Raw genomic sequence first — 72,089 nt, forward strand, 5'->3', positions numbered from 1 at the left:
TTTAGGACTAGGTTAGGCCAGGAATTTTTCCTCAACAGACTCATACTTTCGCATTCTTCACATACTTCCAGAACAGATCCTGGGTTTTTTCTGGTTTGGATCACGTAGTCATATGGTACCACACTGAAACAGTCCATTAAACCTGATTTCGATCAATATTTTAGAGGATAACGCACGTTAGGTCTGGGTTAGGTCTGAGATCTGCCCTCATCAGACTCATACCTTCGCATTCTTCACATGCTTTTTGAAGAGATCCTGGGTTTTTTCTGGTTTGGATCAGGTAGTAATGCGGTACCACACTGAAACAGTCCATTAAACCCGGTTTCGATCAATATTTTAGAGAATAACGCATGTTAGGTCTTGGTTAGGTCTGGGATTTGCTCTCATCAGGGTCATACATTCGCGTTTTTCATATTCTTGTTGAACAGATACCTGGCTTATCCTGGTTTGGATCACGTACTAATGTGGTACCACACTGAAACAGTCCATTAAACCTGGTTTCGATCAACATTTTAGAGGATAACGCATGTTAGGTCTAGGCTAGGCCTGGGATTTGCTCTCATCAGGGTCATACATTCGCGTTTTTCACATTCTTGTTGAACAGATCCCTGGCTTATTCTGGTTTGGATCACGTACTAATGTGGTACCACACTGAAACAGTCCATTAAACCTGGTTTCGATCAATATTTTAGAGGATAACGCATGTTAGGTCTGGGATACGTCTGGGATTTGCCCTCATCAGGCTCATAGTTTCGCGTTTTTCACATACTTGTTGAACAGATCGTGGGTTTTTTCTGGTTTGGATCACGTAGTAATGTGGTACCACACTCAAACAGTCCATTAAACCTGGTTTTGATCAATATTTTAGATGATAACGCATGTTAGGTCTGGGATAGGTCTGGGATTTGCCCGCATCAGGCTCATAGTATCGCATATTTCTCAAACTTGTTGGCCCGATTCTGTGCTTTCACTGGTTTGGATCACGTAGTAATGTTGTACCGCCCTGAAACAGTCAATTCAACCTGGTCTCGATAAATATTTTAGATGATAACGCATGTTAGGTCTAGGTTAGGCCTGGGATTTGCCCTCATCAGACTCATACTTTCGCATATTTCTCATACCTGTTGGCCAGATACTTTGCTTTTTCTGGATTGGACCACATACTGATGTAGTACCACACTGAAGCAGTCAATTATACCTGGTCTCGATCAATATTTTAGAGGACAACGCATGTTAGGCCTGGGTTAGGTCCAGGATTTGCACTCATCAGGGTCATACATTCGCGTTTTTCACATTCTTGTTGAACAGATCCCTGGCTTATTCTGGTTTGGATCACGTACTAATGTGGTACCACACTGAAACAGTCCATTGAACCTGGTTTCGATCAATATTTTAGAGAATAACGCATGTTAGGTCTTGGTTAGGTCTGGGATTTGCTCTCATCAGGGTCATACATTCGCGTTTTTCACATTCTTGTTGAACAGATCCCTGGCTTATTCTGGTTTGGATCACGTACTAATGTGGTACCACACTGAAACAGTTCATTACAGCTGGTTTCGATCAATATTATATAGGATAACGCCGTTTAGGACACGGTTAGGTGAGGGATTTGCCCTCATCAGGCTCATACTGTCGCATATTTCTCATACTTGTTAGCCAGATCCGTTGCTTTTTCTGGTTTGGATCACGTAGTAATGTGGTACCACATTAAAACAGTCAATTGAACCTAGTCTTGATAAAGATTTTAGAGGATAACGCGTGTTAGGTCTGGGTTAGGTCTAGGATTTGCCCTCATCAGGCTCATACTTTCGCATATTTCTCATACTTGTTGGCCAGATCCTATGCTTCCACTGGTTTGGATCACGTAGTAATGTGGTACCACACTGAAACAGTCAATTAAACCTGGTCTTGATAGATATTTTAGAGGATAACGCGTGTTAGGTCTGGGTTAGGTCTAGGATCTGCCCTCGTCAGGCTCATACTTTCGCATATTTCTCATACTTGTTTGCTAGATCCTGGGCCTTTTCTGGATTGGATCACGTTGCAATGTTGTACCACACTGAAACTGTCATTTAAACGTGGTTTCCGTCAATATTTTTGAGGATAACACATGTTTGGTCTAGGTTAGGTCTAGGATTTGCCCTCATCAGGCTCATACTTTCGCATATTTCTCATACTTGTTGGCCAGATCCTAGGCTTCCACTGGTTTGGATCACGTAGTAATGTGGTACCACACTGAAACAGTCAATTAAACCTGGTCTTGATAAAGATTTTAGAGGATAACGCGTGTTAGGTCTGGGTTAGGTCTAGGATTTGCCCTCATCAGGCTCATACTTTCGCATATTTCTCATACTTGTTGGCCAGATCCTAGGCTTCCACTGGTTTGGATCACGTAGTAATGTGGTACCACACTGAAACAGTCAATTAAACCTGGTCTTGATAGATATTTTAGAGGATAACGCGTGTTAGGTCTGGGTTAGGTCTAGGATTTGCCCTCGTCAGGCTCATACTTTCGCATATTTCTCATTCTTGTTGGCTAGATCCTGGGCTTTTTCTTGATTGGATCACGTAGTAATGTGGTACCACACTGAAACGGTCAATTAATCCTGGTTACGATCAATATTTTAGAGGATAACGAACTTTAGGACTAGGTTAGGCCAGGAATTTTTCCTCAACAGACTCATACTTTCGCATTCTTCACATACTTCCAGAACAGATCCTGGGTTTTTTCTGGTTTGGATCACGTAGTCATATGGTACCACACTGAAACAGTCCATTAAACCTGATTTCGATCAATATTTTAGAGGATAACGCACGTTAGGTCTGGGTTAGGTCTGAGATCTGCCCTCATCAGACTCATACCTTCGCATTCTTCACATGCTTTTTGAAGAGACCCTGGGTTTTTTCTGGTTTGGATCAGGTAGTAATGCGGTACCACACTGAAACAGTCCATTAAACCCGGTTTCGATCAATATTTTAGAGAATAACGCATGTTAGGTCTTGGTTAGGTCTGGGATTTGCTCTCATCAGGGTCATACATTCGCGTTTTTCATATTCTTGTTGAACAGATACCTGGCTTATCCTGGTTTGGATCACGTACTAATGTGGTACCACACTGAAACAGTCCATTAAACCTGGTTTCGATAAACATTTTAGAGGATAACGCATGTTAGGTCTAGGCTAGGCCTGGGATTTGCTCTCATCAGGGTCATACATTCGCGTTTTTCACATTCTTGTTGAACAGATCCCTGGCTTATTCTGGTTTGGATCACGTACTAATGTGGTACCACACTGAAACAGTCCATTAAACCTGGTTTCGATCAATATTTTAGAGGATAACGCATGTTAGGTCTGGGATACGTCTGGGATTTGCCCTCATCAGGCTCATAGTTTCGCGTTTTTCACATACTTGTTGAACAGATCGTGGGTTTTTTCTGGTTTGGATCACGTAGTAATGTGGTACCACACTCAAACAGTCCATTAAACCTGGTTTTGATCAATATTTTAGATGATAACGCATGTTAGGTCTGGGATAGGTCTGGGATTTGCCCGCATCAGGCTCATAGTTTCGCATATTTCTCAAACTTGTTGGCCCGATTCTGTGCTTTCACTGGTTTGGATCACGTAGTAATGTTGTACCGCCCTGAAACAGTCAATTCAACCTGGTCTCGATAAATATTTTAGATGATAACGCATGTTAGGTCTAGGTTAGGCCTGGGATTTGCCCTCATCAGACTCATACTTTCGCATATTTCTCATACCTGTTGGCCAGATACTTTGCTTTTTCTGGATTGGATCACATACTGATGTAGTACCACACTGAAGCAGTCAATTATACCTGGTCTCGATCAATATTTTAGAGGACAACGCATGTTAGGCCTGGGTTAGGTCCAGGATTTGCACTCATCAGGGTCATACATTCGCGTTTTTCACATTCTTGTTGAACAGATCCCTGGCTTATTCTGGTTTGGATCACGTACTAATGTGGTACCACACTGAAGCAGTCCATTGAACCTGGTTTCGATCAATATTTTAGAGAATAACGCATGTTAGGTCTTGGTTAGGTCTGGGATTTGCTCTCATCAGGGTCATACATTCGCGTTTTTCACATTCTTGTTGAACAGATCCCTGGCTTATTCTGGTTTGGATCACGTACTAATGTGGTACCACACTGAAGCAGTCCATTGAACCTGGTTTCGATCAATATTTTAGAGAATAACGCATGTTAGGTCTTGGTTAGGTCTGGGATTTGCTCTCATCAGGGTCATACATTCGCGTTTTTCACATTCTTGTTGAACAGATCCCTGGCTTATTCTGGTTTGGATCACGTACTAATGTGGTACCACACTGAAACAGTTCATTACAGCTGGTTTCGATCAATATTATATAGGATAACGCCGTTTAGGACACGGTTAGGTGAGGGATTTGCCCTCATCAGGCTCATACTGTCGCATATTTCTCATACTTGTTGGCCAGATCCGTTGCTTTTTCTGGTTTGGATCACGTGGTAATGTGGTATCACACTGAAACAGTCCATGAAACCTTGTTTCGATAAATATTATAGGTGATAAGTCATGTTTGGTCTAGGTTAGGCCTGGAATTTGCCCTCGTCAGGCTCATACGTTCGCATTTTTCACATACTTGTTGTACAGATCCCTGGCTTTTTCTGGTTTGGATCACGTCGTAAAGTGGTACCACACCGAAACAGTCGATTAATCCTGGTCTCGAACAATATTTTATAGGATAACGCCGTTTAGGACACGGTTAGGTGAGGGATTTGCCCTCATCAGGCTCATACTGTCGCATATTTCTCATACTTGTTAGCCAGATCCGTTGCTTTTTCTGGTTTGGATCACGTGGTAATGTGGTACCACACTGAAACAGACCATGAAACCTGGTTTCGATCAATATTTTAGAGGATAACGCATGTTAGGTCTAGGTTAGGCCTGGGATTTGCCCTCATCAGACTCATAGTTTTGCGTATTTCACATACTTGTTAATCAGATCCCTGGCTTTTTCATGTTTGAATCATGTGGTAATGTGGTATCACACTGAAACAGTCCATGAAACCTGGTTTCGATCAATATTTTAGAGGATAATGCTTGTTAGGTCAAGGTTACGCCTGGGATTTGCCCTCATCAGACTCATACTTTCGCATTCTTCACATACTTGTTGAACAGATCCTGGGTTATTTCTGGTTTGGATCTCGTACTAATGTGGTACCACACTGAAACAGTCCATTAAACCTGGTTTCGATCAATATTTTAGAGGATAACGCATGTTAGGTCTGTGATAGGTATGGGATTTGCCCTCATCAGGCTCATAGTTTCGCGTTTTTCACATACTTGTTGAACAGATCCTGGGTTTTTTCTGGTTTGGATCTCGTAGTAATGTGGTACCACACTGAAACAATCCATTAAACATGGTTTCGATCAATATTTTAGAGAATAACTCATGTTAGGTCTAGGTTAGGTCTGGGATTTGCTCTCATCAGGCTTGTACATTCGCATATTTCTCATACTTGATGGCCAGATTCGGGGCTTTTTCTGGTTTGGATCACGTAGTAATGTAGTACAACACAGTAACAGTCCATTAAACCTGGTTTCGATCAATATTTTAGATGATAACGCATGTTAGGTCTAGGTTAGGCCTGGGATTTGCCCTCATCAGGCTCATAGCTTCGCATATTTCTCGAACTTGTTGGACAGATTCTGTTCTTTCACTGGTTTGGATCACGTAGTAATGTTGTACCGCCTTGAAACAGTCAATTCAACCTGGTCTCGATAAATGTTATAGATGATAAGTCATGTTAGGTCTAGGTTAGGCCTGGAATTTGACCTCGTCAGGCTCATACCTTCGCATTCTTCTCATACTTGTTGTACAGATCCAGGGTCTTTTCTGGTTTTGATCACGTAGTAATGTGGTACCACACTGAAACAGTCCATTAAACCTGGTTTCGATCAATATTTTAGAGGATAACGCATGTTGGGTCTGGGATAGGTCTGGGATTTGCCCTCATCTGGCTCATACTTTCGCATTCTTCACATACTTGTTGAACAGATCCTGGGTTTTTTCTGGTTTGGATCTCGTAGTAATGTGGTACCACACTGAAACAATCCATTAAACATGGTTTCGATCAATATTTTAGAGAATAACTCATGTTAGGTCTAGGTTAGGTCTGGGATTTGCTCCCATCAGGCTTGTATATTCGCATATTTCTCATACTTGATGGCCAGATTCGGGGCTTTTTCTGATTTGGATCACGTAGTAATGTAGTACAACACTGTAACAGTCCATTAAACCTGTTTTCAACCAATATCTTAGAGGATAACGCATGTTAGGCCTAGGCTAGGCCTGGGATTTGCCCTAATCAGGGTCATACTTTCGCAGTTTTATCATACATGTTGACCTGATCGAGGGTTTTTCCTACTTTGGATAACGTAGTAAAGTGGTACCACACAGAAACTGCCAACTAAACCTGGATCCGATCAATAATTTAGATGATAACGCATGTTAGGTCTCGGTTAGGTCTAGGATTTGCCCTCATCTGGGTCATACTTTCGCATATTTCTCAAACTTGTTTGCCAGATTCAGGGCTTTCACTGGTCTGGATCACGTAGTAACGTGGTACCACACTGAAACAGTCCATTAAACCTGGTTTCGATCAATATTTTAGATGATAACGACGGTTACGACTCGGTTAGGTGTGGGATTTGCCCTCATCAGGGTCATACCTTCGCATTTCTCGCATATTTGTTGGCCAGATCCTGTGCTTTCACAGGACTGGATCTCGTAGTAATGTGGTACCACACTGAAACAGTCAATTATACCTGGTCTCGATCAATATTTTAGAGGATAACGCATGTTAGGCCTGGGTTAGGTCCAGGATTTGCCCGCATCAGGCTCATACTTTCGCATATTTCTCAAACTTGTTGGCCAGGTTCTGTGCTTTCACTGGTTTGGATCACGTAGTAATGTTGTACCGCCCTGAAACTGCCAATTCAACCTGGTCTCGATAAATATTTTAGATGATAACGCATGTTAGGTCTAGGTTAGGCCTGGGATTTGCCCTCATCAGACTCATACTTTCGCATATTTCTCATACTTGTTGGCCAGATCCTGGGTTTTTTTCTAGTCTGGATCACGTAGTAATGTGGTACAACACAGAAACAGTCCATTAAACCTGGTTTCGATCAATATTTTAGACGATAACGCATGTTCGGTCTAGGTTAGGCCTGGGATTTGCCCTCATCAGACTCATACTTTCGCATTCTTCACATACTTGTTGAACAGATCCTGGGTTATTTCAGGTTTGGATCAGGTAGTAATGTGGTACCACACTGAAACAGTCGATTAAACCTGGTCACGATCAACATTTTAGAGGATAACGCCGGTTAGGACTCGGTTAGGTGTGGGATTTGCTCTCAACAGTGTCATACCTTCGCATTGCTCGCATATTTGTTGGCCAGATCCTGTGCTTTCACAGGTCTGGATCTCGTAGTAATGTGGTACCACACTGAAACAGTCCATTAAATCTGGTTTCGATCAATATTTTAGAGGATAACGCATGTTGGGTCTGGGATAGGTCTGGGATTTGCCCTCATCAGACTCATACTTTCGCATTCTTCACATACTTGTTGGCCAGATCCTGGGCTTTTTCTGGTTTGGATCACGTAGTTATGTGGTACCACTCTGATACAGTCGACTAAACCTGGTCTCGACCAATATTTATGAGGATAACGTAAGTTGGGTCTGGGATAGGTCTGGGATTTGCTCTCATCAGGGTCATACATTCGCGTTTTTCACATTCTTGTTGAACAGATCCCTGGCTTATTCTGGTTTGGATCACGTACTAATGTGGTACCACACTGAAACAGTCCATTAAACCTGGTTTCGAACAATATTTTAGAGGATAACGCATGTTGGGTCTGGGATAGGTCTGGGATTTGCCCTCATCAGACTCATACTTTCGCATATTTCTCATACTTGTGGGCAAGATTCTGGCTTTTTTTCTGGTCTGGATCACGTAGTAATGTGGTACCACACTGAAACGGTCCATTAAACCTGGTTTTGATCAATATTTTAGATGATAACGCATGTTAGGTCTGGGATACGTCTGGGATTTGCCCGCATCAGGCTCATAGTTTCGCATATTTCTCAAACTTGTTGGCCCGATTCTGTGCTTTCACTGGTTTGGATCACGTAGTAATGTGGTACCACTCTGAAACAGTCGACTAAACCTGGTCTCGACCAATATTTATGAGGATAACGTAAGTTGGGTCTGGGATAGGTCTGGGATTTGCCCTCATCTGGCTCATACTTTCGCATTCTTCACATACTTGTTGAACAGATCCTGGGTTTTTTCTGGTTTGGACCACGTAGTAATGTGGTACCACACTGAAACAGTCCATTAAACCTGGTTTCGATCAATATTTTAGAGAATAACGCATGTTAGGTCTTGGTTAGGTCTGGGATTTGCTCTCATCAGGGCCATACATTCGCGTTTTTCACATTCTTGTTGAACAGATCCCTGGCTTATTCTGGTTTGGATCACGTACTAATGTGGTACCACACTGAAACAGTCCATTAAACCTGGTTTCGATCAATATTTTAGAGGATAACGCATGTTGGGTCTGGGATAGGTCTGGGATTTGCCCTCATCAGACTCATACTTTCGCATTCTTCACATACTTGTTGGCCAGATCCTGGGCTTTTTCTGGTTTGGATCACGTAGTTATGTGGTACCACTCTGATACAGTCGACTAAACCTGGTCTCGACCAATATTTATGAGGATAACGTAAGTTGGGTCTGGGATACGTCTGGGATTTGCCCGCATCAGGCTCATAGTTTCGCATATTTCTCAAACTTGTTGGTCCGATTCTGTGCTTTCACTGGTTTGGATCACGTAGTAATGTGGTACCACTCTGAAACAGTCGATTAAACCTGGTTTCGATCAATATTTTAAATGATAACCCATGTTAGGTCTGGGATAGGTCTGGGATCTGCCCTCATCAGACTCTTATCTTCGCATTCTTCCCATGCTTGTTGAACAGATCCTGGTTTTTTTCAGGTTTGGATCACGTAGTAATGTGGTACCACACTGAAACAGTCCATTAAACCGGGATTCGATCAATATTTTAGAGAATAACGCATGTTAGGCCTGGGTTAGGTCCAGGATTTGCCTGCATCGGGCTCATACTTTCGCATATTTCTCATACTTGTTGAACAGATCCCTGGCTTTTTCTGGTTTGGATCACGCGGTACTGTGGTATCACACTGAATCAGTCCATGAAACCTAGTTTCGACCAATATTATAGAGGATAACGCATGTTATGTCTGGGATAGGTCTGGGATTTGCCCTCGTCTGGCTCATACGTTCGCATTTTTCACATACTTGTTGTACAGATCCCTGGCTTTTTCTGGTTTGGATCACGTCGTAAAGTGGTACCACACCGAAACAGTCGATTAATCCTGGTCTCGAACAATATTTTATAGGATAACGCCGTTTAGGACACGGTTAGGTGAGGGATTTGCCCTCATCAGGCTCATACTGTCGCATATTTCTCATACTTGTTAGCCAGGTTCTGTGCTTTCACTGGTTTAGATCACGTAGTAATGTTGTACCGCCCTGAAACTGCCAATTCAACCTGGTCTCGATAAATATTTTAGATGATAACGCATGTTAGGTCTAGGTTAGGCCTGGGATTTGCCCTCATCAGACTCATACTTTCGCATATTTCTCATACTTGTTGGCCAGATCCTGGGTTTTTTTCTAGTCTGGATCACGTAGTAATGTGGTACAACACAGAAACAGTCCATTAAACCTGGTTTCGATCAATATTTTAGACGATAACGCATGTTCGGTCTAGGTTAGGCCTGGGATTTGCCCTCATCAGACTCATACTTTCGCATTCTTCACATACTTGTTGAACAGATCCTGGGTTATTTCAGGTTTGGATCAGGTAGTAATGTGGTACCACACTGAAACAGTCGATTAAACCTGGTCACGATCAACATTTTAGAGGATAACGCCGGTTAGGACTCGGTTAGGTGTGGGATTTGCCCTCAACAGTGTCATACCTTCGCATTGCTCGCATATTTGTTGGCCAGATCCTGTGCTTTCACAGGTCTGGATCTCGTAGTAATGTGGTACCACACTGAAACAGTCCATTAAATCTGGTTTCGATCAATATTTTAGAGGATAACGCATGTTGGGTCTGGGATAGGTCTGGGATTTGCCCTCATCAGACTCATACTTTCGCATTCTTCACATACTTGTTGGCCAGATCCTGGGCTTTTTCTGGTTTGGATCACGTAGTTATGTGGTACCACTCTGATACAGTCGACTAAACCTGGTCTCGACCAATATTTATGAGGATAACGTAAGTTGGGTCTGGGATAGGTCTGGGATTTGCTCTCATCAGGGTCATACATTCGCGTTTTTCACATTCTTGTTGAACAGATCCCTGGCTTATTCTGGTTTGGATCACGTACTAATGTGGTACCACACTGAAACAGTCCATTAAACCTGGTTTCGAACAATATTTTAGAGGATAACGCATGTTGGGTCTGGGATAGGTCTGGGATTTGCCCTCATCAGACTCATACTTTCGCATATTTCTCATACTTGTGGGCAAGATTCTGGCTTTTTTTCTGGTCTGGATCACGTAGTAATGTGGTACCACACTGAAACGGTCCATTAAACCTGGTTTTGATCAATATTTTAGATGATAACGCATGTTAGGTCTGGGATACGTCTGGGATTTGCCCGCATCAGGCTCATAGTTTCGCATATTTCTCAAACTTGTTGGCCCGATTCTGTGCTTTCACTGGTTTGGATCACGTAGTAATGTGGTACCACTCTGAAACAGTCGACTAAACCTGGTCTCGACCAATATTTATGAGGATAACGTAAGTTGGGTCTGGGATAGGTCTGGGATTTGCCCTCATCTGGCTCATACTTTCGCATTCTTCACATACTTGTTGAACAGATCCTGGGTTTTTTCTGGTTTGGACCACGTAGTAATGTGGTACCACACTGAAACAGTCCATTAAACCTGGTTTCGATCAATATTTTAGAGAATAACGCATGTTAGGTCTTGGTTAGGTCTGGGATTTGCTCTCATCAGGGCCATACATTCGCGTTTTTCACATTCTTGTTGAACAGATCCCTGGCTTATTCTGGTTTGGATCACGTACTAATGTGGTACCACACTGAAACAGTCCATTAAACCTGGTTTCGATCAATATTTTAGAGGATAACGCATGTTGGGTCTGGGATAGGTCAGGGATTTGCCCTCATCAGACTCATACTTTCGCATTCTTCACATACTTGTTGGCCAGATCCTGGGCTTTTTCTGGTTTGGATCACGTATTTATGTGGTACCACTCTGATACAGTCGACTAAACCTGGTCTCGACCAATATTTATGAGGATAACGTAAGTTGGGTCTGGGATACGTCTGGGATTTGCCCGCATCAGGCTCATAGTTTCGCATATTTCTCAAACTTGTTGGTCCGATTCTGTGCTTTCACTGGTTTGGATCACGTAGTAATGTGGTACCACTCTGAAACAGTCGATTAAACCTGGTTTCGATCAATATTTTAAATGATAACCCATGTTAGGTCTGGGATAGGTCTGGGATCTGCCCTCATCAGACTCTTATCTTCGCATTCTTCCCATGCTTGTTGAACAGATCCTGGGTTTTTTCAGGTTTGGATCACGTAGTAATGTGGTACCACACTGAAACAGTCCATTAAACCGGGATTCGATCAATATTTTAGAGAATAACGCATGTTAGGCCTGGGTTAGGTCCAGGATTTGCCTGCATCGGGCTCATACTTTCGCATATTTCTCATACTTGTTGAACAGATCCCTGGCTTTTTCTGGTTTGGATCACGCGGTACTGTGGTATCACACTGAATCAGTCCATGAAACCTAGTTTCGACCAATATTATAGAGGATAACGCATGTTATGTCTGGGATAGGTCTGGGATTTGCCCTCGTCTGGCTCATACGTTCGCATTTTTCACATACTTGTTGTACAGATCCCTGGCTTTTTCTGGTTTGGATCACGTCGTAAAGTGGTACCACACCGAAACAGTCGATTAATCCTGGTCTCGAACAATATTTTATAGGATAACGCCGTTTAGGACACGGTTAGGTGAGGGATTTGCCCTCATCAGGCTCATACTGTCGCATATTTCTCATACTTGTTAGCCAGATCCGTTGCTTTTTCTGGTTTGGATCACGTGGTAATGTGGTATCACACTGAAACAGTCCATGAAACCTGGTTTCGATCAATATTTTAGAGGATAACGCATGTTAGGTCTAGGTTAGGCCTGGGATTTGCCCTCATCAGACTCATAGTTTTGCGCATTTCACATACTTGTTGATCAGATCCCTGGCTTTTTCATGTTTGAATCATGTGGTAATGTGGTATCACACTGAAACTGTCCATGAAACCTGGTTTCGATCAATATTTTAGAGGATAATGCATGTTAGGTCAAGGTTACGCCTGGGATTTGCCCTCATCAGACACATACTTTCGCATATTTCACATACTTGTTGAACAGATCCCTGGCTTTTTCTGGTTTGGATCACGTAGAAAAGTGGTACCACACTGAAACAGACGATTAATCCTGGTCTCGATCAATATTTTGTAGGATAACGCATGTTCGGTCTAGGTTAGGCCTGGGATTTGCCCTCATCAGACTCATACTTTCGCATTCTTCACATACTTGTTGAACAGATCCAGGGTTATTTTTGGTTTGGATCACGTAGTAATGAAGTACAACACTGTAACAGTCCATTAAACCTGGTTTCGATCAATATTTTAGATGATAACGCATGTTAGGTCTAGGTTAGGCCTGGGATTTGACCTCATCAGGCTCATAGCTTCGCATATTTCTCAAACTTGTTGGACAGATTCTGTTCTTTCACTGGTTTGGATCACGTAGTAATGTTGTACCGCCTTGAAACAGTCAATTCAACATGGTCTCGATAAATGTTATAGATGATAAGTCATGTTAGGTCTAGGTTAGGCCTGGAATTTGACCTCGTCAGGCTCATACCTTCGCATTCTTCTCATACTTGTTGTACAGATCCAGGGTCTCTTCTGGTTTTGATCACGTAGTAATGTGGTACCACACTGAAACAGTCGATTAAACCTGGTTTCGATCAATATTTTAGAGAATAACGCATGTTAGGTCTTGGTTAGGTCTGGGATTTGCTCTCATCAAGGTCGTACATTCGCGTTTTTCACATTCTTGTTGAACAGATCCCTGGCTTATTCTGGTTTGGATCACGTACTAATGTGGTACCACACTGAAACAGTCCATTAAACCTGGTTTCGATCAATATTTTAGAGGATAACGCATGTTAGGTCTGTGATAGGTATGGGATTTGCCCTCATCAGGCTCATAGTTTCGCGTTTTTCACATACTTGTTGAACAGATCCTGGGTTTTTTCTGGTTTGGATCTCGTAATAATGTGGTACCACACTGAAACAGTCCATTAAACATGGTTTCGATCAATATTTTGGAGAATAACTCATGTTAGGTCTAGGTTAGGTCTGGGATTTGCTCTCATCAGGCTTGTACATTCGCATATTTCTCATACTTGATGGCCAGATTCGGGGCTTTTTCTGGTTTGGATCACGTAGTAATGTAGTACAACACTGTAACAGTCCATTAAACCTGTTTTCAACCGATATCTTAGAGGATAACACATGTTAGACCTAGGCTAGGCCTGGGATTTGCCCTAATCAGGGTCATACTTTCGCAGTTTTATCATACATGTTGACCTGATCGAGGGTTTTTCCTACTTTGGATAACGTAGTAAAGTGGTACCACACAGAAACAGCCAACTAAACCTGGATCCGATCAATATTTTAGAGGATAACGCATGTTAGGTCTCGGTTAGGTCTAGGATTTGCCCTCATCTGGGTCATACTTTCGCATATTTCTCAAACTTGTTTGCCAGATTCTGGGCTTTCACTGGTCTGGATCACGTAGTAACGTGGTACCACCCCGAAACAGTCCATTAAACCTGGTTTCGATCAATACTTTTGAAGATAGCGCATGTTAGGTCTGGATAAGGTCTGGAATTTGCTCTCATCAGGCTCATACTTTCGCATATTTCTCATTCTTGTTGGCCAGATACTGGGCTCCCACTGGTCTGGATCACGTAGTAATGTGGTACCATACTGAAACAGTCCATTAAACCTGGTCTCGATCAATATTTTAGATGATAACGCCGGTTAGGACTCGGTTAGGTGTGGGATTTGCCCTCATCAGGGTCATACCTTCGCATGTCTCGCATATTTGTTGGCCAGATCCTGTGCTTTCACAGGTCTGGATCTCGTAGTAATGTGGTACCACACTGAAACAGGCAATTATACCTGGTCTCGATCAATATTTTAGAGGATAACGCATGTTAGGCCTGGGTTAGGTCCAGGATTTGCCCGCATCAGGCTCATACTTTCGCATATTTCTCAAACTTGTTGGCCAGATTCTGTGCTTTCACTGGTTTGGATCACGTAGTAATGTTGTACCGCCCAGAAACTGCCAATTCAACCTGGTCTCGATAAATATTTTAGATGATAACGCATGTTAGGTCTAGGTTAGGCCTGGGATTTGCCCTCATTAGACTCATACTTTCGCATATTTCTCATACTTGTTGGCCAGATCCTGGGTTTTTTTCTAGTCTGGATCACGTAGTAATGTGGTACAACACAGAAACAGTCCATTAAACCTGGTTTCGATCAATATTTTAGACGATAACGCATGTTCGGTCTAGGTTAGGCCTGGGATTTGCCCTCATCAGACTCATACTTTCGCATTCTTCACATACTTGTTGAACAGATCCTGGGTTATTTCTGGTTTGGATCAGGTAGTAATGTGGTACCACACTGAAACAGTCGATTATACCTGGTCACGATCAACATTTTAGAGGATAACGCCGGTTAGGACACGGTTAGGTGTGGGATTTGCCCTCATCAGGGTCATACCTTCGCATTTCTCGCATATTTGTTGGCCAGATCCTGTGCTTTCACAGGTCTGGATCTCGTAGTAATGTGGTACCACACTGAAACAGTCCATTAAACCTGGTTTCGATCAATATTTTTGAGGATAGCTCATGCTAGGTCTAGGTTAGGCCTGGGATTTGCCCCCATCGGACCCATACTTTCGCATTCTTCACATACTTGTTGTACAGATCCTGGGTTTTTTCAGGTTTGAATCAGGCGGTAATGTGGTACCACACTGAAACAGTACATAAAACCAAGTCTCGGTCAATATTTTAGAGGATAACGCATGTTACGTCTGGGATAGGTCCAGGATTTGCCCGCATCAGGCTCATACTTTCGCATATTTCTCATACTTGTTGGCCAGATCCTGGGCTTTTTCTGGTTTGGATCACGTAGTTATGTGGTACCACTCTGAAACAGTCGACTAAACCTGGTCTCGACCAATATTTATGAGGATAACGCAAGTTGGGTCTGGGATAGGTCTGGGATTTGCCCTCATCTGGCTCATACTTTCGCATTCTTCACATACTTGTTGAACAGATCCTGGGTTTTTTCTGGTTTGGATCACGTAGTAATGTGGTACCACACTGAAACAGTCCATTAAACCTGGTTTCGGTCAATATTTTAGAGAATAACGCATGTTAGGTCTTGGTTAGGTCCAGGATTTGCCCGCATCAGGCTCATACTTTCGCATATTTCTCAAACTTGTTGGCCAGATTCTGTGCTTTCACTGGTTTGGATCACGTAGTAATGTTGTACCGCCCTGAAACTGCCAATTCAACCTGGTCTCGATAAATATTTTAGATGATAACGCATGTTAGGTCTAGGTTAGGCCTGGGATTTGCCCTCATCAGACTCATACTTTCGCATATTTCTCATACTTGTTGGCCAGATCCTGGGTTATTTCTGGTTTGGATCAGGTAGTAATGTGGTACCACATTGAAACAGTCGATTAAACCTGGTCACGATCAACATTTTAGAGGATAACGCCGGTTAGGACTCGGTTAGGTGTGGGATTTGCCCTCATTTGGGCCATACATTCGCGTTTTTCACATTCTTGTTGAACAGATCCCTGGCCTATTCTGGTTTGGATCGCGTACTAATGTGGTACCACACTGAAACAGTTCATTACAGCTGGTTTCGATCAATATTTTAGAGGATAACGCATCTTAGGTATAGGTTAGGCCTGGGATTTGCCCTCATCAGACTCATACTTTCGCATACTTTACATACTTGTTGAACAGATCCCTGGCTTTTTCTGGTTTGGATCACGTAGTAAAGTGGTACCACACTGAAACAGTCGATTACTCCTGGTCTCGTTCAACATTTTATATGATAACGCCGGTTAGGACACGGTTAGTTGTCGGATTTGCCCTCATCAGGCTCATACTGTCGCATATTTCTCATACTTGTTAGCCAGATCCATTGCTTTTTCTGGTTTGGATCACGTGGTACTGTGGTATCACACTGAATCAGTCCATGAAACCTGGTTTCGATCAATATTTTAGAGGATAACGCATGTTAGGTCTAGGTTAGGCCTGGGATTTGCCCTCATCAGACTCATAGTTTTGCGTATTTCGCATACTTGTTGATCAGATCCCTGGCTTTTTCTGGTTTGGATCACGTAGAAAAGTGGTACCACACTGAAACAGTCGATTAATCCTGGTCTCGATCAATATTTTGTAGGATAACGCAAGTTAGGTCTGGGATAGGTCTGGGATTTGCCCCCATCAGGGTCATACTTTCGCATATTTCTCATACTTGTTGGCCAGATCCTGGGTTTTTTTCTAGTCTGGATCACATAGTAATGTGGTACAACACAGAAAGAGTCCATTAAACCTGGTTTCGATCAATATTTTAGATGATAACGCATGTTCGGTCTAGGTTAGGCCTGGGATTTGCCCTCATCAGACTCATACTTTAGCATTCTTCACATACTTGTTGAACAGATCCTGGGTTATTTTTGGTTTGGATCTCGTAGTAATGTGGTAACACACTGAAACAGTCCATTAAACATGGTTTCGATCAATATTTTAGAGAATAACTCATGTTAGGTCTAGGTTAGGTCTGGGATTTGCTCTCATCAGGCTTGTACATTCGCATATTTCTCATACTTGATGGCCAGATTCGGGGCTTTTTCTGGCTTGGATCACGTAGTAATGTAGTACAACACTGTAACACTCCATTAAACCTGGTTTCGATCAATATTTTAGATGATAACGCATGTTAGGTCTAGGTTAGGCCTGTGATTTGACCTCATCAGGCTCATAGCTTCGCATATTTCTCAAACTTGTTGGACAGATTGTGTTCTTTCACTGGTTTGGATCACGTAGTAACGTTGTACCGCCTTGAAACAGTCAATTCAACATGGTCTCGATAAATGTTATAGATGATAAGTCATGTTAGGTCTGGGTTAGGCCTGGAATTTGACCTCGTCAGGCTCATACCTTCGCATTCTTCTCATACTTGTTGTACAGATCCAGGGTCTTTTCTGGTTTTGATCACGTAGTAATGTGGTACCACACTGAAACAGTACATAAAACCTAGTCTCGGTCAATATTTTAGAGGATAACGCATGTTACGTCTGGGATAGGTCCAGGATTTGCCAGCATCAGGCTCATACTTTCGCATATTTCTCATACTTGTTGGCCAGATCCTGGGCTTTTTCTGGTTTGGATCACGTAGTAATGTGGTACCACACTGAAACAGTCCATTAAACCTGGTTTCGATCAATATTTTAGAGAATAACGCATGTTAGGTCTTGGTTAGGTCTGGGATTTGCTCTCATCAGGGTCATACATACGCGTTTTTCACATTCCTGTTGAACAGATCCCTGGCTTATTCTGGTTTGGATCACGTACTAATGTGGTACCACAGTGAAACAGTCCATTACAGCTGGTTTCGATCAATATTTTAGAGGATAACGCATCTTAGGTATAGGTTAGGCCTGGGATTTGCCCTCATCAGACTCATACTTTCGCATACTTCACATACTTGTTGCACAGATCCCTGGCTTTTTCTGGTTTGGATCACGTCGTAAAGTGGTACCACACCGAAACAGTCGATTAATCCTGGTCTCGAACAATATTTTATAGGATAACGCCGTTTAGGACACGGTTAGGTGAGGGATTTGCCCTCATCAGGCTCATACTGTCGCATATTTCTCATACTTGTTGGCCAGATACTTTGCTTTTTCTGGATTGGATCACATACTGATGAAGTACCACACTGAAGCAGTCAATTATACCTGGTCTCGATCAATATTTTAGAGGATAACGCATATGAGGCCTGGGTTAGGTCCAGGATTTGCCTGCATCAGGCTCATACTTTCGCATATTTCTCATACTTGTTGAACAGATCCCTGGCTTTTTCTGGTTTGGATCACGTAGTAATGTGGTACCACTCTGAAACAGTCGATTAAACCTGGTTTCGATCAATATTTTAAATGATAACGCATGTTAGGTCTGGGATAGGTCTGGGATCTGCCCTCATCAGACTCTTACCTTCGCATTCTTCCCATGCTTGTTGAACAGATCCTGGGTTTTTTCTGGTTTGGATCACGTAGTAATGTGGTACCACACTGAAACTGTCCATCAAACCTGGTTTCGATCAATATTTTAGAGAATAACGCCGTTTAGGACACGGTTAGGTGAGGGATTTGCCCCCATCAGGCTCATACTGTCGCATATTTCTCATACTTGTTAGCCAGATCCGTTGCTTTTTCTGGTTTGGATCACGTGGTAATGTGGTATCACACTGAAACAGTCCATGAAACCAGGTTTCGATCAATATTTTAGAGGATAACGCATGTTAGGTCTAGGTTAGGCCTGGGGTTTGCCCTCATCAGACTCATAGTTTTGCGTATTTCACATACTTGTTGATCAGATCCCTGGCTTTTTCTGGTTTGGATCACGTAGTAATGTGGTACCACACTGAAACATTCAATTAAACCTGGTCTGGATAAATATTTTAGAGGATATCGCATGTTAGGTCTAGGTTAGGCCTGGGATTTGCCCTATTCAGGGTCATACTTTCGCAGCTTTAACAAACATGTTGACATGATCGAGGGTTTTTTCTACTTTGGATCACGTAGTTAGCTGGTAACACACTGAAACAGTCAATTAAACCTGGTTTCGATCAATATTTTAGAGGATAACGCATGTTAGGTCTGGGTTAGGTCTAGGATTTGCCCTCATCAGGCTCATACTTTCCCTTTTTTCACATACTTGTTGAACAGATCCTGGGTTTTTTCTGCTTTGGATCACGTAGTAAAGTGGTAACACACTGAAACAGTCAATTAAACCTGGTTTCGATCAATATTTTAGAGGATAACGCATGTTAGGTCTGGGTTAGGTCTAGGATTTGCCCTCATCAGGCTCATACTTTCGCATTCTTCACATACTTGTTGAACGGATCCTGGGTTTTTTCCGGTTTGGTTCACGTAGTAATGTGGTACCACACTGAAACATTCAATTAAACCTGGTCTGGATAAATATTTTAGAGGATATCGCATGTTAGGTCTAGGTTAGGCCTGGGATTTGCCCTATTCAGGGTCATACTTTCGCAGCTTTAACATACATGTTGACCTGATCGAGGGTTTTTTCTACTTTGGATCACGTAGTAAAGTGGTAACACACTGAAACAGTCAATTAAACCTGGTTTCGATCAATATTTTAGGGGATAACGCATGTTAGGTCTGGGTTAGGTCTAGGATTTGCCCTCATCAGGCTCATTCGTTCGCATATTTCTCATACGTGATGGCTAGATCCCGGGCTATTTCTGGATTGTATCACGTAGTAATGTGGTACCACGCTGAAACAGTCAATTAAACCTGGTTTCGATCAATATTTTAGAGGATAACGCAAGTTACGTCTGAGATAGGTCTGGGATTTGCCCTCATCAGGCTCATACTTTCGCGTTTTTCACATACTTGTTGAACTGATCCTGGGTTTTTTCTGGTTTGTATCACGTAGTAATGAGGTACCACACTGAAACAGTCCATTAAACCTGGTTTCGATCAATATTTTAGAGGACAACGCAAGTTAGGTCTGGGATAGGTCTGGGATTTGCCCTTATCAGGATCATACTTTCGCATTTTTCACATACTTGTTGAACAGATCCTGGGTTTTTTCTGGTATGGATCACGTAGTAATGTGGTACCACACTGAAACATTCAATTAAACCTGGTCTTGATAAATATTTTTGAGGCTAACGCATGTTAGGTCTGGGTTAGGTCTAGGATTTGCCCTCATCAGGCTCATTCTTTCGCATATTTCTCACACTTGATGGCTAGATCCAGGGCTTTTTCTGGATTGCATCACGTAGTAATGAAGTACGACACTGAAACAGTCAATTAAACTTGGTTTCCGTCAATACTTTAGAGGACAACGCATGTTAGGTATAGGTTAGGCCTGGGATTTGCCCTCATCAGGGTCATACTTTCGCAGTTTTAACATACATGTTGACCTGATCGTGGGTTTTTTCTGCTTTCGATCACGTAGTAAAGTGGTACCACACTGAAACAGTTAATAAAACCAGGTTTCGAGAAATATTTTAGGGGATAACACTATGTAGGTCTCGCTTAGGTCTGGTATTTGCAATCATCTGGCTCATACTTTCGCATTTTTCGCATACTTGTTGGCCAGATCCTGCGATTTCTTCTGGTTTGGAATACGTATAAATGTGGTGCCACACTGAAATAGTCAATTAATCCTGGTCTTGATAAGTATTTTAGAGGATAACGCAAGTTGTGTCTGGTTTAGTTCAGGGATTTGCCCTCATCAGGCTCAGACTTTCGCGTTTTTCACATACTTGTTGAACAGATCCTGGGTTTTTCTAGTATGGATCACGTAGTAATGTGGTACCACACTGAAACAGTCGATTAAACCAGGTTTCGATCAATATTTTTGAGGATAACGCATGTTAGGTCTAGGTTAGGCCTGGGATTTTCACTCATCAGACTCATACTTTCGCATTCTTCACATACTTGTTGAACGGATCCTGGGTCTTTTCTGGTTCGGATCACGTAGTAGTGTGGTACCACACCGAAACATTCAATTAAACCTGGTGTCGATCAATATTTTAGAGGACAACGCAAGTTAGGTCTGGGATAGGTCTGGGATATGCCCTAATCAGGGTCATACTTTCGCAGTTTTAACATACATGTTGACCTGATCGAGGGTTTTTTCTACTTTGGATCACGTAGTAAAGTGGTAACACACTGAAACAGTCTATTAAACCTGGTTTCGATCAATATTTTAGAGGATAACGCATGTTAGGTCTGGGTTAGGTCTAGGATTTGCCCTCATTAGGCTCATTCGTTCGCATATTTCTCATACTTCATGGCTAGATCCTGGGCTATTTCTGGATTGTATCACGTAGTAATGTGGTACCGCGCTGAAACATTCAATTAAACTTGGTCTGGATAAATATTTTAGAGGATATCGCATGTTAGGTCTAGGTTAGGCCTGGGATTTGCCCTCATCAGGGTCATACTTTCGCAGTTTTAGCATACATGTTGACCTGATCGAGGGTTTTTTCTACTTTGGATCACGTAGTAAAGTGGTAACACACTGAAACAGTCAATTAAACCTGGTTTCGATCAATATTATTGAGGATAACGCAAGTTAGGTCTAGGTTAGGCCTGGGATTTTCACTCATCAGACTCATACTTTCGCATTCTTCACATACATGTTGAACAGATCCCGGGTTTTTTCTGGATTGGATCACGCAGTAATGTTGTACCACACCGAAACATTCAATTAAACCTGGTCTGGATAAATATTTTAGAGGATATCGCATGTTAGGTCTAGGTTAGGCCTGGGATTTGCCCTAATCAGGGTCATACTTTCGCAGTTTTAACATACATGTTGACCTGATCGAGGGTTTTTTCTACTTTGGATCACGTAGTAAAGTGGTAACACACTGAAACAGTCAATTAAACCTGGTTTCGATCAATATTTTAGAGGATAACTCATGTTAGGTCTGGGTTAGGTCTAGGATTTGCCCTCATCAGGCTCATTCTTTCGCATATTTCTCTTACTTGATGGCTAGATCCTGGGCTATTTCTGGATTGTATCACGTAGTAATGTGGTACCACGCTGAAACAGTCAATTAAACCTAGTTTCGATCACTGTTTTAGAGGATAACGCAAGTTAGGTCTGAGATAGGTCTGGGATTCGCCCTCATCAGGCTCATACTTTCGCGTTTTTCACATACTTGTTGAACTGATCCTGGGTTTTTTCTGGTTTGGACCACGTAGTAAAGTGGTACCACACTGAAACAGTCCATTAAACCTGGTTTCGATCAATGTTTTAGAGGATAACGCATGTTAGGTCTGGGTTAGCCCTGGGATTTGCCCTAATCAGGGTCATACTTTCGCAGTTTTAACATACATGTTGACCTGATCGAGGGTTTTTTCTGGATTGGATCACGCAGTAATGTGGTACCACACCGAAACGTTCAATTAAACCTGGTCTGGATAAATATTTTAGAGGATATCGCATGTTAGGTCTAGGTTGGGCCTGGGATTTGCCCTAATCAGGGTCATACTTTCGCAGTTTTAACATACATGTTGACCTGATCGAGGGTTTTTTCTACTTTGGATCACGTAGTAAAGTGGTAGCACACTGAAACAGTCAATTAAACCTGGTTTCGATCAATATTTTAGAGGATAACGCATGTTAGGTCTGGGTTAGGTCTAGGATTTGCCCTCATCAGGCTCATTCGTTCGCATATTTCTCATACTTCATGGCTAGATCCTGGGCTATTTCTGGATTGTATCACGTAGTAATGTGGTACCACGCTGAAACAGTCAATTAAACCTGGTTTCGATCAATGTTTTAGAGGATAACGCATGTTAGGTCTGGGTTAGGCCTGTGATTTGCCCTAATCAGGGTCATACTTTCGCAGTTTTAACATACATGTTGACATGATCGAGGGTTTTTTCTGCTTTGGATCGCGTAGTAAAGTGGTAACACACTGAAACAGTCAATTAAACCTGGTTTCGATCAATATTTTAGAGGATAACGCATGTTAGGTCTGGGTTAGGTCTAGGATTTGCCCTCATCAGGCTCATTCTTTCGCATATTTCTCATACTTGATGGCTAGATCCTGGGCTATTTCTGGATTGTATCACGTAGTAATGTGGTACCACGCTGAAACAGTCAATTAAACCTGGTTTCGATCACTGTTTTAGAGGATAACGCAAGTTAGGTCTGAGATAGGTCTGGGATTCGCCCTCATCAGGCTCATACTTTCGCGTTTTTCACATACTTGTTGAACGGATCCTGGGTTTTTCCGGTTTCGTTCACGTAGTAATGTGGTACCACACTGAAACATTCAATTAAACCTGGTCTTGATAAATATTTTAGAGGATAACGTATGTTAGGTCTGGCTTACGTCTAGGATTTGCCCTCATCAGGCGCATACTTTCGCATATTTCTCATACTTCATGGCTAGATCCTGGGCTATTTCTGGATTGTATCACGTAGTAATGTGGTACCGCGCTGAAACATTCAATTAAGCCTGGTCTGGATAAATATTTTAGAGGATATCGCATGTTAGGTCTAGGTTAGGCCTGGGATTTGCCCTAATCAGGGTCATACTTTCGCAGCTTTAACATACATGTTGACCTGATCGAGGGTTTTTTCTACTTTGGATCACGTAGTAAAGTGGTAACACACTGAAACAGTCAATTAAACCTGGTTTCGATCAATATTATTGAGGATAACGCATGTTAGGTCTAGGTTAGGCCTGGGATTTTCACTCATCAGACTCATACTTTCGCATTCTTCACATACTTGTTGAACGGATCCTGCGTTTTCTCTGGTTCGGATCACGTAGTAGTGTGGTACGACACTGAAACAGTCCATTAAACCTGGTTTCGAACAATATTTTAGAGGACAACGCAAGTTAGGTCTGGAATAGGTCTGGGATTTGCCCTCATCAGGGTCATACTTTCGCATATTTCTCATACTTCATGGCTATGTCCTGGGCTATTTCTGGATTGGATCACGTAGTAATGTGGTACCACACTGAAGCGGTCCATTAAACCTGGTTTCGATCAATATTTTAGTGGATAACGCAAGTTAGGTCTGGGATAGGTCTGGGATTTGCCCTCATCAGGCTCATACTTTCGCGTTTGTCACATACATGCGAACATATCCTGGGATTTTTCTGGTTCGGATCACGCAGTAATGTGGTAACACAGCGAAACATTCAATTAAACCTGGTCTGGGTAAATATTTTAGAGGGTATCGCATGTTAGGTCTAGGTTAGGCCTGGGATTTGCCCTAATCAGGGTCATACTTTTGCAGTTTTAACATACATGTTGACCTGATCGAGGGTTTTTTCTACTTTGGATCACGTAGTAAAGTGGTAACACACTGAAACAGTCAATTAAACCTGGTTTCGATCAATATTTTAGGGGATAACGCATGTTAGGTCTGGGTTAGGTCTAGGATTTGCCCTCATCAGGCTCATTCGTTCGCATATTTCTCATACGTGATGGCTAGATCCTGGGCTATTTCTGGATTGTATCACGTAGTAATGTGGTACCACGCTGAAACAGTCAATTAAACCTGGTTTCCATCAGTATTTTAGAGGATAACGCAAGTTACGTCTGAGATAGGTCTGGGATTTGCCCTCATCAGGCTCATACTTTCGCGTTTTTCACATACTTGTTGGACTGATCCTGGGTTTTTTCTGGTTTGTATCACGTAGTAATGTGGTACCACACTGAAACAGTCCATTAAACCTGGTTTCGATCAATATTTTAGAGGATAACGCAAGTTATGTCTGGTATAGGTCTGGGATTTGCTCTCATCAGGCTCATTCTTTCGCATATTTCTCACACTTGATGGCTAGATCCAGGGCTTTTTCTGGATTGCATCACGTAGTAATGAAGTACGACACCGAAACAGTCAATTAAACTTGGCTTCTATCAATACTTTAGAGGACAACGCATGTTAGGTATAGGTTAGTCCTGGGATTTGCCCTCATCAGGGTCATACTTTCGCAGTTTTAACATACATATTGACCAGATCGAGGGTTTTTTCTGCTTTGGATCACGTAGTAAAGTGGTACCACACTGAAACAGTCAATAAAACCAGATTTCGAGAAATATTTTAGGGTATAACACTATGTAGGTCTCGGTTAGGTCTGGTATTTGCAATCATCTGGCTCATACTTTCGCATTTTTCGCATACTTGTTGGCCAGATCCTGGGATTTCTTCTGGTTTGGAATACGTATAAATGTGGTGCCACACTGAAATAGTCAATTAATCCTGGTCTTGATAAGTATTTTAGAGGATAACGCAAGTTATGTCTGGTTTAGTTCTGGGATTTGCACTCATCAGGCTCAGACTTTCGCGTTTTTCACATACTTGTTGAACAGATCCTGGGTTTTTCTAGTATGGATCACGTAGTAATGTGGTACCACACTGAAACAGTCGATTAAACCAGGTTTCGATCAATATTTTTGAGGATAACGCATGTTAGGTCTAGGTTAGGCCTGGGATATTCACTCATCAGACTCATACTTTCGCATTCTTCACATACTTGTTGAACGGATCCTGGGTCTTTTCTGGTTCGGATCACGTAGTAGTGTGGTACCACACCGAAACATTCAATTAAACCTGGTGTCGATCAATATTTTAGAGGACAACGCAATTTAGGTCTGGGATAGGTCTGGGATATGCCCTAATCAGGGTCATACTTTCGCAGTTTTAACATACATGTTGACCTGATCGAGGGTTTTTTCTACTTTGGATCACGTAGTAAAGTGGTAACACACTGAAACAGTCTATTAAACCTGGTTTCGATCAATATTTTAGAGGATAACGCATGTTAGGTCTGGGTTAGGTCTAGGATTTGCCCTCATTAGGCTCATTCGTTCGCATATTTCTCATACTTCATGGCTAGATCCTGGGCTATTTCTGGATTGTATCACGTAGTAATGTGGTACCGCGCTGAAACATTCAATTAAACTTGGTCTGGATAAATATTTTAGAGGATATCGCATGTTAGGTCTAGGTTAGGCCTGGGATTTGCCCTCATCAGGGTCATACTTTCGCAGTTTTAGCATACATGTTGACCTGATCGAGGGTTTTTTCTACTTTGGATCACGTAGTAAAGTGGTAACACACTGAAACAGTCAATTAAACCTGGTTTCGATCAATATTATTGAGGATAACACAAGTTAGGTCTAGGTTAGGCCTGGGATTTTCACTCATCAGACTCATACTTTCGCATTCTTCACATACATGTTGAACAGATCCCGGGTTTTTTCTGGATTGGATCACGCAGTAATGTTGTACCACACCGAAACATTCAATTAAACCTGGTCTGGATAAATATTTTAGAGGATATCGCATGTTAGGTCTAGGTTAGGCCTGGGATTTGCCCTAATCAGGGTCATACTTTCGCAGTTTTAACATACATGTTGACCTGATCGAGGGTTTTTTCTACTTTGGATCACGTAGTAAAGTGGTAACACACTGAAACAGTGAATTAAACCTGGTTTCGATCAATATTTTAGAGGATAACTCATGTTAGGTCTGGGTTAGGTCTAGGATTTGCCCTCATCAGGCTCATTCTTTCGCATATTTCTCATACTTGATGGCTAGATCCTGGGCTATTTCTGGATTGTATCACGTAGTAATGTGGTACCACGCTGAAACAGTCAATTAAACCTGGTTTCGATCACTGTTCTAGAGGATAACGCAAGTTAGGTCTGAGATAGGTCTGGGATTCGCCCTCATCAGGCTCATACTTTCGCGTTTTTCACATACTTGTTGAACTGATCCTGGGTTTTTTCTGGTTTGGACCACGTAGTAAAGTGGTACCACACTGAAACAGTCCATTAAACCTGGTTTCGATCAATGTTTTAGAGGATAACGCATGTTAGGTCTGGGTTAGGCCTGGGATTTGCCCTAATCAGGGTCATACTTTCGCAGTTTTAACATACATGTTGACCTGATCGAGGGTTTTTTCTGGATTGGATCACGCAGTAATGTGGTACCACACCGAAACATTCAATTAAACCTGGTCTGGATAAATATTTTAGAGGATATCGCATGTTAGGTCTAGGTTGGGCCTGGGATTTGCCCTAATCAGGGTCATACTTTCGCAGTTTTAACATACATGTTGACCTGATCGAGGGTTTTTTCTACTTTGGATCACGTAGTAAAGTGGTAACACACTGAAACAGTCAATTAAACCTGGTTTCGATCAATATTTTAGAGGATAACGCATGTTAGGTCTGGGTTAGGTCTAGGATTTGCCCTCATCAGGCTCATTCGTTCGCATATTTCTCATACTTCATGGCTAGATCCTGGGCTATTTCTGGATTGTATCACGTAGTAATGTGGTACCACGCTGAAACAGTCAATTAAACCTGGTTTCCATCAGTATTTTAGAGGATAACGCAAGTTACGTCTGAGATAGGTCTGGGATTTGCCCTCATCAGGCTCATACTTTCGCGTTTTTCACATACTTGTTGGACTGATCCTGGGTTTTTTCTGGTTTGTATCACGTAGTAATGTGGTACCACACTGAAACAGTCCATTAAACCTGGTTTCGATCAATATTTTAGAGGATAACGCAAGTTATGTCTGGTATAGGTCTGGGATTTGCTCTCATCAGGCTCATTCTTTCGCATATTTCTCACACTTGATGGCTAGATCCAGGGCTTTTTCTGGATTGCATCACGTAGTAATGAAGTACGACACCGAAACAGTCAATTAAACTTGGCTTCTATCAATACTTTAGAGGACAACGCATGTTAGGTATAGGTTAGTCCTGGGATTTGCCCTCATCAGGGTCATACTTTCGCAGTTTTAACATACATATTGACCAGATCGAGGGTTTTTTCTGCTTTGGATCACGTAGTAAAGTGGTACCACACTGAAACAGTCAATAAAACCAGATTTCGAGAAATATTTTAGGGTATAACACTATGTAGGTCTCGGTTAGGTCTGGTATTTGCAATCATCTGGCTCATACTTTCGCATTTTTCGCATACTTGTTGGCCAGATCCTGGGATTTCTTCTGGTTTGGAATACGTATAAATATGGTGCCACACTGAAATAGTCAATTAATCCTGGTCTTGATAAGTATTTTAGAGGATAACGCAAGTTATGTCTGGTTTAGTTCTGGGATTTGCACTCATCAGGCTCAGACTTTCGCGTTTTTCACATACTTGTTGAACAGATCCTGGGTTTTTCTGGTATGGATCACGTAGTAATGTGGTACCACACTGAAACAGTCGATTAAACCAGGTTTCGATCAATATTTTTGAGGATAACGCATGTTAGGTCTAGGTTAGGCCTGGGATTTTCACTCATCAGACTCATACTTTCGCATTCTTCACATACTTGTTGAACGGATTCTGGGTCTTTTCTGGTTCGGATCACGTAGTAGTGTGGTACCACACTGAAACAGTCCATTAAACCTGGTTTCGATCAATATTTTAGAGGACAACGCAAGTTAGGTCTGGGATAGGTCTGGGATATGCCCTAATCAGGGTCATACTTTCGCAGTTTTAACATACATGTTGACCTGATCGAGGGTTTTTTCTACTTTGGATCACGTAGTAAAGTGGTAACACACTGATACAGTCAATTAAACCTGGTTTCGATCAATATTTTAGAGGATAACGCATGTTAGGTCTAGGTTAGCCCTGAGATTTTCACTGATCAGACTCATAGCTTCGCATTCCTCACATACTTGTTGAACGGATCCTGGGTTTTTTCTGGTTTGGATCACGTAGTAATGTGGTACCACACTGAAACATTCAATTAAACCTGGTCTTGATAAATATTTTAGAGGATAACGTATGTTAGGTCTGGGTTACGTCTAGGATTTGTCCTCATCAGGCTCATACTTTCGCATATTTCCCATACTTCATGGCTAGATCCTGGGCTATTTCTGGATTGTATCACGTAGTAATGTGGTACTACGCTGAAACAGTCAATTAAACCTGGTTTCGATCAATATTTTAGAGGATAACGCAAGTTAGGTGTGAGATAGGTCTGGGATTCGCCCTCATCAGGCTCATACTTTCGCGTTTTTCACATACTTGTTGATCTGATCCTGGGTTTTTTCTGGTTTGGATCACGTAGTAATGTGGTACCACACTGAAACAGTCGATTAAACCTGGTTTCGATCAATATTTTAGAGGATAACGTAAGTTAGGTCTGGGATAGGTCTAGGATTTGCCCTCATCAGGCTCATACTTTCGCGTTTTTCACATACTTGTTGAACAGATCCTGGGCTTTTTCTGGATTGGATCACGTAGTAATGTGGTACCACACCGAGAGAGTCAATTTAACCTGGTTTCGATCAATATTTTAGAGGATAACGTAAGTTATGTCTGGTATAGGTCTGGGATTTGCTCTCATCAGGCTCATACTTTCGCACGCTTCACATACTCGTTGACAAGATCCTGGGTTTTTTTCTGGTTTGGATCACGTAGTAATGTGGTACCACACTGAAACAATCGGTTAAACCTGGTTTCGTATAATATTTTTGAGGATAACGCATGTTAGGTCTGAGATAGGTCTGGGCTTTGCCCTCACCAGGCTCATACCTTCGCAGTTTTAAAATGCATGTTGACCTGATCGATGGTTTTTTGTGCTTTGGATCACGTAGTAAAGTGGTACCACACTAAAACAGTCAATTAAACCTGGTTTCGATCAATATTTTAGAGGATAACGCAAGTTAGGTCCGGGATAGGTCAGAGATTTGCCCTCATCAGACTCATACTTTCGCACACTTCACATACTCGTTGAACAGATCCTGGATTTTTTTCTGGTTTGGATCACGTAGTAATGTGGTACCACACTGAAACTGTCGATTAAACCTGGTTTCGATCAATGTTTTAGAGGATAACGCATGTTAGGTCTGGGTTAGGCCTGGCATTTGCCCTAATCAGGGTCATACTTTCGCAGTTTTAACATACATGTTGACCTGATCGAGGGTTTTTTCTACTTTGGATCACGTAGTAAAGTGGTAACACACTGAAACAGTCAATTAAACCTGGTTTCGATCAATATTTTAGAGGATAACGCATGTTAGGTCTGGGTTAGGTCTAGGATTTGCCCTCATCAGGCTCATTCGTTCGCATATTTCTCATACTTGATGGCTAGATCCTGGGCTATTTCTGGCTTGTATCACGTAGCAATGTGGTACCACGCTGAAACAGTCAATTAAACCTGGTTTCGATCAATGTTTTAGAGGATAACGCATGTTAGGTCTGGGTTAGGCCTGGGATTTGCCCTAATCAGGGTCATACTTTCGCAGTTTTAACATACATGTTGACATGATCGAGGGTTTTTTCTACTTTGGATCACGTAGTAAAGTGATAACACACTGAAACAGACAATTGTACCTGGTTTCGATCAATATTTTAGAGGATAACGCAAGTTAGGTCTGGGTTAGGTCTGGGATTTGCCCTCATCAGGCTCGTACTTTCGCGTTTTTCACATACTTGTTGAACTGATCCTGGGTTTTTTCTGGTTCGGATCACGTAGTAGTGTGGTGCCACACTGAAACAGTCCATTAAACCTGGTTTCGATCAATATTTTAGAGGATAACGCAAGTTAGGTCTGGGTTAGGTCTGGGATTTGCCCTCATCAGGCACGTACTTTCGCGTTTTTCACATACCTGTAGAACAGATCCTGGGTTTTTTCTGGATTGGATCACGCAGTAATGTGGTACCACACCGAAACATTCAATTAAACCTGGTCTGGATAAATATTTTAGAGGATATCGCATGTTAGGTCTAGGTTAGGCCTGGGATTTGCCCTAATCAGGGTCATACTTTCGCAGTTTTAACATACATGTTGACCTGATCGAGGGTTTTTTCTACTTTGGATACGTAGTAAAGTGGTACCACAACTAAAACAGTCAATTAAACCTAGTTTCGATCATTATTTTAGAGGATAACGCAAGTTAGGTCTGGGATAGGTCTGGGATTAGCCCTCATCAGACTCATACTTTCGCACACTTCACATTCTCGTTGACAAGATCCTGGGTTTTTTTCTGGTTTGGAACACGTAGTAATGTGGCACCACACTGAAACAGTCGATTGAACCTGGTTTCGATTAATATTTTTGTGGATAACGCATGTTAGGTCTAGTTTAGGCCTGGGATTTGCCGTCATCAGACTCATACTTTCGCACACTTCACATAGTTGTTGAACAGATCCTGGGTTTTTTTCTGGTTTGGATCACGTTGTAATGTGGTACCACACTGAAACAGTCGATTAAACCTGGTTTGGATCAATATCTTTGAGGATAACGCATGTTAGGTTTGGGTTAGGTCTAGGATTTGCCCTCATCAGGCTCATACTTTCGCATATTTCTCATACTTCATGGCTAGATCCTTGGCTCTTTCTGGATTGGATCACGTAGTAATGTGGTACCACACTGAAACAGTCGATTGAACCTGGTTTCGATTAATATTTTTGTGGATAACGCATGTTAGGTCTGGTTTAGGCCTAGGATTTGCCGTCATCAGACTCATACTTTCGCACACTTCACATACTTGTTGAACAGATCCTGGGTTTTTTTCTGGTTTGGATCACGTTGTAATGTGGTACCACACTGAAACAGTCGATTGAACCTGGTTTCGATTAATATTTTTGTGGATAACGCATGTTAGGTCTAGTTTAGGCCTGGGATTTGCCGTCATCAGACTCATACTTTCGCACACTTCACATACTTGTTGAACAGATCCTGGGTTTTTTTCTGGTTTGGATCACGTAGTAATGTGGTACCACACTGAAACAGTCGATTAAACCTGGTTTCGATCAATATTTTAGAGGATAACGCAAGTTAGGTCTGGGATAGGTCTAGGATTTGCCCTCATCAGGCTCATACTTTCGCGTTTTTCACATACTTGTTGAACAGATCCTGGGCTTTTTCTGGATTGGATCACGTAGTAATGTGGTACCACACCGAGACAGTCAATTAAACCTGGTTTCGATCAATATTTTAGAGGATAACGTAAGTTATGTCTGGTATAGGTCTGGGATTTGCTCTCATCAGGCTCATACTTTCGCACGCTTCGCATACTCGTTGACAAGATCCTGGGTTTTTTTATGGTTTGGATCACGTAGTAATGTGGTACCACACTGAAACAGTCGGTTAAACCTGGTTTCGTATAATATTTTTGAGGATAACGCATGTTAGGTCTGAGATAGGTCTGGGCTTTGCCCTCATCAGGCTCATACTTTCGCAGTTTTAAAATGCATGTTGACCTGATCGATGGTTTTTTGTGCTTTGGATCACGTAGCAAAGTGGTACCACACTAAAACAGTCAATTAAACCTGGTTTCGATCAATATTTTAGAGGATAACGCAAGTTAGGTCCGGGATAGGTCAGAGATTTGCCCTCATCAGACTCATACTTTCGCACACTTCACATACTCGTTGAACAGATCCTGGATTTTTTTCTGGTTTGGATCACGTAGTAATGTGGTACCACACTGAAACTGTCGATTAAACCTGGTTTCGATCAATGTTTTAGAGGATAACGCATGTTAGGTCTGGGTTAGGCCTGGCATTTGCCCTAATCAGGGTCACACTTTCGCAGTTTTAACATACATGTTGACCTGATCGAGGGTTTTTTCTACTTTGGATCACGTAGTAAAGTGGTAACACACTGAAACAGTCAATTAAACCTGGTTTCGATCAATATTTTAGAGGATAACGCATGTTAGGTCTGGGTTAGGTCTAGGATTTGCCCTCATCAGGCTCATTCGTTCGCATATTTCTCATACTTGATGGCTAGATCCTGGGCTATTTCTGGATTGTATCACGTAGTAATGTGGTACCACGCTGAAACAGTCAATTAAACCTGGTTTCGATCAATGTTTTAGAGGATAACGCATGTTAGGTCTGGGTTAGGCCTGGGATTTGCCCTAATCAGGGTCATACTTTCGCAGTTTTAACATACATGTTGACATGATCGAGGGTTTTTTCTACTTTGGATCACGTAGTAAAGTGATAACACACTGAAACAGTCAATTACACCTGGTTTCGATCAATATTTTAGAGGATAACGCATGTTAGGTCTGGGTTAGGTCTAGGATTTGCCCTCATCAGGCTCATACTTTCACTTTTTTCACATACTTGTTGAACAGATCCAGGGTTTTTTCTGCTTTGGATCACGTAGTAAAGTGGTAACACACTGAAACGGTCAATTAAACCTGGTTTCGATCAATATTTTAGAGGATAACGCATGTTAGGTCTGGGTTAGGTCTAGGATTTGCCCTCATCAGGCTCATACTTTCGTATTCTTCACATACTTGTTGAACGGATCCTGGGTTTTTTCCGGTTTGGTTCACGTAGTAATGTGGTACCACACTGAAACATTCAATTAAACCTGGTCTTGATAAATGTTTTAGAGGGTAACGTATGTTAGGTCTGGGTTACGTCTAGGATTTGCCCTCATCAGGCTCATACTTTCGCATATTTCTCATACTTCATGGCTAGATCCTGGGCTATTTCTGGATTGTATCACGTAGTAATGTGGTACCGCGCAGAAACAGTCAATTAACCCTGGTTTCGATCAATATTTTAGAGGACAACGCAAGTTAGGTCTGGGATAGGTCTGGGATTTGCCCTCATCAGACTCATACCTTCGCACACTTCACATACTCGTTGAACAGATCCTGGATTTTTTTCTGGTTTGGATCACGTAGTAATGTGGTACCACACTGAAACTGTCCATTAAACCTGGTTTCGATCAATATTATTGAGGATAACGCATGTTAGGTCTAGGTTAGGCCTGGGATTTTCACTCATCAGACTCATACTTTCGCATTCTTCACATACTTGTTGAACGGATCCTGCGTTTTTTCTGGTTCGGATCACGTAGTAGTGTGGTACCACACTGAAACAGTCCATTAAACCTGGTTTCGAACAATATTTTAGAGGACAACGCAAGTTAGGTCTGGAATAGGTCTGGGATTTGCCCTCATCAGGGTCATACTTTCGCATATTTCTCATACTTCATGGCTATGTCCTGGGCTATTTCTGGATTGGATCACGTAGTAATGTGGTACCACACTGAAGCGGTCCATTAAACCTGGTTTCGATCAATATTTTAGTGGATAACGCAAGTTAGGTCTGGGATAGGTCTGGGATTTGCCCTCATCAGGCTCATACTTTCGCATATTTCTCACACTTGATGGCTAGATCCAGGGCTTTTTCTGGATTGCATCACGTAGTAATGAAGTACGACACTGAAACAGTCAATTAAACTTGGTTTCCATCAATACTTTAGAGGACAACGCATGTTAGGTATAGGTTAGGGCTGGGATTTGCCCTCATCAGGGTCATACTTTCGCAGTTTTAACATACATGTTGACCTGATCGAGGGTTTTTTCTGCTTTGGATCACGTAGTAAAGTGGTACCACACTGAAACAGTCAATAATACCAGGTTTCGAGAAATATTTTAGGGGATAACACTATGTAGGTCTCGGTTAGGTCTGGTATTTGCAATCATCTGGCTCATACTTTCGCATTTTTCGCATACTTGTTGGCCAGATCCTGGGATTTCTTCTGGTTTGGAATACGTATAAATGTGGTGCCACACTGAAATAGTCAATTCAACCTGGAATCGATCAATATTTTAGACGATAACGCCGGATTCGTCTGGTTTAGTTGTGGTATTTGCAATCATCTGGCTCATATGTTCGCATTTTGCGTATACTTGTTGGCCAGATCCTGGGTTTTTTCTGATTTGGATCACGTATTAATGTGGTACCACATTGAGATAGTCAATAAAACCTGGCTTCGATCAATATTTTAGGGTACAACACCGATTAGGACTGGGTTAGGTTAGGTATTTTCAAATATCTGCCTCATACTTTCGCATCTTTCGCATACTTGTTGGCCAGATCCTGGGACTTTTACTGGATAGGATCACGTATTAATGTGGTGGCTCACTGAAATAGTCAATTCAACCTGGTATCGATCAATATTTTAGAGGACAACGCAAGTTAGGTCTGGGATAGGTCTGGGATATGCCCTAATCAGGCTCATACTTTCGCATACCTCTCATTCTTGTTGGCCAGATCCTGGGCTTCCACTGGTTTGGATCACGTAGTAATGTCATGCCACACTGAAACAGTCAATTAATCCTGGTCTTGATAAATATTTTAGAGGATAACGCAAGTTATGTCTGGTTTAGTTCTGGGATTTGCCCTCATCAGGCTCAGACTTTCGCGTTTTTCACATACTTGTTGAACAAATCCTGGGTTTTTTCTGGTATGGATCACGTAGTAAAGTGGTACCACACTGAAACATTCAATTAAACCTGGTCTTGATAAATATTTTTGAGGCTAACGCATGTTAGGTCTGGGTTAGGTCTAGGATTTGCCCTCATCAGGCTCATACTTTCGCATATTTCTCATACTTCATGTATAGATCGTGGGCTATTTCTGGATTGGATCACGTAGTAATGTGGTACCACACCGAAACAGTCAATTAAATCTGGTTTCGATCAATATTTTAGAGGATAACGCAAGTTAGGTCTGGGATAGGTCTGGGATTTGCCATCATCAGACTCATACTTTCGCACACTTCACATACTCGTTGAACAGATCCTGGGTTATTTTCTGGTTTGGATCACATAGTAATGTGGTACCACACTGAAACAGTCGATTAAACCAGGTTTCGATCAATATTTTTGAGGTTAACGCATGTTAGGTCTAGGTTAGGCCTGGGATTTTCACTCATCAGGGTCATACTTTCGCAGTTTGAACATTCATGTTGACCTGATCGAGGGTTTTTTCTACATTGGATCACGTAGTAAAGTGGTAACACACAGAAACAGTCAATTAAACCTGGTTTCGATCAATATTTTAGAGGATAACGCATGTTAGGTCTAGGTTAGCCCTGAGATTTTCACTGATCAGACTCCTAGCTTCGCATTCTTCACATACTTGTTGAACGGATCCTGGGTTTTTTCTGGTTTGGTTCACGTAGTAATGTGGTACCACACTGAAACATTCAATTAAACCTGGTCTTGATAAACATTTTAGAGGATAACGTATGTTAGGTCTGGGTTACGTCTAGGATTTGCCCTCATCAGGTTCATACTTTCGCATATTTCTCATACTTCATGGCTAGATCCTGGGCTATTTCTGGATTGTATCACGTAGTAATGTGGTACCACGCTGAAGCAGTCAATTAAACCTGGTTTCGATCAATATTTTAGAGGATAACGCAAGTTAGGTCTGAGATAGGTCTGGGATTCGCCCTCATCAGGCTCATACTTTCGCGTTTTTCACATACTTGTTGAACTGATCTTGGGTTTTTTCTGGTTTGCATCACGTAGTAATGTGGTACCACACTGAAACAGTCCATTAAACCTGGTTTCGATCAATATTTTAGAGGATAACGCAAGTTAGGTCTGGGATAGGTCTGGAATTTGCCCTCATCAGGCTCATACTTTCGCGTTTTTCACATACATGTTGAACAGATCCTGGGTTTTTTCTAGTTCGGATCGCGTAGTAGTGTGGTACCACAGTGAAACAGTTAATTAAACCTGGTTTCGATCAATATTTTAGAGGATAACGCATGTTTGGTCTGGGTTAGGTCTAGGATTTGCCCTCATCAGGCTCATACTTTCGCATATTTCCCATACTTGATGGCTAGATCCGGGGCTATTTCTGGATTGTATCACGTAGTAATGTGGTACCACGCTGAAACAGTCCATTAAACCTGGTTTCGATCAATATTTTAGAGGATAACGCAAGTTAGGTCTGAGATAGGTCTGGGATTCGCCCTCATCATGCTCATACTTTCGCGTTTTTCACATACTTGTTGAAATGATCCTGGGTTTTTTCTGGTTTGGATCACGTAGTAATGTGGTACCACACTGAAACAGCCCATTCAACCTGGTTTCGATCAATATTTTAGAGGATAACGCAAGTTAGGTCTAGGTTAGCCATGAGATTTTCACTGATCAGACTCATAGCTTCGCATTCTTCACATACTTGTTAAACGGATCCTGGGTTTTTTCTGGTTTGGTTCACGTAGTAATGTGGTACCACACCGTAACATTCAATTTAACCTGGTCTGGATAAATATTTTAGAGGATATCGCATGTTAGGTCTAGGTTAGGCCTGGGATTTGCCCTAATCAGGGTCATACTTTTGCAGTTTTAACATACATGTTGACCTGATCGAGGGTTTTTTCTACTTTGGATACGTAGTAAAGTGGTACCACAACTAAAACAGTCAATTAAACCTGGTTTCGATCATTATTTTAGAGGATAACGCAAGTTAGGTCTGGGATAGGTCTGGGATTAGCCCTCATCAGACTCATACTTTCGCACACTTCACATACTCGTTGACAAGATCCTGGGTTTTTTTCTGGTTTGGATCACGTAGTAATGTGGCACCACACTGGAACAGTCGATTGAACCTGGTTTCGATTAATATTTTTGTGGATAACGCATGTTAGGTCTGGTTTAGGCCTGGGATTTGCCGTCATCAGACTCATACTTTCGCACACTTCACATACTTGTTGAACAGATCCTGGGTTTTTTTCTGGTTTGGATCACGTTGTAATGTGGTACCACACTGAAACAGTCAATTAAACCTGGTTTCGATCAATATCTTTGAGGATAACGCATGTTAGGTCTAGGTTAGGCCTGGGATTTGCCCTAATCAGGGTCATACTTTCGCAGTTTTAACATACATGTTGACCTGATCGAGGGTTTTTTCTACTTAGGATACGTAGTAAAGTGGTACCACAACTAAAACAGTCAATTAAACCTGGTTTCGATCATTATTTTAGAGGATAACGCAAGTTAGGTCTGGGATAGGCCTGGGATTAGCCCTCATCAGACTCATACTTTCGCACACTTCACATACTCGTTGACAAGATCCTGGGTTTTTTTCTGGTTTGGATCACGTAGTAATGTGGCACCACACTGAAACAGTCGATTGAACCTGGTTTCGATTAATATTTTTGTGGATAACGCATGTTAGGTCTGGTTTAGGCCTGGGATTTGCCGTCATCAGACTCATACTTTCGCACACTTCACATACTTGTTGAACAGATCCTGGGTTTTTTTCTGGTTTGGATCACGTTGTAATGTGGTACCACACTGAAACAGTCGATTAAACCTGGTTTCGATCAATATCTTTGAGGATAACGCATGTTAGGTTTGGGTTAGGTCTAGGATTTGCCCTCATCAGGCTCATACTTTCGCATGTTTCTCATACTTCATGGCTAGATCCTTGGCTCTTTCTGGATTGGATCACGTAGTAATGTGGTACCACACTGAAACAGTCCATTAAACCTGGTTTCGATCAATATTTTTGAGGATAACGCATGTTTCGTCTAGGTTAGGCCTCGGATTTGGCCTCATCAGGGTCATACTTTCGCAGTTTTAACATACATGTTGACCTAATCGAGGGTTTTTTCTACTTTGGATCACGTAGTAAAGTGGTACCACACTAAAACAGTCAATTCAGCCTGGTTTCGATTAATATTTTAGAGGATAACGCAATTTATGTCTGGGATAGGTCTGGGATTTGCCCTCATCAGGCTCATACTTTCGCGTTTTTCACGTACTTGTTGACAAGATCCTGGGTTTTTTCTGGTTTGGATCACGTATTAATATGGTACCACACTGAAACAGTCGATTAAACCTGGTTTCGATCAATATTTTTGAGGATAACGCATGTTAGGTCTAGGGTAGGCCGAGGATTTTCACTCATCAGACTCATACTTTCGAATTCTTCACATACTTGTTGAACGGATCCTGGGTTTTTTCTGGTTCGGATCACGTAGTAATGAAGTACAACACAGAAACAGTCCATTAAACCTGGTTTCGATCAATATTTTAGAGGATAACGCAAGTTAGGTGTGGGTTAGGTCTGGGATTTGCCCTCATCAGGCTCGTACTTTCGCGTTTTTCACATACTTGTTGAACTGATCCTGGGTTTTTTCTGGTTCGGATCACGTAGTAGTGTGGTGCCACACTGAAACAGTCCATTAAACCTGGTTTCGATCAATATTTTAGAGTATAACGCAAGTTAGGTCTGGGTTAGGACTGGGATTTGCCCTCATCAGCCACGTACTTTCGCGTTTTTCACATACCTGTAGAACAGATCCTGGGTTTTTTCTGGATTGGATCACGCAGTAATGTGGTACCACACCGAAACATTCAATTAAACTTGGTCTGGATAAATATTTTAGAGGATATCGCATGTTAGGTCTAGGTTAGGCCTGGGATTTGCCCTAATCAGGGTCATACTTTCGCAGTTTTAACATACATGTTGACCTGATCGAGGGTTTTTTCTACATTGGATACGTAGTAAAGTGGTACCATAACTAAAACAGTCAATTAAACCTAGTTTCGTTCATTATTTTAGAGGATAACGCAAGTTAGGTCTGGGATAGGTCTGGGATTAGCCCTCATCAGACTCATACTTTCGCACACTTCACATACTCGTTGACAAGATCCTGGGTTTTTTTCTGGTTTGGATCACGTAGTAATGTGGCACCACACTGAAACAGTCGATTGAACCTGGTTTCGATTAATATTTTTGTGGATAACGCATGTTAGGTCTAGTTTAGGCCTGGGATTTGCCGTCATCAGACTCATACTTTCGCACACTTCACATACTTGTTGAACAGATCCTGGGTTTTTTTCTGGTTTGGATCACGTTGTAATGTGGTACCACACTGAAACAGTCGATTAAACCTGGTTTCGATCAATATCTTTGAGGATAACGCATGTTAGGTTTGGGTTAGGTCTAGGATTTGCCCTCATCAGGCTCATACTTTCGCATATTTCTCATACTTCATGGCTAGATCCTTGGCTCTTTCTGGATTGGATCACGTAGTAATGTGGTACCACACTGAAACAGTCCATTAAACCTGGTTTCGATCAATATTTTTGAGGATAACGCATGTTAGGTCTAGGTTAGGCCTCGGATTTGGCCTCATCAGGGTCATACTGTCGCAGTTTTAACATACATGTTGACCTAATCGAGGGTTTGTTCTACTTTGGATCACGTAGTAAAGTGGTACCACACTAAAACAGTCAATTCAACCTGGTTTCGATTAATGTTTTAGAGGATAACGCAATTTATGTCTGGGATAGGTCTGGGATTTGCCCTCATCAGGCTCATACTTTCGCGTTTTTCACATACTTGTTGAACGGGTCTTGGGTTTTTTTCTGGTGTGGATCACGTAGTAATGTGGTACCACACTGAAACAATCAATTAAACCTGGTCTTGATAAATATTTTATAGGATAACGCATGTTAGGTCTGGGTTAGGTCTAGGATTTGCCATCATCAGGCTCATACTTTCGCATATCTCTCATACTTCATGGTTGGATCCTGGGCTATTTCTGGATTGGATCACGTAGTAATGTGGTACCACACTGAAACAGTCAATTAAACCTGGTTTCGATCAATATCTTAGAGAATAATTCATGTTAGGTCTAGGTTAGGTCTGGGTTTTGCTCTCATCTGGCTCATTCTTTCGCATATTTCTCATACTTGATGGCTAGATCCTGGGCTTTTTCTGGATTGCATCACGTAGTAATGAAGTCAACACTGAAACAGTCAATTAAACCTGGTTTCCATCAATATTTTAGAGGACAAAGCATGTTAGATCTAGGTTAGGCCTGGGATTTGCCCTCATCAGGGTCATACTTTTGCAGTTTTAACATACATGTTGACCTGATCGAGGGTTTTTTCTGCTTTGAATCACGTAGTAAAGTGGTACCACACTGAAGCAGTCCATTAAACCTGCTTTGGATCAATATTTTAGAGGATAACGCATGTTAGGTTTGGGTTAGGTCTAGGACATGCCCTCATCAGGCTCATACTTTCGCATATTTCTCATACTTCATGGCTAGATCCTGGGCTGTTTCTGGATTGTATCACGTAGTAATGTGGTACCACGCTGAAACAGTCAATTAAACCTGGTTTCGATCAATATTTTAGAGGATAACGCAAGTTAGGTCTGGGATAGGTCTGGGATTCGCCCTTATCAGGCTCATACTTTCGCGTTTTTCACATACTTGTTGAACGGGTCTTGGGTTTTTTCTGGTTTGGGTCACGTAGTAATGTGGTACCACACTGAAACAGTCAATTAAACCTGGTTTCGATCAATATTTTAGAGGATAACGCAAGTTAGGTCTGGGATAGGTCTGGGATTTGCTCTCATCAGGCTCATTCTTTCGCATATTTCCCATACTTGATGGCTAGATCCTGGGCTTTTTCTGGATTGCATCACGTAGTAATGAAGTACAACACAGAAACTGTCAATTAAACCTGGTTTCCATCAATATTTTAGAGGACAACGCATGTTAGGTCTGGGTTAGGCCTGGGATTTGCCCTCATCAGGGTCATGCTTTCGCAGTTTTAACATACATGTTGACCTGATCGAGGGTTTTTTCTGCATTGAATCACTTAGTAAAGTGGTACCACACTGAAGCAGTCCATTAAACCTGGTTTGGAACAATATTTTAGAGGATAAAGCATGTTGGGTTTGGGTTGGGTCTAGGATATGCCCTCATCAGGCTCATACTTTCGCATATTTCACATACTTCATGGCCAGATCCTGGGCTGTTTCTGGATTGTATCACGTAGTAATGTGGTACCACGCTGAAACAGTCAATTAAACCTGGTTTCGATCAATATTTTAAAGGATAACGCAAGTTAGGTCTGGGATAGGTCTGGGATTCGCCCTTATCAGCTCATACTTTCGCGTTTTTCACATACTTGTTGAACGGGTCTTGGGTTTTTTCTGGTGAGCATCACGTAGTAATGTGTTACCACACTGAAACATACAATTAAACCTGGTCTTGATAAATATTTTATAGGATAACGTAGATTTGGTCTGGGTTAGGTCTAGGATTTGCCCTCGTCAGGCTCATACTTACGCATATTTCTCATACTTCATGGCTAGATCCTTGGCTATTTCTGGATTGCATCACGTAGTAATGAAGTACAACACTGAAAAAGTCAATTAAACCTGGTTTCCATCAATATCTTAGAGGATAACGCATGTTAGGTTTGGGTTAGGTCTAGGATTTGCCCTCATCAGGCTCATACTTTCGCATATTTCTCATACTTCATGGCTAGATCCTGGGCTTTTTCTGGATTGCATCACGTAGTAATGAAGTACAACACTGAAACAGTCAATTAAACCTGGTTTCCATCAATGTTTTAGAGGACAACGCATGTTAGGTCTGGGATAGGTCTGGGATTCGCCCTTATCAGGCTCATACTTTCGCGTTTTTCACATACTTGTTGAACGGGTCTTGGGTTTTTTCTGGTGTGTATCACGTAGTAATGTGTTACCACACTGAAACAATCAATTAAACCTGGTCTTGATAAATATTTTATAGGATAACGTAGATTTGGCCCGGGTTAGGTCTAGGATTTGCCCTCATCAGGCTCATACTTTCGCATATTTCTCATACTTCATGGCTGGATCCTGGGCTATTTCTGGATTGGATCACGTAGTAATGTGGTACCACACTGAAACAGTCAATTAAACCTGGATTCGATCAATATTTTAGAGAATAATTCATGTTAGGTCTAGGTAAGGTCTGGTATTTGCTCTCATCAGGCTCATTCTTTCGCATATTTCTCATACTTGATGGCTAGATCCTGGGCTTTTTCTGGATTGCATCACGTAGTAATAAAGTACAACACTGAAACAGTCAATTAAAGCTGGTTTCTATCAATATTTCAAAGGACAAAGCATGTCAGGTCTAGGTTAGGCATGGGATTTGCCCTCATCAGGGTCATACTTTCGCAGTTTTAACATACATGTCGACCTGATCGAGGGTTTTTTCTGCTTTGGATCACGTAGTAAAGTGGTACCACACTGAAGCAGTCCATTAAACTTGGTTTGGATGAATATTTTATAGGATAACGCATGTTAGGTTTGGGTTAGGTCTAGGATTTGCCCTCATCAGGCTCATACTTTTGCATATTTCTCATACTTCATGGCTAGATCCTGGTCTGTTTCTGGATTGTATCGCGTAGTAATGTGGTACCACGCTGAAACAGTAAATTAAACCTGGTTTCGATCAATATTTTAGAGGATAACGCAAGTTAGGTCTGGGACAGGTCTGGGATTCGCCCTCATCAGGCTCATACTTTCGCGTTTTTCACATACTTGTTGAACTGATCCTGGGCTTTTTCTGGTTTGGATCACGTAGTAATGTGGTACCACACTGAAACAGTCAATTAAACCTGGTTTCGATCAATATTTTAGAGAATAATTCATGTTAGGTCTAGGTTAGGTCTGGGATTTGCTCTCATCAGGCTCATTCTTTCGCATATTTCTCATACTTGATGGCTAGATCCTGGGCTTTTTCTGGATTGCATCACGCAGTAATGAAGTACAACACTGAAACAGTCAATTAAACCTGGTTTCCATCAATATTTTAGAGGACAACGCATGTTAGGTCTTGGTTAGGCCTGGGATATGCCCTCATCAGGGTCATACTTTCGCAGTTTTAACATACATGTTGACCTGATCGAGGGTTTTTTCTGCTTTGGATCACGTAGTAAAGTGGTACCACACAGAAACAATCAATTAAACCTGGTCATGATAAATATTTTAGAGGATAACGCATGTTAGGTCAGGGTTAGGTCTAGGATTTGCCCTCGTCAGGCTCATACTTTCGCATATTTCTCATACTTCATGGCTAGATCCTGGGCTTTTTCTGGATTGCATCACGTAGTAATGAAGTACAACACTGAAACAGTCAATTTAACCTGGTTTCCATCAATATCTGAGAGGACAACGCAAGTTAGGTCTGGGATAGGTCAGGGATTTGCCCTCATCAGGCTCACACTTTCGCGTTTTTCACATACTTGTTGAACAGATCCTGGGTTTTTCCTGGTTTGGGTCACGTAGTAATGTGGTACCACACTGAAACAGTCGATTAAACCAGGTTTCGATCAATATTTTTGAGGATAACGCATGTTAGGACTAGGTTAGGCCTGGGATCTTCACTCATCAGACACATACTTTCGCATTCTTCACATACTTGTTGAACGGATCCTGGGTTTTTTCTGGTTTGGATCACGTAGTAATGTGGGACCACATTGAAACAGTCAATTAAACCTGGTTTCGATCAATATTTTAGAGAATAATTCATGTTTGGTCAAGGTTTGGTCTGGGATTTGCTCTCATCAGGCTCATTCTTTCACATATTTCTCATACTTGATGGCTAGATCCTGGGCTTTTTCTGGATTGCATCACGTAGTAATGTGGGACCACACTGAAACAATCAATTAAACCTGGTTTTGATAAATATTTTAGAGGACAACGCATGTTAGGTCTGGGTTAGGTCTAGGATTTGCCCTCATCAGGCTCATACTTTCGCATATTTCTCATACTTCATGGCTAGATCCTGGGCTATTTCTGGATTGGATCACGTAGTAATGTGGTACCACACTGAAACAGTCAATTAAACCTGGTTTCGCTCAATATTTTAGAAGATAACGCATGTTAGGTCTAGGTTAGGCCTGGGATTTGCCCTCATCAGGGTCATACTTTCGCAGTTTTAACATGCATGTTGACCTCATCGAGGGCTTTTTCTGCTTTGGATCACGTAGTAAAGTGGTACCACAACAAAAAACAGTCAATTAAACCTGGTTTCGATCACTATTTTAGAGGATGACGCAAGTTAGGTCTGGGATAGGTCTGGGATTTGCTCTCATCAGGCTCATTCTTTCGCATATTTCTCATACTTGATGGCTAGATCCTGGGCTTTTTCTGGATTAGATCACGTAGTAATGTGGTACAACACTGAAACAGTCAATTACATCTGGTTTCCATCAATATTTTAGAGGATAACGCATGTTAGGTCAGGGTTAGGTCTAGGATTTGCCCTCGTCAGGCTCATACTTTCGCATATTTCTCATACTTCATGGCTAGATCCTGGGCTATTTCTGGATTGGATCACGTAGTAATGTGGTACCACACTGAAACAGTCAAATAAACCTGGTTTCGATCAATATTTTAGAGGATAACGCAAGTTAGGTCTGGGATAGGTCTAGGATTTGCCCTCGTCAGGCTCATACTTTCGCGTTTTTCACATACTTGTTGAACAGATCCTCGGTTTTTTCTGGTTTGGGTCACGTAGTAATGTGGTACCACACTGAAACAGTCGATTAAACCAGGTTTCGATCAATATTTTTGAGGATAACGCATGTTAGGTCTTGGTTAGGCCAAGGATTTTCACTCATCAGACTCATACTTTCGCATTCTTCACATACTTGTTGAACGGATCCTGGGTTTTTACTGGTTTGGATCACGTAGTAATGTGGTACCACACTGAAACTGTCAATTAAACCTGGTTTCGATGAATAGTTTAGAGAATAATTCATGTTAGGTCTAGGTTAGGTCTGGGATTTGCTCTCATCAGGCTCATTCTTTCGCATATTTCTCATACTTGATAGCTAGATCCTGGGCTTTTTCTGGATTGCATCACGTAGTAATGAAGTACAACACTCAAACAGTCAATTAAACCTGGTTTCCATCAATATTTTAGAGGATAACGCATGTTAGGTCTGGGATAGGTCTGGGATTCGTCCTCATCAGGCTCATACATTCGCGTTTTTCACATACTCGTTGAACTGATCCTGGGTTTTTTCTGGTTTGGGTCACGTAGTAATGTGGTACCACACTGAAACAGTCGATTAAACCAGGTTTCGATCAATATTTTTGAGGATAACGCATGTTAGGTCTAGGTTAGGCCTGGGATCTTTACTCATCAGACACATACTTTCTGTTTCTTCACATACATGTTGAACGGATCCTGGGTTTTTTCTGGTTTGGATCACGTACTAATGTGGGACCACACTGAAACAGTCAATTAAACCTGGTTTCGATCAATAGTTTAGAGAATAATTCATGTTAGGTCTAGGTTAGGTCTGGGATTTGCTCTCATCATGCTCATTCTTTCGCATAATTCTCATACTTGATGGCTAGATCCTGGGCTTTTTCTGGATTGGATCACGTAGTAATGTGGTACAACACTGAAACAGTCAATTACATCTGGTTTCCATCAATATTTTAGAGGACAACGCATGTTAGGTCTAGGTTAGGCCAGGGATTTGCCCTCATCAGGGTCATACTTTCGCAGTTTTATCATACATGTTGGCCTGATCGAGGGTTTTTTCTGCTTTGGACCACGTAGTAAAGTGGTACCACACTGAAGCAGTCCATTAAACCTGGTCATGATAAATATTTTAGAGGATAACGCATGTTAGGTCTGGGTTAGGTCTAGGATTTGTCCTCGTCAGGCTCATACTTTCGCATATTTCTCATACTTCATGGCTAGATCCTTGGCTATTTCTGGATTGGATCACGTAGTAATGTGGGACCACACTGAAACAGACAATTAAACCTGGTTTCGATCAATATTTTAGAGAATAATTCATGTTAGGTCTAGGTTAGGTCTGGGATTTGCTCTCATCAGGCTCATTCTTTCGCATATTTCTCATACTTGATGTCTAGATCCTGGGCTTTATCTGGATTGCATCACGTAGTAATGAGGTACAACACTGAAAAAGTCAATTAAACCTGGTTTCCATCAATATCTTAGAGGACAACGCAAGTTAGGTCTGGGATAGGTCTGGGATTTGCCCTCATCAGGCTCAAACTTTCGCACACTTCACATACTCGTTGAACAGATCCTGGGTTGTTTTCTGGTTTGGATCACATAGTAATGTGGTACCACACTGAAACAGTCGATTAAACCAGGTTTCGATCAATATTTTTGAGGATAACGCATGTTAGGTCTAGGTTAGGCCGTGGATTTTCACTCATCAGACTCATACTTTCGCATTCTTCACATACTTGTTGAACGGCTCCTGTGTTTTTTCTGGTTTGGTTCACGTAGTAATGTGGTACCACACTGAAACATTCAATTAAACCTGGTCTTGATAAATATTTTAGAGGATAACGCATGGTAGGTTTGGGTTAGGTCTAGGATTTGCCCTCATCAGGCTCATACTTTCGCATATTTCTCATACTTCATGGCTAGATCCTGGGCTTTTTCTGGATTGCATCACGTGGTAATGAAGTACAACACTGAAACAGTCAATTTAACCTGGTTTCCATCAATATCTGAGAGGACAACGCAAGTTAGGTCTGGGATAGGTCTGGGATTTGCCCTCATCAGGCTCACACTTTCGCGTTTTTCACATACTTGTTGAACTGATCCTGGGTTTTTTCTGGTTTGGATCACGTAGTAGTGTGGTACCACACTGAAACAGTCCATTAAACCTGGTTTGGATCAATATTTTAGAGGATAACGTATGTCAGGTTTGGGTTAGGCCTGGGATTTGCGCTCATCAGAGTCATACTTTCGCAGTTTTAACATGCATGTTGACCTGATCGAGGGTTTTTCCTGCTTTGGATCACGTAGTAAAGTGGTACCACAACGAAAACAGTCAATTAAACCTGGTTTCGATCATTATTTTAGAGGATAACGCAAGTTAGGTCTGGGATAGGTTTGGGATTAGCCCTCATCAGACTCATACTTTCGCACACTTCACATACTCGTTGACAAGATCCTGGGTTTTTTCTGGTTTGGATCACGTATTAATATGGTACCACACTGAAACAGTCGATTAAACCTGGTTTCGATTAATATTTTTGAGGATAACGCATGTTAGGTCTGGGATAGGTCTGGGATTTGCCCTCATCAGGCTCATTCTTTCGCAGTTATAACATGCATGTTGACCTGATCGAGGGTTTTTTCTGCTTTGGATCACGTAGTAAAGTGGTACCACATTAAAACAGTCAATTAAACCTGGTTTCGATCAATATTTTAGAGGATAACGAAAGTTATGTCTAGTTTAGGTCTGGGATTTGCCCTCATCAGACTCATACTTTCGAATTCTTCACATACTTGTTGAACGGATCCTGGGTTTTTACTGGTTTGGATCACGTAGTAATGTGGTACCACACTGAAACAGTCAATTAAACCTGGTTTCGATCAATAGTTTAGAGAATAATTCATGTTAGGTCTAGGTTAGGTCTGGGATTTGCTCTCATCAGGCTCATTCTTTCACATATTTCTCATAGTTGATGGCTAGATCCTGGGCTTTTTCTGGATTGCATCACGTAGTAATGAAGTACAACACTGAAACAGTCAATTAAACCTGGTTTCCATCAATATTTTAGAGGACAACGCATGTTAGGTCTAGGTTAGGCCTGGGATATGCCCTCATCAGGGTCATACTTTCGCAGTTTTAACATACATGTTGACCTGATCGAGGGTTTTTTCTGCTTTGGATCACGTAGTAAAGTGGTACCACACTGAAACAATCAATTAAACCTGGTCATGATAAATATTTTAGAGGATAACGCATGTTAGGTCAGGGTTAGGTCTAGGATTTGCCCTCATCAGGCTCATACTTTCGCATATTTCTCATACTTCATGGCTAGATCCTGGGCTTTTTCTGGATTGCATCACGTGGTAATGAAGTACAACACTGAAACAGTCAATTTAACCTGGTTTCCATCAATATCTGAGAGGACAACGCAAGTTAGGTCTGGGATAGGTCTGGGATTTGCCCTCATCAGGCTCACACTTTCGCGTTTTTCACATACTTGTTGAACTGATCCTGGGTTTTTTCTGGTTTGGATCACGTAGTAGTGTGGTACCACACTGAAACAGTCCATTAAACCTGGTTTGGATCAATATTTTAGAGGATAACGTATGTCAGGTTTGGGTTAGGCCTGGGATTTGCGCTCATCAGAGTCATACTTTCGCAGTTTTAACATGCATGTTGACCTGATCGAGGGTTTTTCCTGCTTTGGATCACGTAGTAAAGTGGTACCACAACGAAAACAGTCAATTAAACCTGGTTTCGATCATTATTTTAGAGGATAACGCAAGTTAGGTCTGGGATAGGTTTGGGATTAGCCCTCATCAGACTCATACTTTCGCACACTTCACATACTCGTTGACAAGATCCTGGGTTTTTTCTGGTTTGGATCACGTATTAATATGGTACCACACTGAAACAGTCGATTAAACCTGGTTTCGATTAATATTTTTGAGGATAACGCATGTTAGGTCTGGGATAGGTCTGGGATTTGCCCTCATCAGGCTCATTCTTTCGCAGTTATAACATGCATGTTGACCTGATCGAGGGTTTTTTCTGCTTTGGATCACGTAGTAAAGTGGTACCACACTAAAACAGTCAATTAAACCTGGTTTCGATCAATATTTTAGAGGATAACGAAAGTTATGTCTAGTTTAGGTCTGGGATTTGCCCTCATCAGACTCATACTTTCGAATTCTTCACATACTTGTTGAACGGATCCTGGGTTTTTACTGGTTTGGATCACGTAGTAATGTGGTACCACACTGAAACAGTCAATTAAACCTGGTTTCGATCAATAGTTTAGAGAATAATTCATGTTAGGTCTAGGTTAGGTCTGGGATTTGCTCTCATCAGGCTCATTCTTTCACATATTTCTCATAGTTGATGGCTAGATCCTGGGCTTTTTCTGGATTGCATCACGTAGTAATGAAGTACAACACTGAAACAGTCAATTAAACCTGGTTTCCATCAATATTTTAGAGGACAACGCATGTTAGGTCTAGGTTAGGCCTGGGATATGCCCTCATCAGGGTCATACTTTCGCAGTTTTAACATACATGTTGACCTGATCGAGGGTTTTTTCTGCTTTGGATCACGTAGTAAAGTGGTACCACACTGAAACAATCAATTAAACCTGGTCATGATAAATATTTTAGAGGATAACGCATGTTAGGTCAGGGTTAGCTCTAGGATTTGCCCTCGTCAGGCTCATACTTTCGCATATTTCTCATACTTCATGGCTAGATCCTTGGCTATTTCTGGATTGGATCACGTAGTAATGTGGGACCACACTTAAACAGACAATTAAACCTGGTTTCGATCAATATTTTAGAGAATAATTCATGTTAGGTCTAGGTTAGGTCTGGGATTTGCTCTCATCAGGCTCATTCTTTCGCATATTTCTCATACTTGATGTCTAGATCCTGGGATTTATCTGGATTGCATCACGTAGTAATGAAGTACAACACTGAAAAAGTCAATTAAACCTGGTCATGATAAATATTTTAGAGGATAACGCATGTTAGGTCTGGGTTAGGTCTAGGATTTGTCCTCGTCAGGCTCATACTTTCGCATATTTCTCATACTTCATGGCTAGATCCTTGGCTATTTCTGGATTGGATCACGTAGTAATGTGGGACCACACTGAAACAGACAATTAAACCTGGTTTCGATCAATATTTTAGAGAATAATTCATGTTAGGTCTAGGTTAGGTCTGGGATTTGCTCTCATCAGGCTCATTCTTTCGCATATTTCTCATACTTGATGTCTAGATCCTGGGCTTTATCTGGATTGCATCACGTAGTAATGAAGTACAACACTGAAAAAGTCAATTAAACCTGGTTTCCATCAATATCTTAGAGGACAACGCAAGTTAGGTCTGGGATAGGTCTGGGATTTGCCCTCATCAGGCTCATACTTTCGCACACTTCACATACTCGTTGAACAGATCCTGGGTTGTTTTCTGGTTTGGATCACATAGTAATGTGGTACCACACTGAAACAGTCGATTAAACCAGGTCATGATAAATATTTTAGAGGATAACGCATGTTAGGTCTGGGTTAGGTCTAGGATTTGCCCTCGTCAGGCTCATACTTTCGCATATTTCTCATACTTCATGGCTAGATCCTTGGCTATTTCTGGATTGGATCACGTAGTAATGTGGGACCACACTTAAACAGACAATTAAACCTGGTTTCGATCAATATTTTAGAGAATAATTCATGTTAGGTCTAGGTTAGGTCTTGGATTTGCTCTCATCAGGCTCATTCTTTCGCATATTTCTCATACTTGATGTCTAGATCCTGGGATTTATCTGGATTGCATCACGTAGTAATGAAGTACAACACTGAAAAAGTCAATTAAACCTGGTCATGATAAATATTTTAGAGGATAACGCATGTTAGGTCTGGGTTAGGTCTAGGATTTGTCCTCGTCAGGCTCATACTTTCGCATATTTCTCATACTTCATGGCTAGATCCTTGGCTATTTCTGGATTGGATCACGTAGTAATGTGGGACCACACTGAAACAGACAATTAAACCTGGTTTCGATCAATATTTTAGAGAATAATTCATGTTAGGTCTAGGTTAGGTCTGGGATTTGCTCTCATCAGGCTCATTCTTTCGCATATTTCTCATACTTGATGTCAAGATCCTGGGCTTTATCTGGATTGCATCACGTAGTAATGAAGTACAACACTGAAAAAGTCAATTAAACCTGGTTTCCATCAATATCTTAGAGGACAACGCAAGTTAGGTCTGGGATAGGTCTGGGATTTGCCCTCATCAGGCTCATACTTTCGCACACTTCACATACTCGTTGAACAGATCCTGGGTTGTTTTCTGGTTTGGATCACATAGTAATGTGGTACCACACTGAAACAGTCGATTAAACCAGGTCATGATAAATATTTTAGAGGATAACGCATGTTAGGTCTGGGTTAGGTCTAGGATTTGTCCTCGTCAGGCTCATACTTTCGCATATTTCTCATACTTCATGGCTAGATCCTTGGCTTTTTCTGGATTGGATCACGTAGTAATGTGGTACCACACTGAAACATTCAATTAAACCTGGTCTTGATAAATATTTTAGAGGATAACGTATGTCAGGTTTGGGTTAGGCCTGGGATTTGCGCTCATCAGGGTCATACTTTCGCAGTTTTAACATGCATGTTGACCTGATCGAGGGTTTTTCCTGCTTTGGATCACGTAGTAAAGTGGTACCACAACGAAAACAGTCAATTAAACCTGGTTTCGATCATTATTTTAGAGGATAACGCAAGTTAGGTCTGGGATAGGTTTGGGATTAGCCCTCATCAGACTCATACTTTCGCACACTTCACATACTCGTTGACAAGATGCTGGGTTTTTTCTGGTTTGGATCACGTATTAATATGGTACCACACTGAAACAGTCGATTAAACCTGGTTTCGATTAATATTTTTGAGGATAACGCATGTTAGGTCTGGGATAGGTCTGGGATTTGCCCTCATCAGGCTCATTCTTTCGCAGTTATAACATGCATGTTGACCTGATCGAGGGTTTTTTCTGCTTTGGATCACGTAGTAAAGTGGTACGACACTAAAACAGTCAATTAAACCTGGTTTCGATCAATATTTTAGAGGATAACGAAAGTTATGTCTAGTTTAGGTCTGGGATTTGCCCTCATCAGACTCATACTTTCGAATTCTTCACATACTTGTTGAACGGATCCTGGGTTTTTACTGGTTTGGATCACGTAGTAATGTGGTACCACACTGAAACAGTCAATTAAACCTGGTTTCGATCAATAGTTTAGAGAATAATTCATGTTAGGTCTAGGTTAGGTCTGGGATTTGCTCTCATCAGGCTCATTCTTTCACATATTTCTCATAGTTGATGGCTAGATCCTGGGCTTTTTCTGGATTGCATCACGTAGTAATGAAGTACAACACCGAAACAGTCAATTAAACCTGGTTTCCATCAATATTTTAGAGGACAACGCATGTTAGGTCTAGGTTAGGCCTGGGATATGCCCTCATCAGGGTCATACTTTCGCAGTTTTAACATACATGTTGACCTGATCGAGGGTTTTTTCTGCTTTGGATCACGTAGTAAAGTGGTACCACACTGAAACAGTCGATTAAACCAGGTCATGATAAATATTTTAGAGGATAACGCATGTTAGGTCTGGGTTAGGTCTAGGATTTGTCCTCGTCAGGCTCATACTTTCGCATATTTCTCATACTTCATGGCTAGATCCTTGGCTTTTTCTGGATTGGATCACGTAGTAATGTGGTACCACACTGAAACATTCAATTAAACCTGGTCTTGATAAATATTTTAGAGGATAACGTATGTCAGGTTTGGGTTAGGCCTGGGATTTGCGCTCATCAGGGTCATACTTTCGCAGTTTTAACATGCATGTTGACCTGATCGAGGGTTTTTCCTGCTTTGGATCACGTAGTAAAGTGGTACCACAACGAAAACAGTCAATTAAACCTGGTTTCGATCATTATTTTAGAGGATAACGCAAGTTAGGTCTGGGATAGGTTTGGGATTAGCCCTCATCAGACTCATACTTTCGCACACTTCACATACTCGTTGACAAGATGCTGGGTTTTTTCTGGTTTGGATCACGTATTAATATGGTACCACACTGAAACAGTCGATTAAACCTGGTTTCGATTAATATTTTTGAGGATAACGCATGTTAGGTCTGGGATAGGTCTGGGATTTGCCCTCATCAGGCTCATTCTTTCGCAGTTATAACATGCATGTTGACCTGATCGAGGGTTTTTTCTGCTTTGGATCACGTAGTAAAGTGGTACGACACTAAAACAGTCAATTAAACCTGGTTTCGATCAATATTTTAGAGGATAACGAAAGTTATGTCTAGTTTAGGTCTGGGATTTGCCCTCATCAGACTCATACTTTCGAATTCTTCACATACTTGTTGCACGGATCCTGGGTTTTTACTGGTTTGGATCACGTAGTAATGTGGTACCACACTGAAACAGTCAATTAAACCTGGTTTCGATCAATAGTTTAGAGAATAATTCATGTTAGGTCTAGGTTAGGTCTGGGATTTGCTCTCATCAGGCTCATTCTTTCACATATTTCTCATAGTTGATGGCTAGATCCTGGGCTTTTTCTGGATTGCATCACGTAGTAATGAAGTACAACACCGAAACAGTCAATTAAACCTGGTTTCCATCAATATTTTAGAGGACAACGCATGTTAGGTCTAGGTTAGGCCTGGGATATGCCCTCATCAGGGTCATACTTTCGCAGTTTTAACATACATGTTGACCTGATCGAGGGTTTTTTCTGCTTTGGATCACGTAGTAAAGTGGTACCACACTGAAACAATCAATTAAACCTGGTCATGATAAATATTTTAGAGGATAACGCATGTTAGGTCAGGGTTAGGTCTAGGATTTGCCCTCGTCAGGCTCATACTTTCGCATATTTCTCATACTTCATGGCTAGATCCTGGGCTATTTCTGGATTGGATCACGTAGTAATGTGGTACCACACTGAAACAGTCAAATAAACCTGGTTTCGATCAATATTTTAGAGGATAACGCAAGTTAGGTCTGGGATAGGTCTGGGATTTGCCCTCGTCAGGCTCATACTTTCACGTTTTTCACATACTTGTTGAACAGATCCTCGGTTTTTTCTGGTTTGGGTCACGTAGTAATGTGGTACCACACTGAAACAGTCGATTAAACCAGGTTTCGATCAATATTTTTGAGGATAACGCATGTTAGGTCTTGGTTAGGCCAAGGATTTTCACCCATCAGACTCATACTTTCGCATTCTTCACATACTTGTTGAACGGATCCTGGGTTTTTACTGGTTTGGATCACGTAGTAATGTGGTACCACACTGAAACAGTCAATTAAACCTGGTTTCGATCAATAGTTTAGAGAATAATTCATGTTAGGTCTAGGTTAGGTCTGGGATTTGCTCTCATCAGGCTCATTCTTTCGCATATTTCTCATACTTGATGGCTAGATCCTGGGCTTTTTCTGGATTGCATCACGTAGTAATGAAGTACAACACTCAAACAGTTAATTAAACCTGGTTTCCATCAATATTTTAGAGGATAACGCATGTTAGGTCTGGGATAGGTCTGGGATTCGTCCTCATCAGGCTCATACATTCGCGTTTTTCACATACTCGTTGAACTGATCCTGGGTTTTTTCTGGTTTGGGTCACGTAGTAATGTGGTACCACACTGAAACAGTCGATTAAACCAGGTTTCGATCAATATTTTTGAGGATAACGCATGTTAGGTCTAGGTTAGGCCTGGGATCTTTACTCATCAGACACATACTTTCTGTTTCTTCACATACATGTTGAACGGATCCTGGGTTTTTTCTGGTTTGGATCACGTACTAATGTGGGACCACACTGAAACAGTCAATTAAACCTGGTTTCGATCAATATTTTAGAGAATAATTCATGTTAGGTCTAGGTTTGGTCTGGGATTTGCTCTCATCAGGCTCATTCTTTCGCATATTTCTCATACTTGATGGCTAGATCCTGGGCTTTTTCTGGATTGCATCACATAGTAATGTGGGACCACACTGAAACAATCAATTAAACCTGGTTTTGATAAATATTTTAGAGGACAACGCATGTTAGGTCTGGGTTAGGTCTAGGATTTGCCCTCATCAGGCGCATACTTTCGCATATTTCTCATACTTCATGGCTAGATCCTGGGCTATTTCTGGATTGGATCACGTAGTAATGTGGTACCACACTGAAACAGTCAATTAAACCTGGTTTCCATCAATATTTTAGAGGACAACGCATGTTAGGTCTAGGTTAGGCCAGGGATTTGCCCTCATCAGGATCATACTTTCGCAGTTTTAACATACATGTTGGCCTGATCGAGGGTTTTTTCTGCTTTGGACCACGTAGTAAAGTGGTACCACACTGAAGCAGTCCATTAAACCTGGTCATGATAAATATTTTAGAGGATAACGCATGTTAGGTCTGGGTTAGGTCTAGGATTTGCCCTCGTCAGGCTCATACTTTCGCATATTTCTCATACTTCATGGCTAGATCCTTGGCTATTTCTGGATTGGATCACGTAGTAATGTGGGACCACACGGAAACAGTCAATTAAACCTGGTTTCGATCAATATTTTAGAGAATAACTCATGTTAGGTCTAGGTTAGGTCTGGGATTTGCTCTCATCAGGCTCATTCTTTCGCATATTTCTCATACTTGATGGCTAGATCCTGGGCTTTTTCTGGATTGCATCACGTAGTAATGAAGTACAACACTGAAAAAGTCAATTAAACCTGGTTTCCATCAATATCTTAGAGGACAACGCAAGTTAGGTCTGGGATAGGTCTGGGATTTGCCCTCATCAGGCTCATACTTTCGCACACTTCACATACTCGTTGAACAGATCCTGGGTTATTTTCTGGTTTGGATCACATAGTAATGTGGTACCACACTGAAACAGTCGATTAAACCAGGTTTCGATCAATATTTTTGAGGATAACGCATGTTAGGTCTAGGTTAGGCCTGGGATTTTCACTCATCAGACTCATACTTTCGCATTCATCACATACTTGTTGAACGGCTCCTGTGTTTTTTCTGGTTTGGTTCACGTAGTAATGTGGTACCACACTGAAACATTCAATTGAACCTGGTCTTGATAAATATTTTAGAGGATAACGCATGGTAGGTTTGGGTTAGGTCTAGGATTTGCCCTCATCAGGCTCATACTTTCGCATATTTCTCATACTTCATGGCTAGATCCTGGGCTTTTTCTGGATTGCATCACGTAGTAATGAAGTACAACACTGAAACAGTCAATTTAACCTGGTTTCCATCAATATCTGAGAGGACAACGCAAGTTAGGTCTGGGATAGGTCTGGGATTTGCCCTCATCAGGCTCATACTTTCGCGTTTTTCACATACTTGTTGAACAGATCCTGGGTTTTTTCAGGTTTGGGTCACGTAGTAGTGTGGTACCACACTGAAACAGTCGATTAAACCTGGTTTCGATCAATATTTTTGAGGACAACGCATGTTAGGTCTAGGTTAGGCCGGGGATTTTCACTCATCAGACTCATACTTTCGCATTCTTCACATACTTGTTGAACGGATCCTGTGTTTTTACTGGTTTGGATCACGTAGTAATGTGGTACAACACTGAAACATTCAATTAAACCTGGTCTTGATAAATACTTTAGAGGATAACGCATGTTAGGTCTGGGTTAGGTCTAGGATTTGCCCCCATCAGGCTCATACTTTCGCATATTTCTCATACTTCATGGCTGGATCCTGGGTTATTTCTGGATTGGATCACCTAGTAATGTGGTACCACACTGAAACAGTCAATTAAACCTGGTTTTGATCAATATTTTAGAGAATAATTCTTGTAAGGTCTAGGTTAGGTCTGGGATTTGCTCTCATCAGGCTCATTCTTTCGCATATTTCTCATACTTGATGGATAGATCCTGGGCGGTTTCTGGATTGCATCACGTAGTAATGAAGTACAACACTGAAACAGTCAATTAAACCTGGTTTCCATCAATGTTCTAGAGGACAACGCATGTTAGGTCTGGGATAGATCTGGGATTCGCCCTTATCAGGCTCATACTTTCGCGTTTTTCACATACTTGTTGAACGGGTCTTGGGTTTTTTCTGGTGTGTATCACGTAGTAATGTGGTACCACACTGAAACAGTCAATTAAACCTGGATTCGATCAATATTTTAGAGAATAATTCATGTTAGGTCTAGGTAAGGTCTGGGATTTGCTCTCATCAGGCTCATACTTTCGCATATTTCTCATACTTGATGGCTAGATCCTGGTCTGTTTCTGGATTGTATCGCGTAGTAATGTGGTACCACGCTGAAACAGTAAATTAAACCTGGTTTCGATCAATATTTTAGAGGATAACGCAAGTTAGGTCTGGGACAGGTCTGGGATTCGCCCTCATCAGGCTCATACTTTCGCGTTTTTCACATACTTGTTGAACTGATCCTGGGCTTTTTCTGGTTTGGATCACGTAGTAATGTGGTACCACACTGAAACAGTCGATTAAACCAGGTTTCGATCAATAATTTTGCGGATAACGCATGTTAGGTCTAGGTTAGGCCTGGGATTTTCACTCATCAGACTCATACTTTCGCATTCTTCACATACTTGTTGGACGGATCCTGGGTTTTTTCTGGTTTGGATCACGTAGTAATGTGGGACCACACTGAAACAATCAATTAAACCTGGTCATGATAAATATTTTAGAGGATAACGCATGTTAGGACAGGGTTAGGTCTAGGATTTGCCCTCGTCAGGCTCATACTTTCGCATATTTCTCATACTTCATGGCTAGATCCTGGGCCATTTCTGGATTGGATCACGTAGTAATGTGGTACCACACTGAAACAGTCAAACAAACCTGGTTTCGATCAATATTTTAGAGGATAACGCAAGTTAGGTCTGGGATAGGTCTGGGATTTGCCCTGGTCAGGCTCATACTTTCGCGTTTTTCACATACTTGTTGAACAGATCCTGGGTTTTTTCTGGTTTGGGTCACGTAGTAATGTGGTACCACACTGAAACAGTCGATTAAACCAGGTTTCGATCAATATTTTTGAGGATAACGCATGTTAGGACTAGGTTAGGCCTGGGATCTTCACTCATCAGACACATACTTTCGCATTCTTCACATACTTGTTGAACGGATCCTGGGTTTTTTCTGGTTTGGATCACGTAGTAATGTGGGACCACACTGAAACAGTCAATTAAACCTGGTTTCGATCAATATTTTAGAGAATAATTCATGTTTGGTCTAGGTTTGGTCTGGGATTTGCTCTCATCAGGCTCATTCTTTCGCATATTTCTCATACTTGATGGCTAGATCCTGGGCTTTTTCTGGATTGCATCACGTAGTAATGTGGGACCACACTGAAACAATCAATTAAACCTGGTTTTGATAAATATTTTAGAGGACAACGCATGTTAGGTCTGGGTTAGGTCTAGGATTTGCCCTCATCAGGCTCATACTTTCGCATATTTCTCATACTTCATGGCAAGATCCTGGGCAATTTCTGGATTGGATCACGTAGTAATGTGGTACCACACTGAAACAGTCAATTAAACCTGGTTTCGCTCAATATTTTAGAAGATAACGCATGTTAGGTCTAGGTTAGGCCTGGGATTTGCCCTCATCAGGGTCATACTTTCGCAGTTTTAACATGCATGTTGACCTCATCGAGGGCTTTTTCTGCTTTGGATCACGTAGTAAAGTGGTACCACAACTAAAACAGTCAATTAAACCTGGTTTCGATCACTATTTTAGAGGATGACGCAAGTTAGGTCTGGGATAGGTCTGGGATTTGCCCTCATCAGGCTCATACTTTCGCATATTTCTCATACTTCATGGCTAGATCCTTGGCTATTTCTGGATTGGATCACGTAGTAATGTGGGACCACACTGAAACAGACAATTAAACCTGGTTTCGATCAATATTTTAGAGAATAATTCATGTTAGGTCTAGGTTAGGTCTGGGATTTGCTCTCATCAGGCTCATTCTTTCGCATATTTCTCATACTTGATGTCTAGATCCTGGGCTTTATCTGGATTGCATCACGTAGTAATGAAGTACAACACTGAAAAAGTCAATTAAACCTGGTTTCCATCAATATCTTAGAGGACAACGCAAGTTAGGTCTAGGTTAGGCCTGGGATATGCCCTCATCAGGGTCATACTTTCGCAGTTTTAACATACATGTTGACCTGATCGAGGGTTTTTTCTGCTTTGGATCACGTAGTAAAGTGGTACCACACTGAAACAATCAATTAAACCTGGTCATGATAAATATTTTAGAGGATAACGCATGTTAGGTCAGGGTTAGGTCTAGGATATGCCCTCGTCAGGCTCATACTTTCGCATATTTCTCATACTTCATGGCTAGATCCTGGGCTATTTCTGGATTGGATCACGTAGTAATGTGGTACCACTCTGAAACAGTCAAATAAACCTGGTTTCGATCAATATTTTAGAGGATAACGCAAGTTAGGTCTGGGATAGGTCTGGGATTTGCCCTCGTCAGGCTCATACTTTCGCGTTTTTCACATACTTGTTGAACAGATCCTCGGTTTTTTCTGGTTTGGGTCACGTAGTAATGTGGTACCACACTGAAACAGTCGATTAAACCAGGTTTCGATCAATATTTTTGAGGATAACGCATGTTAGGTCTTGGTTAGGCCAAGGATTTTCACTCATCAGACTCATACTTTCGCATTCTTCACATACTTGTTGAACGGATCCTGGGTTTTTACTGGTTTGGATCACGTAGTAATGTGGTACCACACTGAAACAGTCAATTAAACCTGGTTTCGATCAATTGTTTAGAGAATAATTCATGTTAGGTCTAGGTTAGGTCAAGGATTTGCCCTCATCAGGCTCATACTTTCGCATATTTCTCATACTTCATGGCTAGATCCTGGGCTGTTTCTGGATTGTATCACGTAGTAATGCGGTACCACGCTGAAACAGTCAATTAAACCTGGTTTCGATCAATATTTTAGAGGATAACGCAAGTTAGGTCTGGGATAGGTCTGGGATTCGCCCTCATCAGGCTCATGCATTCGCGTTTTTACATACTTGTTGAACTGATCCTGGGTTTTTTCTGGATTGCATCACGTAGTAATGAAGTACAACACTGAAAAAGTCAATTAAACCTGGTTTCCATCAATATTTTTGAGGATAACGCATGTTAGGTCTGGGTTAGGCCTGGGATTTTCACTCATCAGACACATACCTTCGCATTCTTCACATACTTGTTGAACGGATCCTGGGTTTTTTCTGGTTTGGACCAGGTAGTAATGTGGGAACACACTGGAACAGTCGATTAAACCAGGTTTCGATCAATATTTTTGAGGATAACGCATGTTAGGTCTAGGTTAGGCCTGGGATTTTCACTCAACAGACACATACCTTCGCATTCTTCACATACTTGTAGAACGGATCCTGGGTTTTTTCTGGTTTGGATCAGGTAGTAATGTGGGAACACACTGGAACCTTCAATTAAACCTGGTCTTGATAAATATTTTAGAGGATAACGCATGTTAGGTCTAGGTTAGGCCTGGGATATGCCCTCATCAGGGTCATACTTTCGCAGTTTTAACATACATGTTGACCTGATCGAGGGTTTTTTCTGCTTTGGATCACGTAGTAAAGTGGTACCACACTGAAGCAGTCCATTAAACCAGGTTTGGATCAATATTTTAGAGGATTACGCATATTAGGTTTGGGTTACGTCAAGGATTTGCACTCATCAGGCTCATACTTTCGCATATTTCTCATACTTCATGGCTAGATCCTGGGCTGTTTCTGGATTGTATCACGTAGTAATGCGGTACCACGCTGAAACAGTCAATTAAACCTGGTTTCGATCAATATTTTAGAGAATAACTCATGTTAGGTCTAGGTTAGGTCTGGGATTTGCTCTCATCAGGCTCATTCTTTCGCATATTTCTCATACTGGATGGCTAGATCCTGGGCTTTTTCTGGATTGCATCACGTAGTAATGAAGTACAACACTGAAAAAGTCAATTAAACCTGGTTTCCATCAATATCTTAGAGGACAACGCAAGTTAGGTCTGGGATAGGTCTGGGATTTGCCCTCATCAGGCTCATACTTTCGCACACTTCACATACTCGTTGAACAGATCCTGGGTTATTTTCTGGTTTGGATCACATAGTAATGTGGTACCACACTGAAACAGTCGATTAAACCAGGTTTCGATCAATATTTTTGAGGATAACGCATGTTAGGTCTAGGTTAGGCCTGGGATTTTCACTCATCAGACACATACCTTCGCATTCTTCACATACTTGTTGAACGGATCCTGGGTTTTTTCTGGTTTGGATCAGGTAGTAATGTGGGAACACACTGGAACAGTCGATTAAACCAGGTGTCGATCAATATTTTTGCGGATAACGCATGTTAGGTTTGGGTTAGGCCTGGGATTTGCGCTCATCAGGGTCATACTTTCGCAGTTTTAACATGCATGTTGACCTGATCGACGGTTTTTCCTGCTTTGGATCACGTAGTAAAGTGGTACCACAACGAAAACAGTCAATTAAACCTGGTTTCGATCATTATTTTAGAGGATAACGCACGTTAGGTCTGGGGTAGGTTTGGGATTAGCCCTCATCAGACTCATACTTTCGCACACTTCACATACTCGTTGACAAGGTCCTGGGTTTTTTCTGGTTTGGATCACGTATTAATGTGGTACCACACTGAAACAGTCGATTAAACCTGGTTTCGATTAATATTTTTGAGGATAACGCATGTTAGGTCTGGGATAGGTCTGGGATTTGCGCTCATCAGGGTCATACTTTCGCAGTTTTAACATGCATGTTGACCTGATCGAGGGTTTTTCCTGCTTTGGATCACGTAGTAAAGTGGTACCACAACGAAAACAGTCAATTAAACCTGGTTTCGATCATTATTTTAGAGGATAACGCACGTTAGGTCTGGGTTAGGTTTGGGATTAGCCCTCATCAGACTCATACTTTCGCACACTTCACATACTCGTTAACAAGATCCTGGGTTTTTTCTGGTTTGGATCACGTATTAATGTGGTACCACACTGAAACAGTCAATTAAACCTGGTTTCGATCAATAGTTTAGAGAATAGTTCATGTTAGGTCTAGGTTAGGTCTAGGATTTGCCCTCATCAGGCTCATACTTTCGCATATTTCTCATACTTCATGGCTAGATCCTGGGCTGTTTCTGGATTGTATCACGTAGTAATGCGGTACCACGCTGAAACAGTCGATTAAACCAGGTTTCTATCAATATTTTTGAGGATAACGCAAGTTAGGTCTGGGATAGGTCTGGGATTTGCCCTCATCAGGCTCATACTTTCGCGTTCTTCACATACTTGTTGAACAGATCCTGGGTTTTTTCCGGTTTGGGTCACGTAGTAGTGTGGTACCACACTGAAACAGTCGATTAAACCTGGTTTCGATCAATATTTTTGAGGATAACGCATGTTAGGTCTAGGTTTGGTCTGGGATTTCCTCTCATCAGGCTCATTCTTTCGCATACTTCTCATACTTGATGGCTAGATCCTGGGCTTTTTCTGGATTGCATCACGTAGTAATGTGGGACCACACTGAAACAATCAATTAAACCTGGTTTTGATAAATATTTTAGAGGACCACGCATGTTAGGTCTGGGTTAGGTCTAGGATTTGCCCTCATCAGGCTCATACTTTCGCATATTTCTCATACTTCATGGCTAGATCCTGGGCTGTTTCTGGATTGCATCACGTAGTAATGAAGTACAACACTGAAACAGTCAATTAAACCTGGTTTCCATCAATATCTTAGAGGACAACGCAAGTTAGGTCTGGGATAGGTCTGGGATTTGCCCTCATCAGGCTCATACTTTCGCGTTTTTCACATACTTGTTGAACAGATCCTGGGTTTTTTCTGGTTTTGTTCACGTTGTAGTGTGGTACCACACTGAAAGAGTCCATTAAACCTGGTTTGGATCAATATCTTAGAGGATAACGCATGTTAGGTCTGGGATAGGTCTGGGATTCGCCCCCATCAGGCTCATGCATTCGCGTTTTTACATACTTGTTGAACTGATCCTGGGTTTTTTCTGGATTGCATCACGTAGTAATGAAGTACAACACTGAAAAAGTCAATTAAACCTGGTTTCCATCAATATCTTAGAGGACAACGCAAGTTAGGTCTGGGATAGGTCTGGGATTTGCCCTCATCAGGCTCATACTTTCGCACACTTCACATACTCGTTGAACAGATCCTGGGTTATTTTCTGGTTTGGATCACATAGTAATGTGGTACCACACTGAAACAGTCGATTAAACCAGGTTTCGATCAATATTTTTGAGGATAACGCATGTTAGGTCTTGGTTAGGCCAAGGATTTGCACTCATCAGGCTCATACTTTCGCATATTTCTCATACTTCATGGCTAGATCCTGGGCTGTTTCTGGATTGTATCACGTAGTAATGCGGTACCACGCTGAAACAGTCAATTAAACCTGGTTTCGATCAATATTTTAGAGAATAACTCATGTTAGGTCTAGGTTAGGTCTGGGATTTGCTCTCATCAGGCTCATTCTTTCGCATATTTCTCATACTGGATGGCTAGATCCTGGGCTTTTTCTGGATTGCATCACGTAGTAATGAAGTACAACACTGAAAAAGTCAATTAAACCTGGTTTCCATCAATATCTTAGAGGACAACGCAAGTTAGGTCTGGGATAGGTCTGGGATTTGCCCTCATCAGGCTCATACTTTCGCACACTTCACATACTCGTTGAACAGATCCTGGGTTATTTTCTGGTTTGGATCACATAGTAATGTGGTACCACACTGAAACAGTCGATTAAACCAGGTTTCGATCAATATTTTTGAGGATAACGCATGTTAGGTCTAGGTTAGGCCTGGGATTTTCACTCATCAGACACATACCTTCGCATTCTTCACATACTTGTTGAACGGATCCTGGGTTTTTTCTGGTTTGGATCAGGTAGTAATGTGGGAACACACTGGAACAGTCGATTAAACCAGGTGTCGATCAATATTTTTGCGGATAACGCATGTTAGGTTTGGGTTAGGCCTGGGATTTGCGCTCATCAGGGTCATACTTTCGCAGTTTTAACATGCATGTTGACCTGATCGAGGGTTTTTCCTGCTTTGGATCACGTAGTAAAGTGGTACCACAACGAAAACAGTCAATTAAACCTGGTTTCGATCATTATTTTAGAGGATAACGCACGTTAGGTCTGGGGTAGGTTTGGGATTAGCCCTCATCAGACTCATACTTTCGCACACTTCACATACTCGTTGACAAGGTCCTGGGTTTTTTCTGGTTTGGATCACGTATTAATGTGGTACCACACTGAAACAGTCGATTAAACCTGGTTTCGATTAATATTTTTGAGGATAACGCATGTTAGGTCTGGGATAGGTCTGGGATTTGCGCTCATCAGGGTCATACTTTCGCAGTTTTAACATGCATGTTGACCTGATCGAGGGTTTTTCCTGCTTTGGATCACGTAGTAAAGTGGTACCACAACGAAAACAGTCAATTAAACCTGGTTTCGATCATTATTTTAGAGGATAACGCACGTTAGGTCTGGGTTAGGTTTGGGATTAGCCCTCATCAGACTCATACTTTCGCACACTTCACATACTCGTTAACAAGATCCTGGGTTTTTTCTGGTTTGGATCACGTATTAATGTGGTACCACACTGAAACAGTCAATTAAACCTGGTTTCGATCAATAGTTTAGAGAATAGTTCATGTTAGGTCTAGGTTAGGTCTAGGATTTGCCCTCATCAGGCTCATACTTTCGCATATTTCTCATACTTCATGGCTAGATCCTGGGCTGTTTCTGGATTGTATCACGTAGTAATGCGGTACCACGCTGAAACAGTCGATTAAACCAGGTTTCTATCAATATTTTTGAGGATAACGCAAGTTAGGTCTGGGATAGGTCTGGGATTTGCCCTCATCAGGCTCATACTTTCGCGTTCTTCACATACTTGTTGAACAGATCCTGGGTTTTTTCCGGTTTGGGTCACGTAGTAGTGTGGTACCACACTGAAACAGTCGATTAAACCTGGTTTCGATCAATATTTTTGAGGATAACGCATGTTAGGTCTAGGTTTGGTCTGGGATTTCCTCTCATCAGGCTCATTCTTTCGCATACTTCTCATACTTGATGGCTAGATCCTGGGCTTTTTCTGGATTGCATCACGTAGTAATGTGGGACCACACTGAAACAATCAATTAAACCTGGTTTTGATAAATATTTTAGAGGACCACGCATGTTAGGTCTGGGTTAGGTCTAGGATTTGCCCTCATCAGGCTCATACTTTCGCATATTTCTCATACTTCATGGCTAGATCCTGGGCTGTTTCTGGATTGCATCACGTAGTAATGAAGTACAACACTGAAACAGTCAATTAAACCTGGTTTCCATCAATATCTTAGAGGACAACGCAAGTTAGGTCTGGGATAGGTCTGGGATTTGCCCTCATCAGGCTCATACTTTCGCGTTTTTCACATACTTGTTGAACAGATCCTGGGTTTTTTCTGGTTTTGATCACGTTGTAGTGTGGTACCACACTGAAAGAGTCCATTAAACCTGGTTTGGATCAATATCTTAGAGGATAACGCATGTTAGGTCTGGGATAGGTCTGGGATTCGCCCCCATCAGGCTCATGCATTCGCGTTTTTACATACTTGTTGAACTGATCCTGGGTTTTTTCTGGATTGCATCACGTAGTAATGAAGTACAACACTGAAAAAGTCAATTAAACCTGGTTTCCATCAATATCTTAGAGGACAACGCAAGTTAGGTCTGGGATAGGTCTGGGATTTGCCCTCATCAGGCTCATACTTTCGCACACTTCACATACTCGTTGAACAGATCCTGGGTTATTTTCTGGTTTGGATCACATAGTAATGTGGTACCACACTGAAACAGTCGATTAAACCAGGTTTCGATCAATATTTTTGAGGATAACGCATGTTAGGTCTTGGTTAGGCCAAGGATTTTCACTCATCAGACTCATACTTTCGCATTCTTCACATACTTGTTGAACTGATCCTGGGTTTTTTCTGGATTGCATCACGTAGTAATGAAGTACAACACTGAAAAAGTCAATTAAACCTGGTTTCCATCAATATCTTAGAGGACAACGCAAGTTAGGTCTAGGTTAGGCCTGGGATTTTCACTCATCAGACACATACCATCGCATTCTTCACATACTTGTTGAACGGATCCTGGGTTTTTTCTGGTTTGGACCAGGTAGTAATGTGGGAACACACTGGAACAGTCGATTAAACCAGGTTTCGATCAATATTTTTGAGGATAACGCATGTTAGGTCTAGGTTAGGCCTGGGATTTTCACTCATCAGACACATACCTCCGCATTCTTCACATACTTGTAGAACGGATCCTGGGTTTTTTCTGGTTTGGATCAGGTAGTAATGTGGGAACACACTGGAACATTCAATTAAACCTGGTCTTGATAAATATTTTAGAGGATAACGCATGTTAGGTCTGGGATATGTCTGGGATTTGCGCTCATCAGGGTCATACTTTCGCAGTTTTAACATGCATGTTGACCTGATCGAGGGTTTTTCCTGCTTTGGATCACGTAGTAAAGTGGTACCACAACGAAAACAGTCAATTAAACCTGGTTTCGATCATTATTTTAGAGGATAACGCACGTTAGGTCTGGGTTAGGTTTGGGATTAGCCCTCATCAGACTCATACTTACGCACACTTCACATACTCGTTGACAAGATCCTGGGTTTTTTCTGGTTTGGATCACGTATTTATGTGGTACCACACTGAAACAGTCAATTAAACCTGGTTTCGATCAATAGTTTAGAGAATAGTTCATGTTAGGTCTAGGTTAGGTCTAGGATTTGCCCTCATCAGGCTCATACTTTCGCATATTTCTCATACTTCATGGCTAGATCCTGGGCTGTTTATGGATTGTATCACGTAGTAATGCGGTACCACGCTGAAACAGTCGATTAAACCAGGTTTCTATCAATATTTTTGAGGATAACGCAAGTTAGGTCTGGGATAGGTCTGGGATTTGCCCTCATCAGGCTCATACTTTCGCATTCTTGACATACTTTATGAACGGATCCTGGGTTTTTTCTGGTTTGGATCACGTAGTAATGTGGGACCACACTGAAACAATCAATTAAACCTGGTATTGATAATTATTTTAGAGGATAACGCATGTTAGGTCTGGGATAGGTCTGGGATTTGCCCTCATCAGACTCATACTTTCGCACACTTCACATACTCGTTGAACAGATCCTGGGTTATTTTCTGGTTTGGATCACATAGTAATGTGGTACCACACTGAAACAGTCGATTAAACCAGGTTTCGATCAATATTTTTGAGGATAACGCATGTTAGGTCTAGGTTAGGCCGGGGTTTTTCACTCATCAGACTCATACTTTCGCATTCTTCACATACTTGTTGAACGGATCCTGGGTTTTTACTGGTTTGGAGCACGTAGTAATGTGGTACCACGCTGAAACAGTCGATTAAACCTGGTTTCGTTCAATATTTTTGAGGATAACGCATGTTAGGTCTAGGTTAGGCCGGGGATTTTCACTCATCAGACTCATACTTTCGCATTCTTCACATACTTGTTGAACGGATCCTGGGTTTTTACTGGTTTGGATCACGTAGTAATGTGGTACAACACTGAAACATTCAATTAAACCTGGTTTCCGTCAATATTTTAGAGCACAACGCATGTTAGGTCTGGGATAGGCCTGGGATTTGCCCTCATCAGGCTCATACTTTCGCATATTTCTCACACTTCATGGCTAGATCCTGGTCTTTCTCTGGATTGCATCACGTAGTAATGAAGTACAACACTGAAACAGTCAATTTAACCTGGTTTCGATCAATATTTTAGAGGATAACGCAAGTTAGGTCTGGGATAGGTCTGGGATTCGCCCTCATCAGGCTCATACTTTCGCATATTTCTCATACTTGATGGCTAGATCCTGGGTTTTTTCCGGTTTGGGTCACGTAGTAGTGTGGTACCACACTGAAACAGTCGATTAAACCTGGTTTCGAACAATATTTTTTAGGATAACGCATGTTAGGTCTAGGTTAGGCCGGGGATTTTCACTCATCAGACTCATACTTTCGTATTCTTCACATACTTGTTGAACGGATCCTGTGTTTTTACTGGTTTGGATCACGTAGTAATGTGGGACCACTCTGAAACAATCAATTAAACCTGGTCTTGATAATTATTTTAGAGAATAATTCATGTTAGGTCTAGGTTAGGTCTGGGATTTGCTCTCATCAGGCTCATACTTTCGCGTTTTTCACGTACTTGTTGAACAGATCCTGGGTTTTTTCTGGTTTGGGTCATGTAGTAATGTGGTACCACACTGAAACAGTCGATTAAACCAGGTTTCGATCAATATTTTTGAGGATAACGCATGTTAGGTCTAGGTTAGGCCTGGGATTTTCACTCATCAGACACATGCTTTCGTATTCTTCACATACTTGTTGAACGGATCCTGCGCTTTTTCTGGATTGCATCACGTAGTAATGAAGTACAACACTGAAACAGTCGATTAAACCTGGTTTCCATCAATATCTTAGAGGTCAACGCAAGTTAGGTCTTGGATAGGTCTGGGATTTGCCCTCATCAGGCTCATACTTTCGCGTTTTTCACATACTTGTTGAACAGATCCTGGGTTATTTTCTGGTTTGGATCACATAGTAATGTGGTACCACACTGAAACAGTCGATTAAACCAGGTTTCGATCAATATTTTTGAGGATAACGCATGTTAGGTCTAGGTTAGGTCTGGGATTTTCACTCATCAGACTCATACTTTCGCATTCTTCACATACGTGTTGAACGGATCCTGGGTTTTTACCGGTTTGGATCACGTAGTAATGAAGTGCAACACTGAAACAGTCAATTAAACCTGGTTTCCATCAATATTTTAGAGAATAATTCATGTTAGGTCTAGGTTAGGTCTGGGCATTGCTCTCATCAGGCTCATTCTTTCGCATATTTCTCATACTTGATGGCTAGATCCTGCGCTTTTTCTGGATTGCATCACGTAGTAATGTGGTACCACACTGAAACATTCAATTAAACCTGGTCTTGATAAATATTTTAGAGGATAACGCATGTTAGGTTTGGGTTAGGTCTGGGATTTGCCCTCATCAGGCTCATGCTTTCGCGTTTTTCACATACTTGTTGAACAGATCCTGGGTTATTTTCTGGTTTGGATCACATAGTAATGTGGTACCACACTGAAACAGACGATTAAACCAGATTTCGATCAATATTTTTGAGGATAACGCATGCTAGGTCTAGGTTAGGCCGGGGTTTTTCACTCATCACACTCATACTTTCGCATTCTTTACATACGTGTTGAACGGATCCTGGGTTTTTACCGGTTTGGATCACGTAGTAATGAAGTGCAACACTGAAACAGTCAATTAAACCTGGTTTCCATCAATATTTTAGAGAATAATTCATGTTAGGTCTAGGTTAGGTTTGGGATTTGCTCTCATCAGGCTCATTCTTTCGCATATTTCTCATACTTGATGGCTAGATCCTGGGCTTTTTCTGGATTGCATCACGTAGTAATGAAGTACAACACTGAAACAGTCGATTAAACCTGGTTTCCATCAATATCTTAGAGGACAACGCAAGTTAGGTCTTGGATAGGTCTGGGATTTGCCCTCATCAGGCTCATACTTTCGCGTTTTTCACATACTTGTTGAACAGATCCTGGGTTTTTTCTGGTTTGGATCACGTAGTAGTGTGGTACCACACTGAAACAGTCCACTAAACCTGGTTTGGATCAATATTTTAGAGGATAACGCATGTTAGGTCTAGGTTAGGTCTGTGATTTTCACTCATCAGACTCATACTTTCGCATTCTTCACATACTTGTTGAACGGATCCTGGGTTTTTTCTGGTTTGGATCACGTAGTAATGTGGGACCACACTGAAACAGTCCATTAAACCTGGTTTCGATCAATATTTTAGAGGATAACGCAAGTTAGGTCTGGGATAGGTCTGGGATTCGCCCCCATCAGGCTCATACATTCGCATATTTATCATACTTGATGGCTAGATCCTGGGTTTTTTCCAGTTTGGGTCACGTAGTAGTGTGGTACCACACTGAAACAGTCGATTAAACCTGGTTTCGAACAATATTTTTCAGGATAACGCATGTTAGGTCTAGGTTAGGCCGGGAATTTTCACTCATCAGACTCATACTTTCGCAATCTTCACATACTTGTTGAACGGATCCTGGGTTTTTACTGGTTTGGATCACGTAGTAATGTGGTACCACACTGAAACATTCAATTAAACCTGGTCTTGATAAATATTTTGGAGGATAACGCATGTTAGGTCTGGGATAGTTCTGGGATTTGCCCTCATCAGACTCATACTTTCGCACACTTCACATACTCGTTGAACAGATCCTGGGTTATTTTCTGGTTTGGATCACATAGTAATGTGGTACCACACTGAAACAGTCGATTAAACCAGGTTTCGATGAATATTTTTGAGGATAACGCATGTTAGGTCTACGATAGGCCTGGGATTTTCACTCATCAGACTCATACATTCGCATTCTTCACATACTTGTTGAGCGGATCCTGGGTTGTTTCTGGTTTGGCTCACGTAGTAATGTGGGACCACACTGAAGCAATCAATTAAACCTGGTCTTGAAAAATATTTTTGAGGATAACGCATGTTAGGTCTGGGTTAGGTCTAGGATTTGCCCTCGTCAGGCTCATACTTTCGCATATTTCTCATACTTCATGGCTAGATCCTGGGCTATTTCTGGATTGGATCTCGTAGTAATGTGGTACCACACTGAAACAGTCGATTAAACCAGGTTTCTATCAATATTTTTGAGGATAACGCAAGTTAGGTCTGCGATAGGTCTGGGATTTGCCCTCATCAGGCTCATACTTTCGCGTTTTTCACATACTTGTTGAACAGATCCTGGGTTTTTTCCGGTTTGGGTCGCGTAGTAGTGTGGTACCACACTGAAACAGTCGATTAAACCTGGTTTCGATCAATATTTTTGAGGATAACGCATGTTAGGTCTAGGTTTGGTCTGGGATTTGCTCTCATCAGGCTCATTCTTTCGCATATTTCTCATACTTGATGGCTAGATCCTGGGCTTTATCTGGATTGCATCACGTAGTAATGTGGGACCACACTGAAACAATCAATTAAACCTGGTTTTGATAAATATTTTAGAGGACAACGCATGTTAGGTCTGGGTTAGGTCTAGGATTTGCCCTCATCAGGCTCATACTTTCGCATATTTCTCATACTTCATGGCTAGGTCCTGTGCTGTTTCTGGATTGCATCACGTTGTAATGAAGTACAACACTGAAACAGTCAATTAAACCTGGTTTCCATCAATATCTTAGAGGACAACGCAAGTTGGGTCTGGGATAGGTCTGGGATTTGCCCTCATCAGGCTCATACTTTCGCGTTTTTCACATACTTGTTGAACAGATCCTGGGTTTTTTCTGGTTTGGATCACGTAGTAGTGTGGTACCACACTGAAACAATCAATTAAACCTGGTCATGATAAATATTTTAGAGAATAATTCATGTTAGGTCTAGGTTAGGTCTGGGATTTGCTCTCATCAGACTCATACTTTTGCATTCTTCACATACTTTTTGAACGGATCCTGGGTTTTTTCTGGTTTGGATCACGTAGTAATATGGGACCACACTGAAACAATCAATTAAACCTGGTATTGATAATTATTTTAGAGGATAACGCATGTTAGGTCTGGGATAGGTCTGGGATTTGCCCTCATCAGACTCATACTTTCGCACACTTCACAT

The sequence above is a fragment of the Colletes latitarsis genome, chromosome 9 (assembly GCF_051014445.1).
Source record: "Colletes latitarsis isolate SP2378_abdomen chromosome 9, iyColLati1, whole genome shotgun sequence".
Lineage (NCBI taxonomy): Eukaryota > Metazoa > Arthropoda > Insecta > Hymenoptera > Colletidae > Colletes > Colletes latitarsis.